Below are 72,089 nucleotides of genomic sequence, written 5' to 3'. Positions count from 1 at the left end.
ACCATTCAAGTCCCATTCAAGAGAATGTCAAGAGTGTGCAAAGCAGTCATCAAAGCAAAAGCTGGCTACTTTGAAGAACCTAGAATATAAGACATATTTTCAGTTGTTTCACACTTTTTTGTTAATTCATAGTTTTGATGCCTTCAGTGTGAATGTACAATTTTCATAGTCATGAAAATACAGAAAAATCTTTAAATGAGAAGGTGTGTCCAAACTTTTGGTCTGTACTGTATGTATAGTGAAAAAGCAAAGAATAAGCATGGGAGCTGTGCACACGGGCGTGTGACATCACCTACTGACTTCCAGGGATGCGCTACATGTGGACCGCGTGCGTTCCACTGCGCACCACCCGGAAGTCCCTTTTGCAAACAGGTGTAGTATACACGCAAGCGATGCGCCATCAAAGCACCTTACAGCTGGCACATGATTGATGGGATAACTTCCTATGGACGCACCAGCCCCGGAAGCCTGGCCTATCATTAGATATCTTTCATCTTTTCTTACTTTCTTTTTCATACATCAGATGATGCAATTGGCTACATGGCTCTATATATACTCAAGCCCCTCAGTGGATAGACACACCTCCGGAAGAAGCTTAACAGCGAAACGGCGTAGGGGTTCTGAGAGGTAAATGCTGTCAATATGGTCAGTTTGTAGCAATTTTTAATAGGTATATTGACTACTCCATGGCACTTTGCATAGTTGTAAGCAGTTGTTTACTCTCCAACTAATGGAATGAGATTATGCAGACAATTTTTTCTAAATATAAGCACTTAGCACTTTATGATCATAGATGTAAATGTCTGACTCCCTACTTTAATATAATTAGGGTATTGCATAATTTGCACTTTGTCAAATCTGTTTACATCTGTCTATAATACTGGTTCAAATATGCATCAAATGAATAAGGTGGTTTAGTTTTCTGCTATACAATCATGATGAATGTGACATGACCAAGCTATATATTGCATCTCTCTTTTCTGGATGTCCCCTGTCATTTTTAAAAAATTGTTTTGTTTTTCTGTTTTTTTAATATGGATAATGAATAAAAAATATTGATTTTTAATTGAAATTAGAGTCTGTGTTATCCTGGTGGGTTTGAAACAAATAACCACATAGGATTAAGTGTATAGTAATATTTTCACAGTGTCTAGTGTTGCTTAGAATTTCTTGGACTATGTGAATAATTATGTTTGCTGTTTTCAAACAGATTGGTCCATTCAAAATACTTAAAATGGATTTAAAAGCCAGAATGAATGCCTGGCAAACTAAGGCTTCAGATCTATTCAAACAGGGAACATCCAGTGTATGGTGGAATAAAACATCCTTAGAGAATTATTATACCAAAAGAATCATCCCACGTGGCTTACGTATACAAGTGTACCCATCTTTTGATCTAAAAGACGAGACTTTGAGCAATAAATGGATTAAGGCCGCAACTTTATGCTCGCTGGATTTCATCCAGATCATCATTGAAACAAATACTAAAACCCTTGGTGACTTGGATGATGAGTTGGAGACATTGGAGAAAACTATTCACAAGGAGATTACAGGGGAAAATTTTGAAAAACTTATGACTGATATAAATAAATGGGAAGGAGATATCAGTCAGATAAAATCTAAGAAACACCAACGAGATCTAACTGAATTTGAGAACAATAAAATATTTCGCTGGCAGATTAAAAAACATAAAAACGTCACTAAAGTCTTCAATCAAGGTCAGTCTTATGAAAGTCCTTATCAGTCACAGACGGATGAATTTTTCATCCTCTAGTGATATTGATAGCACCAGTAGTAGGGGCTTTCATATGGACAAGGGCAAAAGACAGGAACGAAGATTTCAGGATATGTTTGCTAAGGCTGCTGGAACCAAAAAGGGAGAGAACTGTAGCACCCTGAGGACTCGGCTGCTACAGGGGTATTACACCTCAAGCCAGAGGTGTGGTATTCCACTCCCGGGTAAGGATGGAGTGTGGAACTGAGCTTAGTAGGCTGCATGCACTACATACATCCCATTTCCGGGGGACAGAACTACGGTACTCCCACTAGGTATATGTGCAGGTACGACAGCGTCTGTCCCTGGCTGGAGTGGGAAGGGGGGTGGAACATCCCAGTAGTGTAGGGGCAGATAGGGGGAGTAGTCTGGGTAAAGCTAGGAGCTCATTGGGTGCTGGTCACCTGAGCTCACACATAGAGGGAGTATATAAGGTGGGCACCATCTTAGGTCAGGGCCAGTCAGTCTTTGAGAGTCAGTCAGCTCAGAGGAGCTCAGCCAGGAGGGCTGACAGGGAGCTGTGGCTCCGGCTGGGCCCAGCTCCAAGGCCAAGTCTGCAGTGAGGAAGAGAGGAGTAAGAAAGACCCAGAGAGAGAGACAGAAGGAACCCCAAGATCCCAGAATTAAGCCAGAAGGGTGAAGGGTTGGCGGACACGGGTACCGGAACCCGAACTGGTGGAGGCCACTTATCCTCAGCCAGAAACCGGAGGTCTTGGTCAAGATTTGCCACGACCCTCACCAAATCCACCAGAAAGGCACACCGAGTATAGGGTCAGGGAACCCAGAGAAGGGTTGACCACCAAGAGACCCGAGGGAGCCGGCCATAAGTGGATCCCTGGTGGGAACGGCCAGGAGGAAGAGAGAGAGAGACAGGGAAGCTCAGGACCACGCTCCGGACTGCCTGGGGGTTAGCCGAGTCCAGGACCTGGTGGACGCGGCACGGCTCGGGTGGTCACTCAAGGCCAGAGTGACCAAGGAACACCCGTGAGTAAAAACACTGAACTTGCATCTCGTGTCTCTGACTCTTCTTACTACACCATAACTACCCCCATCATCCGCACCAGCTGCCCTGAGGCCATACCCCTCCCGTTGGGGGTTATACCATCATTGCTGCACCCATACCACCGGCCTCAGCGGACTGTTCTGCAGCGGCGGCTTCAAAGCCGCACTCAACGGGTGGCGTAGTCGATCAAGTTAACATCTACTGCCTTAGACTGCCACTTAGTTTGACACCCTGGGCACGGACCGGGTCACCGCCACAAGGACTACTACCCCTATCCAGATCCGGCTCCGGGTATCCCCTGAACATGGCCCAGGGGGCGCGTCAAATTTGGCGTAGTCGGCAGGATAACGTGCCCGCAACTACCGGGTACTGCGTGCCTGAAGAAAAGTTCACATTTACCTGAAAAAGAAGTCTCCCGCCGGTTCCGGAGGGTCCCCGCCATCGGACCCCATCACAGGTCGTTTCCCGCCGGTTGCCCGCCATCTGCAGCTTTTTCCCGCCATCCACGGAGTTTCCCGCCAATGGGAGACGTTTCCCGCCATCAGAGAAGATTTCCCGCCTTGGCAGAGCGGACGCCATTATGGGCGTGCCAGAGGGTGGCAAGAGGCCACCTCCCATCGTGGGCCAGGACCAAGAATGGCGCCAAAAGCGGAAACCGCCCCCACCAGCAGAGACTGTAGTGATAGAGATGTCCATCAGCGTGAGGGGACTGCCCCTGGAACTGACAATCACCAAGTTGCCCCGGGACCACCCTCGATGTGGGCGGATACAGAACAAAAGAGCGAAGATCGGTGCAGCCTGGAGGAGTCTGGAGAGAGCGCACCCGGGCGCCGCAGTTCCAACAGCGCCCTCTACCTCCACTGAGCCACCGGCCTGGTCGCAGGGCCGAGTACCCCTGGGCGCCGCAGTTCCAACAGCGCCCTCTACCTCCACTGAGCCACCGGCCTGGTCGCAGGGCCGAGTACCCCCGGGCGCCGCCGTCTTCACGGTGCCCTTTACCTTCAGGGTGCCCCAAGGCCTGGTGAACCCGGGCGCCGCTGCTACCACCGCGCCCTCAACATCCAAAGTGCCGCACCTGGGTGAAGACTTGTTTGCCCAGCACACTTGCCCGGATGGGCAGCCCTTTGTGTGGCCACCGGAGTACTACCAACTCCAACTCCAGAAGGAAAGGCCCCTGTGCGAGCCCCTGATCCCGGCTCCGGCGCCTGTCAAGATGACCCCACTCTCGTTAGAGGAGGTGCAGTTTGAGTGGGACCCCACTGGAGGAGACCTCATCGGGTTCACTCAGGAAACCCGGGCGGCTGCAGCTGAGCGTGCGGAGTGCTGCCGGCAGCAATTGGAGGTCTTCGAGCGAGAACGGAGAGAGAGGCGGGTCCGTGAGCAGCGGCTGCAAATACAGAGTGCAGAACAGAAGAGCCGGACCCGACGGAACCCCCGTGCAGCCCACGCTCCCCGTGCCACCGGGACTGTAATTAAATTCCAACTGCAGCACGGTTGGGGCTTCATCAGGGATCACCACACCCCCGGAGACGTCTTCGTGACCCGCAGAGATGTCGAGTCCCACCTACCGGAGGGACACAGAGGACGTGACCTATACCTGGGTGACGAGGTCACCTTTACCCAGCACCAATGCGCCAAAGGACCCTATGCCCTTCATGTACACCGGTTGACAGAGGAAGAGCTGCGGTGTGAGGAGGAGCAAGAGGACCCGGACGGGTCTGAAGCCTACCCGCGAGAAGGAGCAGGAGGACGCCGTTACTAAAGTACGGTAAAGAGAACTGTATATAGTTACCCGTAAGGGTACAGCGAACTGTTACCAGAAAAGTACAGTCCCCGTTGGGACAAGTGTGAACTGTTACCCGTGTGTCCCTATTCCCACTGACCGAGGACTGAGAGCGGTCATTCTTTCCTAATACCTGGCCGAGGACTGAGAGCGGCCACATACCCCCCTTGTACATAGTTGCGCTTCCTAAAGCGCTCCCTACCGGTTTTATAAAGAACTGTGTTTTTTCTAAAAGAAACTGTTGCACTTTACCCGGTCACAAGTTGCACCGTGGCCGGAGGAACAAGAATATTTACGATGAAAAGTTTATTATGAAAAAGTTTTATGCTGCTGATGATATATATACTGTTTTATATGTTTATGATGTTATAAAAAAAATTGTATGTTTTTGTATGTTTTTGCTCTTTTACAGCCCGAGGACGTGCTGTGATTTACCAGGGGGGAATGTAGCACCCTGAGGACTCGGCTGCTACAGGGGTATTACACCTCAAGCCAGAGGTGTGGTATTCCACTCCCGGGTAAGGATGGAGTGTGGAACTGAGCTTAGTAGGCTGCATGCACTACATACATCCCATTTCCGGGGGACAGAACTACGGTACTCCCACTAGGTATATGTGCAGGTACGACAGCGTCTGTCCCTGGCTGGAGTGGGAAGGGGGGTGGAACATCCCAGTAGTGTAGGGGCAGATAGGGGGAGTAGTCTGGGTAAAGCTAGGAGCTCATTGGGTGCTGGTCACCTGAGCTCACACATAGAGGGAGTATATAAGGTGGGCACCATCTTAGGTCAGGGCCAGTCAGTCTTTGAGAGTCAGTCAGCTCAGAGGAGCTCAGCCAGGAGGGCTGACAGGGAGCTGTGGCTCCGGCTGGGCCCAGCTCCAAGGCCAAGTCTGCAGTGAGGAAGAGAGGAGTAAGAAAGACCCAGAGAGAGAGACAGAAGGAACCCCAAGATCCCAGAATTAAGCCAGAAGGGTGAAGGGTTGGCGGACACGGGTACCGGAACCCGAACTGGCCACTTATCCTCAGCCAGAAACCGGAGGTCTTGGTCAAGATTTGCCACGACCCTCACCAAATCCACCAGAAAGGCACACCGAGTATAGGGTCAGGGAACCCAGAGAAGGGTTGACCACCAAGAGACCCGAGGGAGCCGGCCATAAGTGGATCCCTGGTGGGAACGACCAGGAGGAAGAGAGAGAGAGACAGGGAAGCTCAGGACCACGCTCCGGACTGCCTGGGGGTTAGCCGAGTCCAGGACCTGGTGGACGCGGCACGGCTCGGGTGGTCACTCAAGGCCAGAGTGACCAAGGAACACCCATGAGTAAAAACACTGAACTTGCATCTCGTGTCTCTGACTCTTCTTACTACACCATAACTACCCCCATCATCCGCACCAGCTGCCCTGAGGCCATACCCCTCCCGTTGGGGGTTATACCATCATTGCTGCACCCATACCACCGGCCTCAGCGGACTGTTCTGCAGCGGCGGCTTCAAAGCCGCACTCAACGGGTGGCGTAGTCGATCAAGTTAACATCTACTGCCTTAGACTGCCACTTAGTTTGACACCCTGGGCACGGACCGGGTCACCGCCACAAGGACTACTACCCCTATCCAGATCCGGCTCCGGGTATCCCCTGAACATGGCCCAGGGGGCGCGTCAGAACCGCTTAAGGGTAATTAAGGGTAATTAACTTGTCTTCACATGTTCTATCAGAAATTCAACTCAGAGTTCTTGAAAGAGGTTTGACGTTTTCTCCTCTTCGTATTTAGACACGTTCTCGGTGGTGAGAGATGTACATCTCCTTGCTATAAAGCTAGTTTTTAAAAAATTGCATAACAAGGCCGACCATCAGAGTATGTTTTCCATCGTGGAAGAAAGGGAAGCACTTCAGATTTTGGAATCATTGGATGATGAAAATCAACTTACAAACGTTGGTAACATTCCTTCGAACCTTTTTCACAAATCCAAAAAGTTCCCCCCTCTAAGTACATGCCCAGCGGTCGATGTCTTCACCAAACTAGTTACTAATGACATTCAATCTCTTCCAAGCTGTCCCCCTGGAAGTCAAACATTAATAAAACAGGAGAGAGCAGCTGTAAAAGAATTACAATCCCTCCCCGACGTGGTATATAAACCAGCAGATACGGGGGGGAATCTGGTGGTGCGGCCCACCTATTTATACGAAAAACAAGCCCACCATCTTGCTATAAAAAAAATGGTATATAATCCGACCCCTACCTTCCACAATGAATTAATTTTCATCATGGAGAAGGCTTTGGAGAAGGGTATTATTACCCAAAAAATGTTAGATACAATTAATAACTTTCATCCAAAACTTCCCACATTGTATCTCATTCCAAAGGTCCACAAAAAGCACACTGACCCCCCGGTAGACCCATTGTTTCAGGCAATGGGGGATTATGTGAGGTAATTTCCGACGTCATTGATTATTTTTTGAAACCTATCGTATCCACCCTACCATCATTCATCCAGGACACCAATGCGGCTCTCCAAAGATTAAACCACCTTTATATTCCAGACCAAGCCATCATGGTAACGGCAGATGTGGAAGCCTTGTATACTTGTATAAAACATGAAGATGGCTTGAGAGCGGCATCTTGGTATCAGACATCTACAAATTTGGATTCAGAGCTAGCTGACTTAATATTGATCCTCCTGGAATATGTCCTCAAGCATAATGTATTTATTTTTCATAATTTTTTTTATTTACAACTACAGGGCACAGCGATGGGGGCCACTTGTGCCCCCTCCTATGCCAATTTGTTTATATGAGCTTGGAGAGGGACATATTCCAGGGAAATCAATTCCTGGCATTGATTTGGTGCAAGGGTGGATGCGATATATCGATGACTTATGGTTTATGTGGGAGGGGTCAGTGGGGGATTTGGATATTCTGATGAAAGCTCTCAATAATAATAATAATCTTAACATTAAATTGACATATCATTTTCATAGAGAGCTAGACTTCTTGGATCTCAAAATCCACATTTCTAGTGAAGGACGTGTCATTACGGATATATATCGCAAGTCTATGGCCACTAACTCACTGCTACATGCAGAATCGTCTCATTTGCCCTCCACCATTAGGGGAATCCCTATTGGTCAGTTGAACAACAAGCCACTAATCTCGCTCAACGCTTTTTGGCTAGGGGTTACAGTCGAAGACAAATTAGACGCGGATATATGAGAGCCAAAAAAGTATCCAGAGAACAGCTCATTCATAATGCGCCCAGGAAGATTGATACAAATAATGATGGAGTGGTACGGTTTATATCAACGTATAATAACCAATGGGATGAATTGACATCAATTATCAACAAACATTGGAAAGTTTTGCTAAGGACCATGTTTTGTCCAAAATTCTCCCTTCAGCCCCATCAATGGTGGCAAAGAGATGTAGAAATCTGAAAGATATATTAGTACATAGTTACTATGATTCAACTGCCAAAAACAAGGAACCTTCTACTATTCCACAGGGTTTCTTTCCTTGTGGCCACTGTAAGGCTTGCTGGAATCTCGTGAAAGCCAAAACATTTGCCAACCATGATGGCACCAGAACTTTCCAGAAATGCAAACATCTGAATTACAGCTCCAAAGGAGTAATCTACTATGCCGAATGTCGCTACCGAAAACTTTAAGTTGGCTTTACCACGAGAGAATTCAAAATACGGGAAAGAGAGCATGTGAAGGACATCGAAAAAGCAGTTGGCATTGATGACCCCACATTAAAACTATTCCGCGTCATTTTAAACTGTACCACAATTGTTCCCCTAAAGGCCTTAAGGCATTTGCCATAGATCAGATAGTCCTAGGTCTAAGGGGTGGAGATCTTGGAAAAGCCTTAGGTTAGTTAGAAAGTCATTGGATTTTTCGATTGGGTACCTTGAATCCACAGGGTTTAAATGAAGCTACGGGTTTTAGTTCTTTCTTGTAATTTATTCATATTTCTTCCCCCATTTTTTTCGAGTTGGTAGGTTTCATGTTTATTTCTGGGTGGCTATTTTTTATGTTTTTATCTTATGGTATTTTAATACCTTTTTAACTTTTCCCTTTTTTTCATTCTGACCATTTTTCCTGGCGTCTGCGAGGCCGTTTATAGGGTAGCCGAGAATTATGCTGTAATCAGCTTTTAAATAGATCTTAGGTCCAATTTCCCTTCCCTTGTTCCCTTTTTTCCCTCCCGCCCCCATTCTCATTTTTCATTTTTGTGTATCATGGGTACTGTAAAGGATGAGTAGTCCTCTTTACAAACCATTATGTACTTCTAATTGATTGTGTTTTTATCCCAAATCAAAGACTTACTTATATCCACTACTTACCTGCTGCCTTGGCTACTTGGGGTGGAGTCTGGTGACCTGGTTGACTCCTCCTTCCGAAGGGGATGGTGTTCCTAGAGCCTTCTGTGGAGATCCATGATAACGGACAATTAGAATCAAGGAACATTAGTTTGGAACCATCTACCAATGATATGCATGGACTATAATTATAGATGGCGCTGTGTCCCTTTAACAAGTGAATCTGAAACATATTGAATATTTTTGAAATTCGTGGCATTGTGTAGGCTTCTCCCCTTATTCTCCGTGATTGCGTGGCATAAAATCCTAGCACAATTAAATGTTTCTAATTGTTACACTTCGCTTCTCTTTGACAATAGACATATTAACACTTACTTACATATATTTGTTTTATTACTTTTCACTTATTCTTTGCTTTTTCACTATACATACATTATTTTCGTTATTTATACACTTCACATTCAACAAATACATATTTTCATTCATACATGATTTTTCTTTTTTAATTTACACTTTTAGGGTATGTGCACACGATGCAGAAATGCTCAGGATTTTTTCCTGAGCGTTTCTGCATCTCTCTGGCAGGAAAAAACGCATGCGGATTGTACATGCGGTTTCCTGCCAGGGACATGCGGAAATGAAGCGGTCTTCACTTTCATTTCCGCATGCGGGTTGACAAGCGCTTCCCAAGCGATTTTAGCATCACTTGAAAAGTGCTTGTCAACTTCACACTATATAAATCCATGCAGCCGGCATGGATTTATATAGTGTGTGATGTCAAAAAATAAAAAATAAATCTATACTTTACCCTCTGATGGCCCCCGGTGTCCTGCTTCATCGGTCCCGGCTGCCGGCAGTGAAGACTGTAGGACCTTCCGACGTCAGCGTCACGTGACCCGTCACATGACTCTGACGTCAGCGAAGGTCCTTCATTCAACCCCGAAGTGCTCGGGAAGCCGGCAGGACGCAGCGCGGGCCGTCAGAAGGTGAGAATATATATATTTTTTATTTTATTCTTTTTTTTTTAATGGTACCTGGGTCTGGATGAGAGTCCTCTCATCCACACCCGGGTACCATCCGCACATTAGACCGCATGAAAAGCGCATCAACATATACAGTGATGCGGATTCCATGCGGTCTAATGCAAGGCAATGGCGGCAAAAGAGCAGCGTTTCCGCAAAATTAATTGACATGCTGCGGATTTTTGACCGCAGCGTTTACGCTGCGGAAAAATCCGCATCATGGGCACAGGACATGCGGATTTCCATTGGGGAACATTGCTGCCCTTCTACCATGCGTTTTTCATGCGTTTCCGCGGCGTTTACGCAACTGCAAAAACGCAGCGGAAACGCATGAAAAACGCATCGTGTGAACTCAGCCTTACTTTCATTTTCACCCCCCCACCCCCTTCACATTTCACTTTATGGTAATCGATGCTCCTACAGCATCTATTTTCTGTCTTTACATTTGGTTTATTCTTTTCTTCTTCCCTCCTTCCTTCCCCATTCCCCTCCCATTTTCCCTTGTCATTCCTTGATATGTATGCCATGTCCTACAGGTTCATGGTTTAGGAAGTGGGGATGGACCTTTTTGAGGTTGTGCTCCATGTGGTCCGCATGCGTTCCACACATGCGTTCCACTGCTCTGCACAGCTAGGCTTTACTCCACGGGTCCGGTTCCTGTATAGTGGCGTGCGGCACCTTACAACTGGCACATGATTGATGGGATAACTTCCTATGGACGGCTCCCCCGGACGCCTGGCCTATCATTAGATATCTTTGATCTTTTCTTACTTTCTTACCAATTTTTAATAGGTATATTGACTACTCCATGGCACTTTGCATAGTTGTAAGCAGTTGTTTACGGTCCAACTAATGCAATGAAATAATGCAGACAATTTTTTCTAAATACAAGCACTTAGCACTTTTTGATCATAGATGTAAATGTCTGACTCCCTACCATTTAATTTAATTTATTATATTTGACTGACTATTGCATAATTTGCACTTTGTCAAATCTGTTTACATCTGTCTATAATACCGGTTCAAATATGCATCAAGTGAATAAGGTGGTTTAGTTTTCGGCTATACAATCATGATGAATGTGATATGACCAAGCTATATATTGCATCTCTCTTTTCTGGATGTCCCCTGTCATTTTTTTAAAAAAAAAATTGTTTTTCTGTTTTTTATATGGATAATGAATAAAAAATATTGATTTTTAATTGAATTTAGAGTCTCTGTTATCCTGATGGGTTTGAAACAAATAACCACATAGGATTAAGTGTATAGTAATATTTTCACAGTGTCTAGTGTTGCTTAGAATTTCTTGGACTAGGTGAATAAATATCAGCTAATATCTACGGATTTTAACCAAGATTATAACATTATAAACACTTGAATTACAATTCATACTAAATTCGATTACAATATGGGTCAATTTGGGTCTATGCCTTGGATTTCATCTGGATTGTAATACAATTTTCCATCTTGGACTATTACCATAGAATTACAATCTATCTTCAAGAACCAGATTATAAAAAGATCATAATCCTTTTTTTTCCATCTTCCAATTGAAACAATCTTCAATATTTGCATTAGGTCAGCGAACTTCTATTCATACTTCACTCTGACTGAATGGAAACTTAAATCAAACTCCTTCCCCCCAGGTCGATGGAGAACATCTTGATCCCCGGCAAGTGTCCACATATATCATTAAGCTACTTTTAATGTACTATATGTGTCTTACTAATATTTCTGTCTTTCTTTTTTCAGCAATTAATTCATAAGGAATAAGCTATAATTTTAACAAGTGCAAGTTACATGTAAAATTCAAAGACAGCTTTTTGTACACTTGCCTCTCTTTTCCATATTTTCAAAAGGAATTACCTTTTACTTCCCCTTCCTTCCCCCTAGCTTTCCTACCTCCCCTACTCTCCGCCAACCTTTAGGCTTATATTGTGTGTGCATTTCTCCCTTTAAAATGTTTTAAAATACCAATAAACATAATTGAACAAGAAAAAAAGCCTTTACTTACAAAAATTGTAAGGTATTTTGAGTTTCCCAAAATACATGTGGGAGTCTCCTCAAAGGTGTGGAGGAAGGCGATGTGGTCAGATGAGACCAAAATTGAACTTTCTTGCCACCAAAGTAAACGCTATGTCTGGTGCCAAACCAACACAACTCATCACCCCAAGAACACTATCCCCACAGTGAAACATGGTGGTGTTAGCATCATACTATGGGGATGTTTTTCGGCAGCAGGGATAGGGGAAATTGTTCAAGTCCAGGAAAAGATGGATCCTGCGAAAAACATGGATCTTTCTGAGCAAAACCTGTTTCAGTCTGTCAGTGATTTGAGACTGGGACAGTGGTTCACCTTCCAACAAGACAATGATCCAAAGCATACTGCTAAAGCAACACTCGAGTGGTTTAAGGGAAAAAGTGTAAGGCTGTGTGCCCACGATGCGGTTTTTTTAAGCGTTTCCGCAGCGGCAAAAATGCTGCAGAAACGAATGGTAGAAGGCCAGCCATGGTCCCCAATGATAATCCGCATGTGCTGTGCACATGCTGCGGAAATTTCCGCTGCGGGTTATCATTGCGGAAAAAAACGCAGCACTACCAATTATTTTTTTCGCCGCCGTTGACTTGCATGGATTACGCATCACTGCATCTGTATATGCGGAATCCAAGTGTTTCAATGTGCGGATGGTACCCGGGTGTGGAGGACAGGAGACTCTCCTCCGGACCAGGGTACCATAGAACCTGTAAAAAAAAGAATAAAATAAAAAATAAATATTATATTTACCTTCTGACGGCCCCCGCTGCGCTCATCCTCCCATGCCGGCAGTTTGCGATGGACTGAAGGACCTGCGCTGACATCATAGTCATGTGATGGCAGGTCCTTCAGTGCAGTGTACCGCGAGCTGCCGGCAAGGGAGAATGGAGCGAAGCAAGACTTCGGGGGCCATCGGAAGGTAAGTATAGATTAATTTTTTTATTTTTAAACATTCTTTAAGGTCACACTATATAACACACATGGATTTATATAGTGTGACCAAGTTGTCAAGCACTTTCCAAGTGATGCTAAAATCGCTTGGAAAGCGCTTGTCAATCCGCATGCAGAAATGCATGTGAAGAACGCTTCACATCCGCATGTCCCTGGCAGTAAAAACGCATGTACAATCCGCATGCGTTTTTTCTGCAAGGGAGATGCAGAAACGCTCAGGAAAAATCCGGAGTATTTCTGCATCGTGGGCACATAGCCTAAATGTTTTGTAGTGATAAAGCCCAGATTGTAATCCAACTGAGAATCTGTAGTCAGACTTGAAGATTGCTGTTCACCAGAGGAAATCATCTAACTTGAAGGAGATGGAGCAGTTTGGCCTTGAAGAATGGCCAAAAATCCCAGTGGCAAGAGGTAGAAAGCTCATAGAGACTAACCCAAAACGACCTTCAGCTGTAATTGCTACAAAAGGAGCTTCTACTAAGTACTGACTTTAGACGGGTGAATAGTTATGCGCATTGAAGTTTTCAGGTATTTTGTCCTATTTGTTGTTTGCTTCACAACAAAAATAAAACCAAATGTTCAGAACTGTAGGCATGTTCTTTACATGATCTCATGCAAAGCCTTTAAAAAACAATTAAATTCCAGGTTGTAAGGTAGAAAAACACAAAAACTGCGAAGGGGGTGAATACTTTTGCAAGCCACTGTATATCGGATTTTTATGTTTGGCTGCTGTCACACACTAAAAAAGTGTTCCCCAACTCCAATTTTTGCAAATTTATTAAAAAAGAAAAACTGAAATATCACATGGTCATAAGTATTCAGACCCTTTTCTCAGACACTCTTATTTAAGTCACATGCTGTCCATTTCCTTGTGATCCTCCTTGAGATGGTTCTACTCCTTCATTGGATTCCAGCTGTGTTTAATTAAACTGATAGGACTTGATTTGGAAAGGTACACACAAGATCTTACAGCTCAAAGTACATGTCAGACCAAATGAGAATCATGAGCTCAAAGAAACTGCCCAAGGAGCTCAGAGACAGAATTGAGGCAAGGCATAGATCTGGCCAAGATTACAAAAGAATGTCTGCATTACTCAAGGTTCCTAAGAGCACAGTGGCCTCCATAATCCTTAAATGGAAGAAGTTTGGGACCACCAGAAGTCTTCCTAGACCTGGCCGTCCAGCCAAACTGAGCAATCGTGGGAGAAGAGCCTTGGTGAGAGAGATAAAGAGGAACCCCAAGATCACTGTGGCTGAGCTCCAGAGATGCAGTAGGGAGATGGGAGAAAGTTCCAAAGTCAACTATCACTGCAGCTCTCCACCAGTCAGGCCTTTATGGCAGAGTGGCCCGAAGGAAACCTCTGCTCAGTGCAAGACATATTAAAGCCAGCATAAAGTTTGCTCAAAAACACATGAAGGACTCCTAGACTATGAGAAATAAGATTCTCTGGTCTGATGAGACAAAGATAGAACTTTTTGGTGGTAATTCTAAGCGGTGTGTGTGCAGAAAACCAGGCACTACTCATCACCTGCCCAATACAATCCCAACTGTGAAACATGGTGGTGGCATCATCATGCTATGGACCTAAGACTTGGCTGAAGGTTCACCTTCCAACAACACAATGGCCCTAAGCACACAGCTAAAATAACAAAGGAGAGGCTTCAGAACAAATCTGTGACCATTCTTGACTGGCCTAGCCAGATGCCTGACCTAAACCCAATTGAGCATCTCTGGAGTGACCTGAAAATGGCTGTCCACCAACGTTCACCATCCAACCTGACGGAACTGGAGAGGATCTGCAAGGAAGATTGGCAGAGGATCCCCAAATCCAGGTGTGAAAAACTTGTTGCATTATTCCCAAGAAGACTCATGGCAGTACCAGCTCAAAAGGGTCTTTCTACTCAATACTGAGCAAAGGGTCTGAATACTTATGACCATGTAATATTTCAGTTTTTCTTTTTTAATAAATTTGCAAAAATTTCTGCATTTCTGTTTATGTTCAGTCAAGATGGGGTGTAGAGTGTACTTTAATGAGAAAAAAAATTAACTTTTTAGAATTTACCAAATGGCTACAATGAAACAAAGAGTGAAAAATTTAAAGGGGTCTGAATACTTTCCGTACCTTTAATAAAACCTATAAAAATTTTGGAATAAAATATAAAGTCACATATTTCATTATACCATCTGAATTTTCATAAAATGTCTTACCGCTATAATAGGTGCGGTCTGAAGGTCCGCTTGCACTGCAGATTTAAAAAACAAAACAAAACAAAAAAAGACATTACTACATGCTTGTAAGAAATAATAACTACAATAAAAAAAGCTTCTTTACTTGAAGGGAATTTGTCATGTGAAAAAACGAAATTAGCCTGCACATATGGGGATAATCTCTAGGTTAATACTATTCTGAACCCGCCCGGCGCCGACACTTAATCCCCTGCTGTTGGGAGGAAATGAACTTTATTTCTCCCGGCATCCATTGGGTTTCCATCTCGGGAGTGGCACAGGTGTAGGTTCAGTCACCACTCTGTGTATAGTGAGCCGTGGCGGTAACCACATCACTGGCACTGACTGAAAGCAGCTCAGCATTACTCAGAGCCGGGGATGCGGTTACAGCTGCCCTCTCTATACACAGAGCGGTGACTGAACCACACCGGCACCATCCCGGTGACTGAACCCAGAACACTACCAGGAGGAATAAAGTTCATTTCCTCCTGAGAGCGGGGGTCTAAGTGCAGTGCAGGTTCAGGATGCTATTACTCTGCAGATTAACCCCATATCTGCAGATAAATAGCTTTTTTTCACGTCACAGGTTCCCTTTAAGGAACAAAAAAAATATATTACATCAGTGGAGAACCTAGAAACACCAAGGTGCATTCTGATCATAGGGAAAACAACCACAAACCAATGTTCAAGAAGAAGCAAATAGAGGACAATATATCCGCATGCATTTAGCCGTGTGAGATGCCACCAGTAGCAGTGCAGGAAGGATTGTGAAATTTGGCGACAGATCCACTTTAACCATTCACATGCACAGACATGAACTAAGGAAATTTTACATCTAGAACTTTACGATATATGAAAAAAAGAGGATAGTCCCTTGCGTAATAAGTTACAAAGTGAAGAAAAAGTAACAGCACCGAAGGGGTTCCCTATAAAGGGATGCTCATGTACAGTACCAATAAAAAGTTTAACAACAACAGTTCACGCAATAATTTTCATTCATTTTATTGGAATGTGCTAATAGGTCCCTTCATAGGTCCCTCACGAACGATGACGTTACTAAGTTACTGATGTCATCGCTCGTGAGACATGACCAGGAGTGATCTGTGAATTGTCGTTCTCAGAATGACGCACCAAAGGTTGCTGTACAGAATCGCGAGACGTCGTGGGAACCCCAATGGGTCACATCACAGCTGCGGGAATTATTATTAATAATAAATTGGTGAATGAGGGAATGTTTCTTGTTTTCATTTAGTTAACTCTCTTTTTATGTCTTTCAGGTTCCCATTTTTGGACTATTTCTAAGTGGCTGGATTACGTCGGATCTTCATGTTGATTTGTTTGCTTTTTAATAAATTGGCGAGCAAGGTGTGTGGGAGTGTTTTTTTAAAATAAACGATTTTTTCCTGTGGTTTTTTTTATGACTACTGGATTAGTAATGGGGGTGTCTGATAGACAACTCTCCATTAATAACCATTAGGCTTGTTGCTCACTGACATTACAAAGCTGACATCCACCCCATAAACTATTACCCCAATTGCCACCGCACCAGGGCAATCGGGAAGAGTCGGCAAAGTGCCCAAATTGGCGCATCTCATGGATGCGTCAATTCTGGGGCGGCTGAGAGCTTTCATTTTTGGGCTGGGAAAGGGCCAATATCCATGGATCTTCCCAGCTTGATAATATAAGCCCGCACCTGTCTCCTTTACCTAGGCTGGTTATCAAAAGTAGGGGGGACCCCGCGTCATTTTTTAAAATTATTTATGATATAGATGTGTTTTTGGGTGCGTTTGCGAGGAGTAAATGCACTTTAACCCCTTTCTGACATTGTCAGTAATAGTACGTCCCTGCGCCCTGGTACTTATGGACCAGGTACCTACGATTACGCACAATGTGATCGCGCCCGCACAGAGGCTGTGCATTTCCGGGGCAAGCAGAGTTAAGAGCGCCCCTCTAACCTTGAATACCATGACAACATCTGGGTCACCAGGCATCAGGAAGATAGGTAGAGCGTGTGCAATGCACGATTTATCTAACTTGTGCCAGTGCAGGGCTGACAGCCTGCATAGCACAAGGATGCTACTGCATCCCTATGCTTTAAAAGTGATCGGTCTGCAAAAAAATGAAAGTCCCATAGTGGGACAAAGTGTAAAAGAGTTATCAGAAAGTGAAAAAAAAAATAGTAAAAATATTTAAAAAAAAAGAAAAAATCCAAAAAAATAAAAATATTCTGTACCCATAAATAAATATTATTATGAAAATATATATATATATATTAGAAGTACACATATTTGGTATTGCGGCGCCCGGAAAGACCTGTCCTATAAAACTATCCCTCTATTTAACCCCTTTAGTGAACACAGTAAAAAAAAGAAATAAAAAACTAATCAAAAAACTATGCTTTATCATCATACAGCCAAACAAAAAAAAGTGATCAAAAAGACGAATGTAAATAAAAATAGTACCACTGAAAATGTCATCTTGTCCTGCAAAAAAATAAGCTGCCATACAGCTCCATCAGCGAAAAAATCTAAAAGTTACTGCTCTCAGAATAAAGCGATGCAAAAAAAATTTTTTTTCTATAAAATATTTTTTATTGTGTAAAAGTGACAAAACATGAAAAAAACTATATAAATGTCGTACCCGAAGAATATCGCTGCCTTATCATTTTTACCACACGCGGAACTGCATAAAAAACAAAGCGATCAAAAATGTAATTTGCCCGATAATGGTACCAATAAAAACGTCAACTTGTCCCGCAAAAAACAAGCCCTTACATGACTGTCGGTCAAAATATGGAAAAATGATTGCAAAAACTAGCCTTTGCAAAAAAAAGTGTATTTTAGTGTGTGACATCTGCCAAACATAAAAACCCGATATGAATCTGGTATTGCTGTAATTGCACTGACCGAAAGAATAAAGTCGTCTAATCACAAGGAAAGGTGTTAAAAAAACCTCTAGGCTTAGGGTTGTACTAGGATTAGGGTTGTGCTAAGGTTAGGGTTGTGTTACTTTTAGGGTTGTGCTAGTAGTTAGGGTTGGAGATAGGGTTGGGGTTAGGATTTTATCAAAAGTTAAAAAAAAAAAAAAAAAATGATGACCATATGGCGACTAGTGTTGAGAGCAACTGCTTGCTACTTGAGTTCGCATCGGGTGCTCGGGTATACACCGAGAATTGCAGATGCTCGAGTGACATGCTCGAGTCTCCACCCCATATGTTTTGCGGCTGTTATACAGCCAAAAAAACTTGAAGGGATTGCCTGCCATGCACGAGCGATCCCCGCATGTTTTTTTTTTGGGTGTCTAACAACCATGAAACATGAGGGGCGGGGACTCGAGCATGTCACTCGTGCACCCGCAATACATGGTGCTTACCCGATGCAAACTCAAGTAGCAAGCACATGCGCTCAATACTAATGACAACTTATTCAATATGATGACCTAATGGGTATCAAATTCTGTGTCGTACCTCTGGGTTCAAAATGTTCACTATAACCCTTGATAAAATCCTTGAGGGGTCTAGTTTCTAAAATAGGGTCATTTGTGGGGGGTTTCCGCTGTTTAGGCACATCAGGGGCTCTCCAAACGTGACATGGCATACGCTCTCGATTCCAGCCAATTTTGCGTTCAAAAAGTCACACCATGCTCCTTCCCTTCTGAACCCTACCGTGCGCTTAAACAGTGTATTTTCCCCATATATGGGGTATCGCTGTACTCAGGAGAAATTGCACAACAGTTTTTACGGTCCATTTTCTCCTCTTACCCTTGTGAAAATAAAAACATTTGGGGCTAAAACATCATTTTTGTGGAAAAAGTGATTTTTTCATTTTCCTAAAAAGTGATTTCTTTATTTTTAAGAGTGCTCATCACACATCTAGAGAAGTTCCTTGAGGGGTCTAGTTTCCAAAATGGGGTCACTTGTGGGGGGCTTCCACTGTTTAGGCACATCAGTGACTCTCCAAACCCGACATGGCATCCGCAAATTATTCAAGCAAATTTTACATTCAAGAAGTCAAATGGCGCTCCTTCCCTTCTGAGCCCTGCCGTGTGCCCAAACAGTGGTTTTCCCCCACATATGGGGTATCGGCTTCTTCAGGAGAAAATGCACAACAAATATTGTGGTTCATTTTTTCCTGTTGAAAACCCTTGTGAGTGGACATAAGAAAATTTGAGTCTAATGTAACATTTTTGTGAAAAAAGAAAGGTAAATGTTCATTGTTTTCTTCCACATTCCAAAAAATCATGTGAAGCACCTGGAAGGTTAATAAACTTCTTGAATGTGGTTTTGAGCACCTTGAGGGTTGCAGTTTTTAGAATGGTGTCACTTTTGGGTATTTTCTGTCATAAAGGCCCCTCAAAGTCGCTGGTCAATTTTAAACCCATTTTTAAAAAATGTTGGTTCCAAAATTGTGCTGATGTAAAGTAGACATGTGGGAAATGTTATTTAGTGGGTGTGTCCAGATGAGGAGCTGAGCGGCCGCACATAGACCCAGCTCCGAGCTTCCACCGTCGAATAGCGGCTCACAGCGCAAAAAAAAGTAGAGGACTACCTTAATATCGTGCAGCACAAGCTCCGCTACACTTTGGGCGGCGATGGGGCGCACCACAAAGAGCAGAGATGTGGCACAGGGCAGGAACCCTGTAAAATCCAAGATGGCTGCCGTAGAACTCATCATGCAGCCAGAGGCGGTGCAGAACGCTCCATGAGGTCTGATCCTCTGCTATCGGGTCAGACCTCACCTAATAAGAGCGGTTATAGTCCGAGACCTGCACAGGAACATCACCCCCTGACAGAGGACCCATGTGGATCGCAATCCTGCAGCCCAGAGACCTCCAGACACCAAACAGCAAGTATCAAATGCACCTGACACATGGCACAGCTCTGCCCCCATTACAGAGACCACACTGAAGTCCCTTTTAGGGGATCTTAAACAGGGCATACACAGTGATATTACCTCCACCTTCACTGCATTACAGAAAGACATTGTGCACATTGGAGATAGAAAAGCACATATTAAGGAGAAGTTGGAGGAGTTCACTACTGCTCACAATGATCTGGTCGACGCTCATAATGAGGCAGATGAGGAGATTAATGCACGGAGATTAAAGTTGGCGGATATGGAGAACTGCTTCAGACGCAACAATCTACATTTTAGAGGGATAACGGAGAGTATTGCTGCAGACGCACTGAAGGAGTTCCTAACGGACTTTTTTACTGAATTAATCCTTGAGAAGGATCAGCGGGACCTTCTAATAGACAGGGCGCACAGGATCCCCAAACCCAAAAGTGCCCCCACCTCTGCACCCAGAGATGTAATTGCCCGGCTTCACTTTTTCCACTTTAAAGAAGCCATAACCAAAGACGCGGCGGGAAATCCAGAGCTTCCGGACAGGTTCAGGAGCATCATGATGTTCACTGATCTGTCTGCTGCCACCCTGAACAGGAGGTGCGAGTTTTCTACAGCGACCAAAATCCTGCAAGACAACGAGATCGTGTACAAGTGGGGCTACCCTGGAAGCTGATCATGACTAAGAAAGGAGTCACACATGTCCTGACATCTCCTCGGCAGGGAATGACTCTGATGCAGAAGTGGTCGCTGGCGACTGTGGCAGAAGGGACAAGTTCTCTAATAAAGAAGAAGAAACCGCCGATGTTGAGGAAGGAGTGGATCTGAACAAGCAGCAAGCTTACTTTCCTAACCGTTGTACCCTCAATTTAGTTGCTCTGCCTAGATCTTTTATTATTTTTTTTTGAGCAGATCATACAACTATTTTTTCCAATACTCTGCGGTAGCACGAGAAAAATATTTTTTCATTCTCACTTCCCCTTGTTGTATACTGGATAGCACGGCATGTCCAGTAGGTTCACTTAGAACCGGACTCTATTCTTGGAACTGTTATAGTTATTTATATCTTTTGAGATTTGTATTTTGTTATTTCCCCATTCTTCCCTAACTGTCTAGTGGTGTCATATAGATTTTCTCTGCATTTTGTATATGGTACTTCACATTTTGAATATCAACGTGAAAGGGTTAAATAGTCTGCTTAACCCTTTAATGAACTTGCGATTTTCCGTTTTAATTTTTTGCTCCCCTTCTTCCCAGAGCCATAACTTTTATATTTTTCGCTCAATATGGTCATGTGAGGGCTTAATTTTTGCGGGACAAGTTGTACTTTTGAACGACATCATTGGTTCTTACCATATCATTTACTAGAAAACGGGGAAAAAATTCCAAGTGCGGTGAAATTGCAAAAAAAAATGTTTTTTTTTTTTTTTTTCCACATTCACTGAATACTAAAACTGACCTGCTATTATTATTCTCTGTGTTATTACGAGTTCGTAGATACCACACTTGTATAGGTTCTTTTTATTTAAGTGGTGAAAAAAAAATCCAAAATTTCCTTATAGAAAAAAGCCACGCCATTTCCGAGACCCTGAGCGTCTCCATTTTTCGGAATTTAGGGCCAGGTGATGGCTTATTTTTTGCGCGTCGAGCTGACGTTTTTATTGATACTATTTTGGGTTAGATCGGCTTTGCTGCATACAGGAGATGAGCAGATCGCCTATATGCAGCAGAATTGTTCACTTGCTATGAGCATCAACCATTGGCCGGCGGCGCTCATAGCAATCAGGACATGACAACCACTGGGGTCTGCTGCAGACCGCGGGTTGTCATGCCAACCCATCGGTGACCCGCGATCATGTGATGGGAACACCGATGGGCGGGGCTAATGCCAAGATTGACAGCGGCATTTAACTGGTTAACAGCTGGGGGTGGATAGCGATTCCACCCGCGGCTGTTGCGAGCACATGTCAGTTGTATAAATCACTGGTTCAGCGCAGGCTGAGCGCCGGAGCCCGTGCTGAACCGCGGGTATGATGACCTGGGGCGAACTAGTATGCCCCAGGTCATAAAGGGGTTAAAAGATCTCTCCTATGGAGAGAGGCCCGACTGTGTGTTCAAGAAACTCACTTAAACAGTGTTGACGCACACAGGTTGCAGAACAGAAACTTCCCAATGTGTTTCACTCTCACGCAATTGGTAAAAAAGGGGAGTAGTAATAGTGATAAAAAACACCATCGCCTTCCAATTGATCAACAGCATTGTAGACAATGAAGGCAGATACATCATCTTAGTATGCAGAAGAAATAACAAAATTTACACGATCGCCTCCAAATATGCCCCTAATTCCAAGCAGATTTCCTTTGTTAAGGAAACTTTAGCGGTAATAACAGATGCAAAAAAAAAGCCCTCCTGGTGCGCAGGGATTTTAATATCACCCCATGCCAGGCATAGACAAATCTGTACATCCTCAAAAAAAAAGCTCGTTCTCTTTCTCAGACTCTCTTGGCAGAAGAACTCTACGATGTTTGGCGAGTTTTGCACACCTCCGTACGTGATTACACGTTCTATTCACATTCACACAAAGGCTACTCAAGAATCGACCTAATTCTTACAGATAAATGGTTATTACATGACATGCAAAAGCCACGATAGGTAACATCACATGGTCAGACCATGCCCATCTCGTAACACATTAAAGAGGGATACAACTACACGACATACTCCCCATGGAGAGTAAATAATTACCTAATCGCAACACATAAAATTAGGCCCCAACTGCAGGAGACCTTGAAAGAATATTTTATAATTAATAATACACTCAACGTGTCCGCATCAACAGTATGGTATGCTCATGAGGCTTATATTAGAGGAAAACTAATTCAAATAGCATCCCAAAACAAAAAAGAAAGAATATGCCAAATAGAGGAAATCAACCAAAACAAAGCCTCACTAGAAGAAATGTATAAAAACAGCCCCGTAAACACAACTCTCCAAAAATTACAAAAATTAAGATACGATTTATATCAATTGCTCCAACATAAATACGGGCATAACCTATGGAAAAGCAAAGCTAAATACTATTGGCAGGGAAACAGAGCAGGTAAAATACAAGCGAATAAAGTCAAAGCTAAAATGACCAAACAAAGAGATTGCCAATATCTTCGCAAATTATTACTCAACCCTCTACAATTTACAAAAAAAAACAATACAATACCACAACCTAATGCCCAACTGATCAATCAATTTTTAGAAAGTATAAAGCTACCCAAAATATCAGAAGATAAAATTATATTAAACCAACCAATATCCCAATTAGAAATAAAGTGTTATGATCTGCAACATGTACTAAGGAAAGATAGGGGAAAGCTGTCCCTACATTAAGACTAAGCTGAATCCCTATGATGTAGCAGGCTGCCTGTTCCTAGCGAACAGACCCACCTTAGTCCTCGGCTAGTCTGAACGAAGACCTATAGCATTAAGGGAGGGGTTCCTAAAAGAACTAAGGACTGGGACAAAAAATGGGACACCTCCTAAACAGAGAAGTTGTTGCAGAACACAAAAAGACAAACTGACAAAAGGTACAAGAGGTCCCAGAAGGACCAAGCGAACTGACAGAGAAGGGCACCAAAGCACCAGGCTAGAGAAACAGTCAAACACTGAAGTCCAGCACAGCCAGAAGGGCGGAGCTGGAATATAAAGGCAAATGGTCACGTGACCGCAAAACACAAGATGGAAAAAACAAACAGGAGGGTTCTAACAGTACCCCCTCTTTTATGAGGATCCTCCGGATTCTCCAGGCCCAGGCCTATCCGGAAACCTCCTGTGGAAAAGCTTTAACAAGCCTAGGAGCAGATACATCATCCGTCCTTACCCAGGAGTTATCTTCGGGACCAAAACCCTTCCAGGAGACAAGATACTGTAATCTCCCTCTATGCCATCTAGAATTCAAGATACGAGAAATTTCATATTCGCCGTCTTCCACCAAAGGAGGAACTGTGACAGTGACGGCCCTATCAGATACATCAGCCTTTTTCAAACATCATTTTTATTTGTTTTTTTCAACAGAACAATTCATAGAAAGACATATAAAACAAATAAATCAAAGCCAGGATGCACATAATAAGGAACCTGTACACAGATCATCCACAATGAATAATCAATAAGTTCCGGTTAGCTGGCTTAACAAATAGACATCTAAACTAAGTATTAGCAAGTTACAGTCATCTACAGTCAATGGAATTAATTAAATAACGATAAATTGTGATGATTATCTCCCCTGCTTTAGTTAACACGTAAGAGTCCTAGGTTATTATTTAGATCCTCCAGAATATACCATTCTGTAGAAGTAAATGGTTTGACAATTTTATTCTTTTCAGACAGAGAACAGCATGTTATAATAAACTGCTTCCATTTTGATAGAAATTTGCCAGCTTGCTGTTCTTTGTTACAAAGGGTATCTAATTGCTCTACTCGCATAAAATGTTTCATTTGGATTATTAGCTCTGCTATAGGGGGAATGATAGGATCCAGCCAATGTTTAAGTAACTTTTTTTGCCAGCAAGAATAGAGTATGAAGTAGTTTTGGGGGGCCTTTTGATTTTTGGTCAGGATTTTCTGGGTTATTCCAATGATGTAGTATGGCTACATATGGAGAGAGAGTGTATCCTGGGCCCCATATAGTCTTTATCACATCTGAGACTTGATTCCAGTATACTGTTGAATCAGGGCAGGACCATAGGCCGTGCATAAGATCAGAGTATGGGTGATGACATTTAGGGCATGCAATCATCCTATTTGACAAGGGATCTTTTTTCGGTATATTAAAAGCGTAAATGGCCCCGTGTATTATTTTATTCTGAGTCTCTCTCCATGATTCGTTTATAATGTATTTTCTAAATATATTCCAGCCTAATCTGATCTTAGTAGGGATTTCAACGTCATCAAGTTGCTGCTTCCAATATTTAAAGAAAATGTCAGGGTGTAGAAGTGTATTAGTGCAGTTAAATTAAAGGGGTAAGCATAGTCAGGAACCGCCGGAGCGGTGAGCAAGGCAGAGCAGAGAGAAACCGCCGGAGCGGTGAGCAAGGCAGAGCGGGCAGAAACCGCCTGAGCGGTGAGCAAGGCAGAGTGGGCAGAAACCGCCGGAGCGGTGAGTAAGACAGAGCAGAGATAAACCGCCGGAGCGGTGAGCAAGGCAGAGCGGGCAGAAACCGCCGGAGCGGTGAGTAAAGCAGAGCAGAGATAAACCGCCGGAGCAGTGAGCAAGGCAGAGCGGGTAGAATCCGTCGGAGCGGTGAGCAAGGCAGAGCAGAGGGGACAGGGCTCTGTTCACACCGAACAGACTGGAAGGGAAAGGCAGAACCAGATACACACAAGATACTTGCAATGAAGTAGCAAGGCAGAGCAGGCAGGAACCGCCGAAGCGGCGAGCAAGGCAGAGCAGAGAGAAACCGCCGGAGAGGTGAGCAAGGCAGAGCAGAGAGAAACCGCCAGAGCGGTGAGAAAGGCAGAGCAGGCAGGAACCGCCGGAGCAGTGAGCAAGGCAGAGCAGGCAGGAACCGCCGGAGCGGTGAGCAAGGCAGAGCAGGCAGGAACCGCCGGAGCGGTGAGCAAGGCAGAGCAGGCAGGAATCGCTGGAGCGGTGAGCAAGGCAAAGCAGGCAGAAACCGCCGGAGCGGTGAGCAAGGCAGAGCAGGCAGGAACCGCCGGAGCGGTGAGCAAGGCAAAGCAGAGAGAAACCACCGGAGCGGTGAGCAAGGCAGAGCGGGCAGAAACCGCCAGAGCAGTGAGCAAGGCAGAGCGGGCAGAAACTGCCTGAGAGGTGAGTAAGGCAAAGCAGAGATAAACCGCCGGAGCGGTGAGCAAGGCAGAGCGGGCAGAAACCGCCGAAGCGGTGAGCAAGGCAGAGCGGGCAGAAACCGCCGGAGCGGTGAGTAAGGCAGAGCAGAGATAAACCGCCGGAGCGGTGAGCAAGGCAGAGCGGGCAGAATCCGCCGGAGCGGTGAGCAAGTCAGAGCAGAGGGGACAGGGCTCTGTTCACACCGAACAGATTGGAAGGGAAAGGCAGAACCAGATACACACAAGATACTTGCAATGAAGTAGCGAGTGGACTCTAAACTCACAAACGGAAGTACAGCGACAACAAGTAGGAGTTAGGTGCAGGTTCAGACTCTGCAGAAAAAGGGACATAGAGGGAAAAACGGACATAGAGAAAAACAGGAAACAGGCTAGGAGAGTGTTCAGACAGGAACTGAGTGTTCAGACAGGAACTGACACTGCAGCGAGATACAGGAGCAGGAGCAGGTCTGGGTATGTGGCCCCCAGAAGGCGGGACGAACAGGCTAGGAGCGTGTTCAGACTGGCCTGGAAATACAGCCTCCAGGAAGGCGGACAGACAGGCAAGAAAACACAGGTAACAGATCTAGGTATGCGGCCCCTAGAAAGCGGGACGAACAGGCTAGGAGCATGTTCAGACTGGCCTGGAAATACAGCCTCCAGGAAGGCAGAAAGACAGGCAAGAAAACACAGAACAGGACCTAGCACATTCAGAGTCAAGGAGCACACTAAATGATAGAGCTGCTCAGGCATCAGCTTTCAGGTGGAGCTGGTTTAAATATCCAGTGACAGACTGCAATAGGCTGAGAATGCATTAGGGGTGTGCCCACAGCAGCTACAAGAAACAGGAAGTAACCGGGCCGCCGCCCTAAGCAGTCAGAACAGAGACAAACAGACAGCATGAATAGAAGCCAGGCTAGCAGACTGGACTGAAGATCAAGTTTGCATAGTGAGAGATGGTGCACCATGCAAGCCCGCCACCAGGTATGTTACACTTATACACATGTTCACAATTGCACAAATGACTGGCACGGCAGAGAATAAGCGCTCATCCTCCACTTCCACGATGTGCAGTGGCATAATGAAGTGAACTTATTTTACGGCTGACATCACAACTGTGCTTTAGAGGTGCATTAAAGAAGTTGTCCACTACATTTATATTGATGCTCTATCAATGTCTGATTGGCAGGGCTGGCGGACCCTGGCCTATTGTAGTGTCGGCGTCCCTGCCTCCTGCCAGACAGGGACGCCGTTCCCCTCACCTCTCCGCTCCGTGCCCGGCGGCTTCCTCCCGCTCTGCTGGCAGCGCGCGCTGCTTCCCGGCCTCTGCGCTTAGGGCGCGCGAGCATGCTCCCCCTCTCTTAAAGGGGCCGCGCGCGTCGTCCTAAGGAGTCCCCGGCCAATGGCCGGAGGACCTCACCATATATAAGGCACCTCCTCCAAAATGGAGGTGCCCGAGCAATGTTGTTGCAAAGCCTTTCAACTCTGCTTCAGCCCTCAGGTCCCGTTACCAGTTACCTGCCAGTCACCTGCCAGATTCCTGCTTGATACCTGCCTGATATCTGCTTACCTGCTTGTTATCCTGTGGTCCGACAGTCTGCCTACCAGCACCTGCCAGTCTGTCTATGGATCAGTCCGCCTGCGGACCAGGAAGTACCTGCCAAATACCTGCCTGATACCTGCCTGCCTGTCCAGAGACTCTTACTCGCTCACCTGGGAGCGCTCACCTGCTACCTGCCTGCTAGCCTACCTGAGGCTTAGCCGTCACTTGCTGTGACCACCTGCCTGTCCAGAAACTCTTAATCGCTCACCTGGGAGCGCTTACCTGCTACCTACCTGCTAGCCTACCTGGAGGCTTAGCCGTCACTCGCTGTGACCACCTGCCTGTCCAGAGACTCTTGCCCGCTCACCTGGGAGTGCTCACCTGCTACCTGCCTACTAGCCTACCTGGAGGCTTAGCCGTCACTCGCTGTGACCACCTGCCTGTCCAGAGACTCTTGCCAGCTCACCTGGGAGCGCTCACCTGCTACCTGCCTGCTAGCCTACCTGGAGGCTCTGCCGTCACTTGCCGTGACCACCTGCCTGTCCAGAGACTCTTGCCCGCTCACCTGGGAGCGCTCACCTGCTACCTGCCTGCTAGCCTATCTAGAGACTCTTCCCTGCTGTCACTTGCCGTGACCACCTGCCCGTCTAGACTCTTTCGCTGCTGTCACTTGCCGTGACCACCTGCCCATCTAGAGACTCTTACCCTGCTGTCACTTGCCGTGACCATCCGCCTGTCTAGAGACTGTCCCCGTCACTAGCCGTGACCTCCTGCCCCTTCTACCCAGAGACTGTCCCTGTCAATTGCCGTGACTACCTGCCCGCCTTCCCTGGGAGCCACCCGCTTCCTTACAAGGACTGCCCCTTTGTATAGTTGCTCAGAGGTTCCACCTCCCAGACTCGTTACGCCTATCAGCTGCTATCGGTGTCGGCAGCAGCTGTCGTTGGCCAAAAGTGCTTACTTGCGGTGCTTGGCCATCTAGTTGTTGAGGTCGCTGTGGGTACTGTATATCTGCCTCCCAATGAATTGAATAGGAGGCGGATATGCAGTACCCCGTGGTGGCCACTACAATTAGATGGCCAAGCTCTACAAGTAAGCATTTCCAGCAGCCGCCGCCACCACCGATAACAGCTGATCGGCGAGGGTGCTGGACCCCAGCCAATCAGACGATGATGCCCTATTCTACGTATAGGGCATCATTGTAAAAGTTGTTGACAACTTCTTTAAGGTAAGTTCTCGGTATTAGCTGAAGACACTGAAAACTATAATTTTGTATTAGTATGAGCAGGGCTGTGGAGACGGTAAGCTAAACCTCCGAATCTGACTCCTCAATTTCCATGACACCGACTCCGACTCCATGACTCCGAATCCCTCATACATGGCTCATCTTTAAGTGATAAATTTACGATAGCACAGATTCATCTCAGCTAAAAGTCTACACCCTTAGACTATAAAAGGGCAGACATTTGTAGGGCATTTCATAACTTTCCAAAATTCTTATGAAAACATATTCCCTACAAACTGCATTGAACTACTGTACTCAATTTATTATATATTTTAGGAGTCGGTCCATTTTATACCGAGTTCACCAAAATGAACACTGACTCCGAATCCACAGCCTTGAGTATGAGAGGGCAGTATGGGAGAACATGGTTCAAGAGGGGGGAGAAATGTGCTAGAAAGCAGCATGGGAGGAACATTATGTTGTCAGTAAGGAGGATAGCTTGTGGGATGCACAGTATTGAAAAGGGGCAGCTTGTGGTGAACTGTTTGTAGAGAAGGCATCGTGTGTGGGATAGAATGGAGAGGGGTCAGCATGAGGGGGAAGTATGAATGGAGAGGGGACAGCTTGTGGGAGACTTGATAAAGAAGGGACAGTGTGGAGATGGCTACAGCATCAACATAATTAGTAGATAGGGGACAGCATAAACTGGGGATGGTGTGGATGTCATAGTTCATAAGGGAACTGTGTGGAGGTTAAAGTTCATAAGGGTGGTTAGTGTGGCAGTTATAGTTCACAAAATCAGAGAATGTAGACATTATAGTTCAAAAGGGAAAACAGTCTGGCGGTTATAGCTAATATGAGCAAACAGTCTGGTGGTTATAATTCATAAGGACAATTGTGGTGGTCATCGCTCCTAAGACAGAATTGTATGGAGGCTGTGGTTGACAAGGAGAGCAGTGTAGCGGTTATAAATCATAAGGGGGGATATTGTGGAGGAAATATTTTCTAGTACAGGGAAGTTTAGGACATATATCTTGAGAAGGACAAAGTGGGTGTCAAATTTTGTACAAGAAGCACAGTGAGGGGCAATTATTCAGGGGCACAGTATAGCAGGAATGTGGAGTCGGTAAGCCAAACCTCCGACTCCGACTCTGTCTCCTCAATTTCCATGACACCGACTTCAACTCCGACTCAGACATACATAGTTCATGTTTAAGTGATAAATTTACTGTAGCAGCACAGATTCATCTCAGCTAAAAGTCTAGACCCTTTTTCCCTTATCAGTGAAGTAGAAAATAGGATAGTAAATGGAGTCATATGACAAACAATTTTATAGAAAAAATTTTATTGAATAGGAAAAAACAATATATAGTGGTGTTTTTTTTTATTTTTTTTTCATTTTTTCCCCTCTCCCCTTTCTAAATTCATAGAGTTCACTTTTTATTAACTGCTTAATACCTTTTAGAAATTGCACATGTGTTTTAAATTGCTGAAAATTGATTGAGGGGTTGGATTAGTTCCTCCTCCTCTTTTTATTCTATATAAATGTATCCTTTAAAGACAATTATGATTTTACCTGATGAAGGCTAATGTTATGTATAGCCGAAACGCGTTGTTTGTATAAAAATAAACTGGATTATTCCTGAAAGATTTGGAGTAAGTAATGAATCACCTGGAAGCGCTCCCTGACAAACTGGAAACTCTTTCTTGCACGTCCTAGACCCTTAGATGAGGAATAGGACAGACATTTATAGGACATTTCATAAATTTCCCAAATTATTATGAAAAAAATATTCCCCACAAACTTCATTGAACTACTGTACCCAATTTATTATATATTTTAGGAGTTGGAGTCGGTCCATTTTATACCAACTCCGATTCCAACTCCATCAAAATGGACACCGACTCCACGACTCCGACTCCGACTTCACAGCCCTGCAGCATAGGGCAGATATTTTCAATCAGGAACATTATAATGATACTCTTATTTTGAAAGGTACTGTGTTGGGATGTGCTGCAGAAGACTAGAGAAGATGGAAGTCTGTAGACACAAGCTGTGGATGTGAAAAGTCATCATGGCGTCTGGACAACATGGAGAAGAATAGAAAGAAAACAACACCAATCAGAGAAGATGTCGCTTATAAAGTACCGGGATATAAATGTTTATTTGTGATGTTGCCTGTCTCATCAGTACTGTGGCTTCTGTATAGTCCGCAGTCTGATGTTGACTGATAGCAACGCTTAATATCTCCTTACCATTGTTATGGACATACTGGGAGTTATAGATTTGGGAGATAAAAATGTATATGTTGGGGCAAGATTTGACATTGCAATTGATTGCTGTATTAAAGGGACTCAGCAAAGGATGACTCTTCAAGCTAAGTACATGTGCTTGGTTCTTCACGGCTGTGCCAATCATTTAAATTCACCTTTACATCTGCTTCATACTCCTTTCTTCTCTGATTATCAGCTCTAAATTCATAAGGCCTGAGAAAGGCAGAGATAGATGGAAGCAAAGCAGATGAGAAAGTGAAATTTAAATTATTGGCCCAGCGGTGATGCACCGAGAGCTTGTACTTTGTTTGAGCAGTAATTTTGTGCTGACAGAGCACCTTTAAAGGAGGTGTCACAATTCAGAATTTTTTTTTACCCAAGTGCAGTTTGTTATACTGTATAAACATAAAATACGTGCATTACAAACTGTCTCCAGGTGCAGTGCTAAGTCTTCTGCATCGGTGTCTGGAATTGGCTGCATTACTGATGTCACATCGACAGTGTGTCAGACAACAACCTAGCTCAGCGGCTCTGAGCAAGTCATTCTATCTATTCTGGCAGAGCTTACTTATTAGCTGCCGCATTGTCAAAGTGACATCAGGACTGCAGTCAATTCCAGGCACTAGTGCAGCAGCTGAAATGTATCAGTGGACCTGGGGACAATGAGTACAGCTGGTTTATTTTTTAATAACAAACTGCGCAGAGGTACAACATTTTCAGAGTTTAACAGGGCAAATCCTTTAAGCTTAGTGCTGTATCTATGTACTGATGATGATTCTGGAAAAGTACTCATGCACAAATTCTGTTTTTTTTTTATTATGTATTAATGTATTGATGGTGGTTCTGGTGATATTGTTATCTCTGTATGGTAGTTCTAGTCAAGTATTCATGTACTGTTGGTGGTTCTGCTGATGTATTCAAGTAATGATGAGGGTTCTGATACTGTACTTGTGCATTGATGATGGTTCCAGTGCTATATTCAATTACTGATTATGGTTCTAGTGATGAATTTATGTATCAGCTGTGTTTAAGTACTGATGGTGGTGCTGGTGCTGTATTTATACACTGATGAAATGTTCTTGTGATATATTCATGTAAAGATAATGGCTCTGGTGCTGCCTTCCCTCATTAAAATAAAATACACAATTAAAAATATTTTGTTATGTCCATATGCATAAAAACACATAAGCTCTGTTCACACATGTCTGGTTTTTCAGCGTCACAAATCTGCAGCAAAACCTAGTCTCTGGCAGGAAATCAGCTGTGTCAAAAATGCAGGTTTTACTGTATTTTTTGTGCGTTTTTTTTAACAGTCCTACTGTCTCTTGTAAGGTGGCTAAGGGACACATAGTTGATGGGAGGTATGTATCACAGAGATGTCTGTCTTCTGATGTAACCCGGAATGTTGCTCCAGTGCACGCAAGCAGTAAGAGGACTGTTTGGTGCACCTGGGACCGGGTTACGGGTAGTTGGAAGAGATGGGCGAGTCTAGCTAGCCACATACCTCACCTCTGGGAGTGGTTAAAATATAAAAAGGAGGCCGGTGTTTGGCACATGGTCTGTGTGTTTGGAGGGAGAACGCTTCCTGTGTGTTGTGGTCTCATGACTGAGCCAGTGAAAGGGATGCTATCCACAGCCTGTGTGCCCACACGACTGGCTAACCAGAGACTTTGCCTTAAGGACTTTTTACTTAGTTTTTGCATGAATTAAAGGCTGTTTGTATTCCTTTTGCCTGGTTGATGAAGTAATAAACCGACATGGACATTTAAAGGAAAATGCTTCTCGATGAACACAAGTGAGTAGAAACCCCACAATTGGTGTTAGTAGTTTGGACAGCATTCCCAGCAGAAACGTGTGACCGCTAAAAGGAAGACTGCATGTTCAGGGTGAAGTCTGCCACAAGCCAGCAAGTGACAGCAGACAAAATGGAGGACCTGCTGAAACATTTGGTGCAGGCGCAGCAGGCACAACATCAGCAACACCAGCAATTAATGCAGTAGCAACAAATGGTGCAACAAGAGACCACTAAGTTGCTGATGCAGCAGATCCAGCTCCAGAAGCAGCAGCAACAGGATGAGTATCATCAACAGCAGCAGCAGTTCAAGTTACTTGCAGAGACGATCGGTGGCACGGCGACCGCAAAGACCAGGTCAGTGGACGATTTTTCTATCTGGAAGGCAGTAAGGAGAGCCCTACAGAAAATGACCCAGGGGATGACAGAGGCCTTCCTGACTGTATTTGAAAGGGTCACCGAGAGGGAGAAACTTCAGACAGAGCAGTGGGCAGAAGTGCTGGTGCCATACTTGATGGGGGAGTCCCAGAAGGCTTACTATGACTTAGCTCTGCAGGACGCCAAGGAATATGGAAAACTTAAAACCGAAATTCACCTGGGGGTGACGTTGACTGTCAGGGCACAGTGGGTCCACCGCTGAGAGTATTACCGGTACAAACCCCCTCGCTCCCAAATGTTTGACCTTTTGCACCTGGTCAAAAATGGCTGCAGCCGGAGTCCTCTACCCCTGCGCTGATGGTAAAGCGAGTGATGATGGATTGGTTTGTGCATTCCATGCCGAAGCCAGTAAAGACCTGTTTTGCCCAAGGTGATCCCCGGAATGTAGATGGACTGGTCGAGAGACAACAAGGGGTTGAGGGCTCCCTGGGAAGGCAGCCCACTCAATACAGGGGGCGGAGACCCAAAAGGGGGTGGGACGTCCCAGGTCCAAAGGGGCGGGGAAGGTAATGCTCAAAGTCCCTACGAGTGAAATTATTTACTGGAAGTGCAGCGGCCCAGGCCATATAGCTGCCCGTTGTCCCCTGACCCTCGAGCAGATGGACTGCAGTGTCTGGCCTGCAGTGTGAACTGTCACCCAACGAGGGGCCACAAGCATGTCCTATGAAGGTAAATGGTTGGCAGGTAACGGGACTGCTGGACTCCGGGAGTCTGGTGACACTTGTGAAGGCCACATTTCCTCTCCAACTGATCCCAGGAAAGAAGCATTCATAGTGATGCTAAAGACTTCCCCACGGCCAGAGTGGACAATGAAACGGGCCACGGTATTGAGTCCCACGAGGTCGCTGTTGTCCAAGACTTGTTGCACCCCATCATTATAGGCCGGGACTTTTGTTTGTTTTGGGATCTGTTGGGGAAGGGTTCTGGGCTCGCTTGCTTTGATAAGAAACCAGTTTGTTCACACACGTTGTGTTTTGCTGCGTATTTTGCAGCAGATTCTTATGAAAATTTTCAGCTGGGTCTAGCAGTACCAGCAAAGTCGATGAGAAACCAGAATTCTCTGTTCACACATGTTGCTTTTTGTTTGCTGCGTGTTTTCTGCCTTGCTTGCGTAATTGGAAAATAGAACATGCCACTTCTTTCAGCGTTTCTGCGCAGAAAACGCACCTGAGTTTTTGCTGCGTATTTTAACCCATAGGAAGTAATGGCTGGTCAAAAATACGCAGCAAACACGCAACAAAATCCGCAGCAAATACGCATGTTTTTTACGCAACTGTTTTCCTGCCAGAGAAAAGTTAGCAGCAGATTTTCAGCAGAAAAAAACAACGTGTGTGAACATAGCATAAGTGGTATCACCACACCCAGAGTCAGACGGATTTCTCTTTTGTGTTCTTGTGGATGATGAGGCGATAGTGTCTCCTGAGTCAGACATTCCGGAGTTAGGGGTGACCAGTGAGAATTTTGGATATGCCCAACATAGGGACCTAACTATGAGGGAAGCCTTTAATAATGTCACGGTCATGAATGGGATTGCACAGGAGCCGGGGGCTGACACAAGACTTCTCTATTTAATGTTGAGTGGGGAGTTGTACCGTGTTACGAAAGTGAGGGAGGAGCTTGTGGAACAGTTATTGGTACAGGGCCCTACAGACTAAGGGTGTTGGACATGGCCATTGACATGTCTTGGGAGGACATCTGGGAGTGGAAAAATGCAGGAACGAATCATGCAGAAGCCTTATTGGCCTGGATTTCACCAGGAAATAGTAAAGTATTGCAGGTCCTGCCCTACATGCCAGATTATCCGCCCCCACCTCTCACTTTCGAAGTCGCCTCGTGCCTTTGCCCATCATTGAAGTGCCGTTCGAGAGAATTGCTATGGATTTGGTCTGTCCCCTCGATAAATCTACTTGTGGGCATCAATATATATTGGTCATCTTGGACTATGCCACCCGCTATCCTGAAGCGATCCCTCTGAGAAACTCCTCAGCTAAGAGTATAACTCGCGAGTTGGTCAATGTTTTCTCCCGGACAGGGTTACCAACAGAGATCCTGACCGACCAGGGAACACCCTTTTTGAGTAAGGTGATGAAGGAATTGCGTAAGGTCTTGCAAATCTCCCAACTGAAAACATCAGTATACCATCCTCAGACAGATGGCCTCGTGGAGAGGTTCAACAAAACTGTGCTGAGGAAGGTCATAGAAAAGGATGGCAGAGACTGGGATTGTCTCCTGTCGTATCCGTTGTTCTCTATCTGAGAGGTTCCACAGGCCTCTACTGGGTTCTCGCCATTTGAACTCCTGTATAGCAGACATCTGCGGGGTCTCCTGGATGTAGCAAAGGAAACCTGGAAAGCCAAGGTCACACCCCAGAGGAGCATCATCGAGCACGTAGCCCTGATAAAGGAGAGGATTGCGAAGGTGATGTCCATCATAAAATAACATCACCTCCGGGCACAAGAGGCTCAGGTCAGGGTCTACAACCGATCAGCCAGAGTGCGGCAGTTCATTCCTGGTGACAGAGTCCTTGTGTTAATTCCTACTGTTGAAAGTAAGTTCTTGGCCAAGTGGCAATAGCACTATGAGGTGGTGAAAAAGGTTTGTGAAGAGAATTATAAGATTCATCAACCAGGATGACGTAAGCCATACCAGATCTATCACGTGAATCTCATCAAACCGTGGCAAGACAGAGAGGCTGTTGAAGCTCCGAGCTTGTTGGCCAAACCAGAAGGCGAGGTTGGAGGAGTCGCAATAGCGGAGACACTAATGAAAGACCAAAAACAGCAGTGTCGGGAATTGCTACAGAAGAACAGGGATCTGTTCTCGAAATTTCCGGGATGCACAAAGGTTATAAAGCACGAGGTTCTGACGGAACCTCATGTGCGCGTGAACTTGAAGCCCTATCAGATTCCTGAGGCCTGACGAGAGTTGCTCTCCATAGAAGTGAGTCGTAAGCTGAAACTCAGGGTCATTGAGGAATCCAAGAGCAGTTGGTCGAGCCCAACGGTACTGGTCTCAAAACGAGATGGCGAATGGAGAATCTGCAATGACTATCGGTAGTTGAATGAGGTCTCTAAATTCGACCAATATACGATACAGCGTGTCTATGAGCTGATTTAGAGACTTGGGCCAGCAAGGTACATAACCGCCTTGGAGTTGATGAAGGAATATTGGCAGATCCCTATTTCACAGGGAGCCTAAAGAGAAGACTGAGTTATCTATGCCGGACAGATGCTTCCAATATGTTCGGATGCAGTTTGGACTGCAGGGAACACCTGACACCTTCCAGAGAGTCATGGATTGAATCCTTGCACCCCATAAGAAATACTTAATGATATACAGTTAGGTCCATATATATTTGGACAGAGACAACATTTTTCTAATTTTGGTTCTAGACATTACCACAATGAATTTTAAACAAAACAATTCAGATGCAGCTGAAGTTCACAGACTTTCAGCTTTCATTTGAGGGTATCCACATTAAAATTGGATGAAGGGTTTAGGAGTTTCAGCTCCTTAACATGTGCCACCCTGTTTTTAAAGGGACCAAAAGTAATTGGACAGATGAAATAATTGTAAATAAAATGTTCATTTCTAGTACTTGGTTGAAAACCTTTTGTTGGCAATGACTGCCTGAAGTCTTGAACTCATGGACATCACCAGATGCTGTGTTTCCTCCTTTTTGATGCTCTGCCAGGCCTTCACTGCGGTGGTTTTCAGTTGCTGTTTGTTTGTGGGCCTTTCTGTCTGAAGTTTAGTCTTTAACAAGTGAAATGCATGCTCAATTGGGTTGAGATCAGGTGACTGACTTGGCCATTCAAGAATATTCCACTTCTTTGCTTTAATAAACTCCTGGGTTGCTTTGGCTTTATGTTTTGGGTCATTGTCCATCTGTAGTCTGAAACGACGACCAATCAGTTTGGCTGCATTTGGTTGGATCTGAGCACACAGTATGGCTCTGAATACTTCAGAATTCATTCGGCTGCTTCTGTCCTGTGTCACATCATCAATAAACACTAGTGACCCAGTGCCACTGGCAGCCATGCATGCTCAAGCGATCACACTGCCTCCGCAGTGTTTTACAGATTATGTGGTATGCTTTGGATCATGAGCTATACCATGCCTTCGCCATACTTTTCTCTTTCCATCATTCTGGTAGAGATTGATCTTGGTTTAATTTGTCCAAAGAATGTTCTTCCACAACTGTGCTGGCTTTTCTAGATGTTTTTTAGAAAAGTCCAGTCTAGCCTTTTTATTCTTGATGCTTATGAGTGGCTTGCACCGTGCAGTGAACCCTCTGTATTTACTTTCATGCAGTCTTCTCTTTATGGTAGATTTGGATATTGATACGCCTACCTCCTAGAGAGTGTTGTTCACTTGGTTGGCTGTTGTGAAGGGGTTTCTCTTCACCATGGAGATTATTCTGCGATCATCCACCACTGTTGTCTTCCGTGGGCGCCCAGGTCTTTTTGCATTGATGAGTTCACCAGTGCTTTCTTTCTTTCTCAGGATGTACCAAACTGTAGATTTTGCCACTCCTAATATTGTAGCAATTTCTCGGATGGTTTTTTTTTCTGTTTTTGCAGCTTAAGGCTGTGTGCCCACGATGCGTTTTTCAAGCATTTACACTGCGCAATTTCCGCAGCGTAAACGCTTGGGAAACCTTCCCTCATGGTCACCAATGCAATTCCGCACTTTCAATGCCCATGCTGTGGATTTTTCCGCAGCGTTTATGCTGCGCTCAAAAATCCGCAGCATGTCCATTAATTTTGCGGAAGCGCTGCGTTTTCGCTGCCATTGACTTGCATTAGAAAGCATGAAAAACGCATCACTGCATCTGTACATGCGCATTCCATGCGTTCTAATGTGCGGATGGTACCCGGGTGTGGAGAAGAGGAGACTCTCCTCCGGACCCAGGTACCATAAAACTTGTAAAAAAAAAGAATAAAATAAAAAATAAAGATTATATTCACCTTCCGACGGCCCCCGGACTCCTTCCCTGTGCTAGCGAGCAGATCGCGAAGGGCAGTCATGTCACGGCAGATCCTTCAGTACAGTGTCCCGCGATGTGCCGGCAGCCAGCACATGAGCGCAGCAAGACACCAGGGGCCATCGGAAGGTAAGTAAAGATTTATTTTTTATTTTTAACATTCTTTACGGTCACACTATATAAATCCATGCCGGTTGCATGGATTTATATAGTGTGACCTAGTTGTCAAGCACTTTCCAAGTGATGCTAAAATCACTTGGAAAGCGCTTGACACCCGCATGCGGAAATGCAAATGAACAACGCTTCATTTCCGCATGTCCCTGGCAGGAAAAACGCATGCACAATCTGCATGCGTTTTTTCTGCCAGGGAGATGCAGAAATGCTGCAGAAATTTTCTGCTTCATTTCTGCATCGTGGGCACATAGCCTAAGGATGGCTTGTTTCACCTGCATGGAGAGCTCCTTTGACCGCATGTTTACTTCACAGCAAAACCTTCCAAATGCAAGCTCCACACCTCAAATCAACTCCAGGCCTTTTATCTGCTTAATTGAAAATGACATAAGAAAGGGATTGCCCACACCTGTCCATGAAATAGCCTTGGAGTCAATTGTCCAATTACTTTTGGTCCTATTAAAAACAGGGTGGCACATGTTAAGGAGATGAAACTCCTAAACCCTTAATCCAATTTTAATGTGGATACCCTCAAATGAAAGCTGAAAGTCTGAACTTCAACTGCATCTGAATTGTTTTGTTTAAAATTCATTGTGGTAATGTCTAGAACCAAAATTAGAAAAATGTTGTCTCTGTCCAAATATATATGCACCTAACTGTACCTGGATGATATTGCAAACTGGACTGGAAAAGTCATCTGGAAAAGGTCCAGGTGGTGTTTGATGCTCGAAAGAAGGCGGGGTTTTCAATAAATCTGAAAAAATTGTGCCATGGGGAAAGTAGTAGTCAAATACCTGGGATATGTAGTGAGTAGAGGCGAGATCAAACCCCAAATCACTAAATTGGAACCAATCCAAGCTTGGCCGAAACCACTGTCGAGGAAGCAAGTTAGAACCTTTCTGGGAATCGTGCGATACTACAGGAGGTTCATCCCAAACTTCGTCATGATGGCCGCACCCCTGACTGATCTCATTAAGGGAACAAAATGAGCCATGGCCAAATGGACTGTAGAGGCGGAGACGGCCTTTCAAGAAATGAAAGTGGCTCTGTGTAGGCAACCGGTTCTGGTTGCCCCCAACTTCAAGAAAAAATTTATACTCCAAACAGAAGCATCAGATGTCACATTAGGAGCAGTCCTTTCCCAGGAGATACACAGGGAGGTGCACCCTGTTCTCTACCTGAGTGGGAAGCTGTACTCATGCGAGAAAAATTATTCTATCATAGAGAAAGAGTGCTTGGCCATAAAGTGGGTGGTGGACACGTTACGGTACTATCGCACGAAAGTTTAGATTTGTATTCGACCATGCCCCACTCAGATGAATGAAGGGGAAAAAAAGGAAAAAACGCTAGGGTCACCCGCTGGTTTTTAGCCCTACAGGATTTCAACTTCCAGGTAGAACATAGAGCAGCGAAGCTATAGTTGTGCTCAAAAGTTTACATACCCCGGCAAAATTTTTGCTTACTTGGCCTTGTTTCAGAGAATATGAATGATAACAAAAAAACTTTTTCTCCACTCATGGTTATTGGTTGGGTGAAGCCACTTATTGTCAAACTACTGTGCTCTCTTTTTAAATCTTAATGACAACCAAAAACATCCAAATGACCCTGATCAAAAGTTCACATAACCCAGTTCTTAATACCGTGTATTGCCCCCCCCTACCATCAATGACAGCTTGAAGTCTTTTGTGGTAGTTGTGGATGAGATTCTTTATGTTCTCACATGGTAAAGCTGCCCATTCTTCTTGGCAAAAAGCCTCCAGTTCCTGTAAATTCCTGGGTTATCTAGCATGAACTGTGCGTTTCAGATCTCCCCAGAGAGGCTTAATGATATTGAGGTCAGGAGACTGAGATGGCCACTCCAGAATCTTCACTTTGTTCTGCAGTAGCCAATGACAGGTCGACTTGGCCTTGTGTTTTGGATCATTGTCATGTTGGAACGTCAAAGTACCTCCCATGCGCAGCTTCCGGGCTGATGAGTGCAAATTTGCCTCTAGTATTTTATGATAAGGTGCTGCATTCAACTTTCCTTCAACTTTTACCAAGTTTCCTGTGCCTTTGTAGCTCTCACATCCCCAAAACATCAGCTAGCTACCTCCATGCGTTACAGTAGGAATGGTGTTCCTTTCATCATAGGCCTTGTTGACCTATCTCCAAATGTAACGTTTATGGTTGTGGTCAAAGAGTTCAATTTTGGTCTCATCACTTCAAATTACCTTGGTCCAGAAGTTTTGAGGTTTGTCTCTTTGCTGTTTGGCGTATTGTAGGCGAGATACTTTATGGCATTTGCGCAGTAATGGATTTCTTCTGGTGACTCAACCCGGCAGTCCACTTTTCTTCAAGTGCCTCCTTATTGTACATCTTGAAACAGCCAAACCGCTAGTTTTCAGAGAGTGCTGAATTTCAGCTATTATTTGTGGGTTTTTCTTTGCATCCCGAACAATTTTCCTAGCAGTTGTGGCCGAAATTTTTGTTGGTCTACCTGACCGTGGCTTGGTTTTTACAAAGCCCCTGATTATCCATTTGTTAATCACAGTTTGAATGCTGCTGACTGGCATTATCAATTCCCTGGATATCTCTTTGTGTTCCTTTCCTGTGTTATACAGTTAACTACCGTTTCCCATAGATGCATTGACAATTCTTTTGCTTTCCCCATAACTCACAATCCACAAACGTCAGTGGCTGAATGAAAGATGCAAGAGTCTGTCTGGATCCCAGAAACTCACTCAGCTTTTATGCACACATACTGATTACAAGCAAACAGGTCACAGGTGAGGATGTTACCTTTAGTAGCCATTCAAACCCATTTGTGACAAATTCTGTGCATGTTAAAAGGCCAAAATCACCAGGGTATGTGAACTTTTGATCAGGGTCATTTGGATGTTTTTGGTTGTTATTAAGATTTAAAAAGAGAAAACACAGTAGTTTGACAATAAATGGCTTCACCCAAACAATAACCATGAGTGGAGAAAAAGTTTTTTTGTTATCATTCATATTGTCTGAAACAAGGCCAAGAAAGCAAAAATTCTGCCGAGGTATGTAAACTTTTGAGCACAACTGTACATGGTAATGCCGATGCCCTCTCGAGAATCCCTTGTCAAGTAGTAGAAGGTGCCAAGCCCCACTGAAATAGGCAGAGGGGGAGGTATGTAAGGTAGCTAATGAACACATAGTTGATGGGAGGTATGTATCAAAGAGATGTCTGTCCTCTGTGACATAACCCAGAATGTTGCTCTAGTGCACATAAGCACTAATAAGACTGTTTGGCCCGGGTTACGGGTAGTTGGAGAGATGGGCGGGTCTAGCTAGCCACATACCTCACCTCTGGGTGTGGTTAAGCTATAAAATGGAGACCGTTGTTTGGCACATGGTCTGTGTGTTTGCAGGGAGTAGGCCTCTTGTGTATTGTGGTCTCCTGACTGAGCCAGAGAACGGGATGCTATCCAGCCTGTGTGCCCACACGACTGGCTAAGCAGAAACTTTGCCTTAAGGACTCTTTACTTTGTTTTTGCCTGAACTAAAGGATGTTTGTATTCCTTTGCTTTTGCCTGGTTTATGAAGTAATAAACTGACACGAACATTTAAAGGAAAATGCTTCCTGTTTGCCTCCTGACACACCCAAGTGAGTAAAAACCCCACACTCTATTTATGCATGTACATAAAGTTCTGTGAAAAAAGAACCCCATTCTATTTTGCCATCAAAACCGCTGAAAAAACGTTACCTGCGTTTTTTCAGCATTTTTTTCCCCACCCATTACTTCCTATGGGTGGAAAAACGCTAAAAGAAGTGACATGCTCTATTTTCCAAAACCCAACCAAGGCCCAAATTACGCAAAAAAAAGATGTGTGAATAGAGAATTCTGGTTTCTTATAGACTTTGCTGGTACTGCAAAATGCAGCTGAAAATTTGCATAAAAATCTGCAGCAAAAAACACTGAAAAACCCAACATGTGTCAACCTAGCCATACAGTACAGAGAAAAAAAGTAATAGAACTGCTTTTTCACACCTAAAAATGCAGCAAAAAGCCATCAAAATGTTCTCTGCACTCTGAATTGATTTCAATAAATATTTCAACTTACAAAGCAAGAAACAGCCCTCACATTGCTCTATGGACAGAAGAATAAAAATATAACAGGTCTTCAAAAATGGCATCACAAACCAAATCTTCATTTTTTTTTTACAAAAAGTAAAAATCTATGATAGTTTGGTACTGCTGTAATTGCAATGACCTGGAGAATCATGTTCACATGTCACTTTTACCACACAATCAATATCTTAAAAGCAAAACTCCAAAAAAAACAATGATGGAATTGTGTCTATTCATTACAGGTTTATATTGAACTGCTGGGAGCAGTGACACTTGAATATTCACGTCTGGCAACAAAAAAGCTACAATCAGCCCTGCCCCCACAGACATTAGATAGTCAACCGATTCAAGACCAAATTATAGGTTTAGCCAACTTCTATATGAGAATTAGAATTAAGTGACAACATACTGATTGCTGGGGATCCAACTGCTGAGCCCCCAAGCAATCAAGTCACAATATGATGTTGCTTTTCAGTTACAGTATGGTGGTGCTAAAGTCATGTTAGAAAAGTATTATTTTATAATTTACTAGCTATATGGCAGTATTCGTTACAGTTACATATTTAGTAATGTTATGGTGGCATATAATGGTACTGTTCAGTCAATACAGTTAAAGGGGTTGTCCACTACTTTGGCATTGATATACTGTCTTGGGTTTGCTGTGGGGTATTTTTGCATTCTGCGATATTTTAATTATAATATGAATTGAGGATTGACCATGAGAGTATAATGTTGTGGTCTTGTACAGTGCATTTCTTGTGTTTTTAATTGTTGATGCCCTACGGATGGGGCATCAATGTGAAAGTAGAGGACGACTTCTTTAAGGATTTCTGTCCTTGAATAAAAATTAAAATGTTGATTTTTTGGAGCAAAACAATAACTAAGCAGTGACTTGACGGGACTCTGTGTAACAAATCATATACTACATAGTTACAAGTCATATTTATGTATGAGCTAGCCAAGATGACAGTCTATAAAATGATGGTAATAATAGAGGATAAGGCTGTGTTCAACCGATAATATTCTGGTGCTCAGGAAAAAGATGTCCAATATATAATATACTATCCTGGAAGACAAGGAGATAATATGCAAAAAGAAGATCCTTTTATTCATTTGATCCAAAAGAAAAAATCCGACGATGGTTTCAATCATAACATGATTTTCATCAGGGATGAGGATCTATACAGAAACAATGTCATATTTTATAACATATAAACACATCATTTCATGATACAACGAGTAAACAGTAGCTTTCCTGAACACAATATATCTGAGGTATACGTTGTATATTTTTTCACTTAAACTCTTCTTATATACTATTTTCTTTTGCTTTATAAAACATATACATGTATGACAGCACTACAGTGTCTTTTCCTAACTGATTACTCGTTGTATCATCTTTGATATAATGTCCTTAAAACAAGTGAAAATGAGGCTCAGTATTGTGTGTGGCCTCCACGTGCCTGTATGACCTCCCTACAACGCCTGGGCATGGTCCGGATGAGGTTGCGGATGGTCTCCTGTGGGATCTCCTCCCAGACCTGGACTACAGCATCTGCCAACTCCTGGACAGTCTGTGGTGCAACGTGACATTGGTGGATGGAGCGAGACATGATGTTCCAGATGTGCTCAATCAGATTCAGGTCTGGGGAATGGGCGGGCCAGTCCATAGCTTCAATGCCTTCATCTTGCAGGAACTGCTGACACACTCAAGCCACATGAGGTCTGGCATTGTCCTGCATTAGATGGAACCCAGGGCCAACTGAACTAGCATATGGTCTCACAAGGGGTCTGAGGATCTCATCTTGGTACCTAATGGCAGTCAGGCTACTTCTGGCGAGCACATGGAGGGCTGTGCGGCCCTCAAAAGAAATGCCACCCCACATCATTACTGACCCACAGCCAAACCAGTCATGCTGAAGGATGTTGCAGGCAACAGATCTCTCTCCATGGCGTCTCCAGAATCTGTCACGTCTGTCACATGTGCTCAGTGTGAACCTGCTTTCATCTGTGAAGAGCACAGAGCGCCAGTGGCGACTTTGCCAATCCTGGTGTTCTCTGGCAAATGCAAAGCGTCCTGCACGGTGTTGGGCTGTGAGCACAACCCCCATCTGTGGACGTCGGGCCCTCATACCACCCTCATGGAGTCGGTTTCTAACCGTTTGTGCAGACACATGGACATCTGTGAACTGCTGGAGGTCATTTTGCAGAGCTCCTCCTGTTCCTCCTTGCACAAAGGAGGAGGTAACGGTCCTGCTGCTGGGTTGTTGCAATCCTATGGCTCCCTCCACATCTCCTGGTATCTGCTCCATGCTCTGGACACTGTGCTGACACACACAGCTACCCTTCTTGCCACAGCTCGCATTGATGTGCCATCCTGGATGAACTGCACTACCTGAGCAACTTCTGTGGGTTGTACTGTAGATACCGCCTCATGCTACGGTACCTCTAGGGATGAGAGCAATGGCAAAATGAAAAAGTGACCAAAACAACAGCCAAAAAGGATGAGAACAGAGAAATGGTCTGTGGTCACCACCTGCAGAACCACTCTTTTATAGGGAGTATCTTGCTAATTGCCTATTTCTACCAGTTGTCTGTTCCATTTGCACAACAGCAGGAGAAATTGATTCACAATCAGATCAGTGTTGCTTCATTACTGGACAGGTAGATTTCACAGAAGATTTATTGATTTGGAGTTACATTGTGTTGTTTAAGTGTTCCCTTTATTTTTTTGAGCAGTGTATATATACACATACATGTGCATCTCACTAAATTAGAATATCAAAAAGTTAATTTATTTCAGTTCTTCAATCCAAAAAGTGAAACTCATATTATGTAGAGTCATTACAAACAGAGTGACTTATTTGTGTTTATTTCTGTTAATGTTGATTATTATGGGTTAAAGCCAATGAAAACACGTAAGTAATTATCTCAGTAAATTAAAAGAATTAACAAAAAACACCTGCAAAGGCTTCCTAAGCGTTTAGGTCCCTTAAGGCCCCGTCACACTAAGCGATATCGCTAGCGAGATCGCTGCTGTGTCACGGTTTTGGTGACTCACCAGCGACCTCACCAGCGATGTCGCTATGTGTGACACTTTGTAACGATCAGGCCCCTGCTGTGAGGTCGCTGATCGTTGCAAAGTGTCCTGGACCATTTTTTGGTCGTTGGCCTCCCGCTGGCCAGCACACATCGCTGTGTGTGACCAGCGGGACCAACGATCTGGCTGGTAACCATGGTAAATATCGGGTTACTAGGGGCACGCGCGCACTCAGTAACCCGCTGTTTACCATAGATACCACTCTGCTACGTTGAGCGGAGGCTCCAGCGCACCGTAGCACAGTGGTATCCATGGTAAACAGCGGGTTACTAGGGGCACACGCGCACTTAGCAACCCGATATTTACCATAGTTACCAGCCTGCTCCTGCTTAAGCAGCAGGCTGGTAACGGGAGCAGGACATCGTGGAACGATTCTTTCCACGATATCGCTGCTCCCCTCATCGCTGATGAGCCTGCCTGTTTGACAGCTCACCAGCGATGTATTAGCGATGCAGCAACGATCCCTGACAGGTCGTATCGTTGTCGGGATCGCTGCTGCATCGCTTAGTGTGACGGGGCCTTTAGTCTGTTTAAGTAGGCTCCACAATCATAGGGAAGACTGCTGACTTGAACGCAGAAGGCAGTCATTGACACACAGCAGAGGGTCCCAGCGTTCCAATTTTCATTTGGAAATCAAGGTCCCAGAGTCTGGAGGAAGAGTGGAGAGGCCACAATCCAAGCTGCTTGAGGTCTAGTGTGAAGTTTCCACAATCAGTGATGGTTTGGGGAGCCATGTCATCTGCTGGTGTAGGTCCACTGTGTTTTATCCAGACTGAAGTCAGCACAGCCATCTACCAGGAAATTTAAGAGCACTTCATGCTTCACTTTTCTAACAAAATTTGGTAGAAGGAAATTTCATTCTCCAGCAGGACTTGGCACCTGTCCACACTGCCAAAAGTACCAATACCTGGTTTAAAAACAACAGTATCACTGTGCTTGATTGGCCAGTAAACTCGTCAGACCTTGTCAAGAGGAAGATGAGAGACACCAGAACCAACAATGCAGACGAGCTGAAGGCTGCTATCAAAGCAAAGTGGGCTTCCATAACACCTCAGCAGTGCCACAGGCTGATCGCCTCCATGCCACGCCACAGTGATGCAGTAATTGATGCAAAAGGAGCCCCGACCAAGTATTGAGTGCATTTAGTGAACACACATTTCAGTAGGGAAACATTTCAGATTTTAAAAACATTTATCAAGCTGTTGTTATAAAGTATTCTAATTTACTGAGATAATGACTTTTGTGCTTTCATTGGCTGTAAGCCATAATCATCAGCATTAACAGAAATAAACACTTGAAATAGATCACTCTGTTCGTAATGACTCCATATAATATAGGAGTTTCACTTTTTGTATTGAAAGACTGAAATAAATTAATATTTTGATAATATTCTTATTTAGTGAGATGCACCTGTATATGCAGTATGGACCAAAAATTTGGACACACCTTCTCATTTAAAGATTTTTCTGTATTTTCTTGACTATGGAAATTGTACATTCACACTGAAGGCATCAAAACTATGAATTAACACATGTGGAATTATATACTTAACAAAAAAGTGTGAAACTACTGAAAATATGTCTTATATTCTAGGTTCTTCAAAGTAGCCACCTTTTGCTTTGATGACTGCTTTGCACAATCTTGGCATTCTCTTGATGAGCTTCAAGAGGTAGTCACCGGAAATGGTCTTCCAACAATCTTGAAGGAGTTCCCAGAGATGCTTAGCACTTGTTGGCCCTTTTGCCTTCACTCTGCGGTCCAGCTCACCCCAAACAATCTCGATTGGGTTCAGGTCTGGAGACTGTGGAGGCCAGGTCATCTGGCGTAGCACCCCATCACTCTCCTTCTTGGTCAAATAGCCCTTACACAGCCTGGAGGTGTGTTTGGGGTCATTGTCCTGTTGAAAAATAAATGATGGTCCAACTAAACGCAAACCGGATGGAATGGCATGCCGCTGCAAGATGCTGTGGTAGCCATGCTGGTTCAGTATGCCTTCAATTTTGAATAAATCCCCAACATTGTCACCAGCAAAGCACCCCTACACCATCACACCTCCTCCTCCATGCTTCACGGTGGGAACCAGGCATGTAGAGTCCATCTGTTCATCTTTTCTGCGTCACACAAAGACATGGTGGTTGGAACCAAAAATCTCAAATTTGGACTCATCAGACCAAAGCACAGATTTCCACTGGTCTAATGTCCATTCCTTGTGTTCTTTAGCCCAAACAAGTCTCTTCTGCTTGTGGCCTGTCCTTAGCAGTGGTTCCCTAGCAGCTATTTTACCATGAAGGCTTGCTGCACAAAGTCTCCTCTTAACAGTTGTTGAAGAGATGTGTCTGCTGGTAGAACTCTGTGTGGCATTGACCTGGTCTCTAATCTGAGCTGCTGTTAACCTGTGATTTCTGAGGCTGGTGACTCGGATAAACTTATGCTCAGAAGCAGAGGTGACTCTTGGTCTTCCTTTCCTGGGGCGGTCCTCATGTGAGCCAGTTTCTTTGTACCGCTTGATGGTTTTTGCAATTGCACTTGGGGACACTTTCAAAGTTTTCCCAATTTTTCGGACTGACTGACTTTCAATTCTTAAAGTAATGATGGCCACTCGTTTTTCTTTACTTAGAATTTGTATTATGGCAAGAAAAAAGCAGCTAACAGTCTACTCAGTAGGACTATCAGCTGTGTATCCACCAGACTTCTGCACAACACAACTCATGGTGCCAACCCCATTTATAAAGCAAGAAATCTCACATATTTTCAGTTGTTTCACACTTTTTTGTTAAGTATATAATTCCACATGTGTTAACTCATAGTTTTGATGCCTTCAGTGTAAATGTACAATTTTCATAGTCAAGAAAATACAGAAAAATCTTTAAATGAGAAGGTGTGTCCAAACTTTTGGTCTGTACTGTATATATACATATATATTATACATCCTCTTCTCCTTTTCTTCCCAGGCGTATTCAGGCACGAATGTCTGGGAAAACATGTAGCACAAAACATTTACAGCTTGCTACAAATTAATTTTTACTACAAGTGTCTCTGAACACCTCCAGTGTTCTGGGCATTCACAGTTCTAAAAAACAATTAGTTAACAGGTGGCACGGCAGATGACATCCATTAAGATCCATGTACCACTGACTTTTATCATGCTAAAAAAATGGACTGCAGTAAAAAAAGAAGACAATTTAAGACATTATTGTCCCCATTTAAATGACATAATTTTGCATTCCAAGTAAATGGCCAAAATACAGTTCTCTCAGTCCTTAAGTTCTCAACCTGGGATCAGTTGATAACTGAGCTCCAACACTCCACAAGCCATCCATCCATCATCTCTTCTGCCACAGCCATAGGTCCTATCTCTCCAGCGTCCTTCCATCAACTCTCCCACTAAAACATGTCTTTTTCTCTACATCTCTGGGGTCAGCCACCTCCCAGCACAGAAGTGATCACCCTCCCACTCAAGCATTCACTGTAAGCCAAAAGCAATGAAGAATGTTCTAGAAGCCTTCATTTGAGAAAAGATGTAAGACCCCCTGTGATGACGGCTCCACTGTGTCTCAATCCACTAATGAGACCATTGGCTGTTTGAAACAATGGACTCCTGTGATAAAGATGTCCTGAGATACAGATTAGTGGAATGCTGGACATTTTACAAGTGAATCTAGTGTACACACTGACAAGTTAGCAGAACTATATAAAACATGACAAGTAAATCACTAATAAAACACAATAATAATATTAACAAAAATGGTGGTCCGTTGCTGGAAAAGTATCATAGTCTTTAGAAAATGGGCAGCTCCTCACATTTATCATACTAAAAAAATGGACTGCAGTAAAAAAAGAAGACAATTTAAGACATTCTCGTCCCTATTTAAATGACATAATTTTGCATTGAATATTTCCATTTTTATCATATCAAATGGATCCAAAAATGGAAATAACTACTGGACATGTGAACAGAGCCTTATACTACAATGTAACAATACCGGAATGATAGCCATATTTCTTGCTTACCTTGGCTGCACCTCCTCATCTTCATTATCTGTTACCGGCGTCTTCCAATGGACTGTTTTTTTTGCTTTTTCTTTTTGTTTATAGTTTCCTACAATTTATACAAAAACTGATTATAATTCTCATTCACCTTAAGATTTACACATGCAGAACCTATTACACACTATTGGGATAAAACAATTGGGACACATACACATTAATCCCAAAGGAGCTTTTATGATATTCCATTCTAAATGCATGGTCATTAATATGGAGTTGATCTCGTTTTGCAAATATTACAGCTCCCACGCATTTGGAAGGCATTTTAAAAAAACCTTTTTTTTTTTGTGTGCAATTTTTTATCTATTCATCCAGAAGAGAATTTATCAGGTTAGCGACTGATGTTGGACAAGAGGACCTGGCTTGTAATCTCTAGTTCAGCCAAAATGTATCTGATAGAGTTGAGGTCAGTCAAGTTCTTCCACTCCAAACTCACCCAACCATGTCTGTTTTGGACTTTCATGAACTGACTTGTGACAACATGTTATTAGGGCTCACTTGCGAGAAAAACGGAAGAGTGCAATCCGATAAAAAATCGGATTGCACTCTGACCAATGTTAATCAATGGGTTACATCTAATTTGCGATTTTTTTTCTCAGCTGAAATCGAACTGAGAAAAAAAATCGCAGCATGCTGCATATTGCCGCGTATCTCGGACGAGACTCGCCAATGCAAGTCAATAGGTGCGAGAAAAAAAAACGGACGGCATGAGGACCATCTGTATGCCATCTGATTTTTAAGGATACATTACCATTCTGTAGCACAGAACACTGTAAATGATCCTGTAAGTGATTGCAGAATAATAGCTGCAGAGAAAAAAAACGCATTGTATATAGATGCCATACGGATGCTAGGTGTGAAAAATCGCATAGCAGTCGCATGACACTCGCATGGCACTCGTCCGTTTCTTCGGTCTAGAATACGGACCTTTTTTTTCTCACATATGGGTATGAGGCCTTACAGAAACATGCTGAATTCAGGATGCTCTTTAAAATGAGTCAATCTTTCACAAATGTTTGAAGGGGCAGGCTGCATATTTAGGTGCTGGATTTTATATACCTGTGGCAATGGGACAAAAAGAAAAAACCCGAATTCAATGATTAAATTGTGAGTTTCAATCCTTGGCCTTAGGCCATAGCCCCACTATCCGTATTTGGCCACGGCCCCACTATCAGTATTTGGTCAGTATTCGGTCAGTATATTTTTTCAGGAGTGGGTGTCAAAACCAGGTGAAGAACAATCAAAGAAAAGGTATAATAGAAACAAAAGCACAAATTCTTCATTTATCACCCACTCCTGGTTTTGGCTCCAACTCCTGAGAAAAAATACTTATGATACCAAACACTACACTTCTGGGTATACTTCGGTGCACAAGTAGGACCTGGCACTGGCTTCTTCACATAGACTGAAATATTTTATTGTTCATAGAAATTCCAGATTCAAGACTTGTCGGTCATAAAGACCCTACCCTTCAGACAGGCAGAGTAGGGAGAGGTGCTGCTGAGCTAGGGAGAGAAATGATGGTTTATTTAGTTAGGAATTCCAAAGCAATATACGATGGAATCGTGGAGTCGGAGTTGGAGTGGGTGTCATGGAAATTGAGGAGTCGGAGTTGGAGTCGAAGGTTTGGTTTACCGACTCCACAGCCCTGCATTTTATACCGACTACAATTCCGACTCCACCAAAATGATCACCGACCTCGACTTTACAGCTCTGGACTTCCCCCTCTCTGATTCTAACCAGATTGGAGGCTCCCCTTGAATCCGACTTGGAGACTACCTTAGCTCCCACAACCTGGATGAACAAATCAGGAATCAGAGGAAGAGGGTATGGACCACGGATAGTAATTTGATTTAATGCCCGTAAATCTAAACAGGGATGTAGACAGTCATCTTTTATCTTCACAAAGAAGAACCCTGCCGCCACGGACGAAGATGGGGGTCTGATATGTCCCTTCTCCAGACTTGCCGCAATGAAATCCTTCATGTTTGCCAAGTGAACAGACACAAGGTTTAACTAGCCTGGCAAAGTCAGCAACCACACTATGTGCTCTTGGTTATCCAACTCCAGACTACCAAGAGTTAATCGAGTCTCCTTTTGCTTAGGAATTGAAGGACAGGTCCCAACAAAATGTCCCTTTTTCCCACAAAAAAAATACGCCTTTTTTCTTGCAAATCTTCAGGGAGATGTATGATGCAGAGATACGCCCTAACTGCATGGGTTCCTCCACCTAGCCCAGTACTGGTACACCCCTAGACTGCTCCCCCTGCAGAGGTACACAACCCCGACCAGAAGGCCTCGGAGAAGGTGGTATCACTCGTCTATCCCAAAGGCATCTCTGAAGACGTATGGCCAACGGCATGGCAGCCTCCAAGGACTGAGGGGTTTCAGGTATCTTTCAACCTTTCAGAAAGCCCCTCACAAAATTGACTTCTAAGGGCTGAGTCATTCCATTTGGAATCCGTTGCCCATATACAGAATTCCGAATTGTACATTTACACTAACCGACTCAGCCAAGGCGACTCGGTCAGGGTCATCATAGATGAGGGACAGAGCCTCAAAAAAAACCTCCAAAGACTGGAGACAAACCAAGTCCTGGGGTAAAGAAAACGCCCACGACTGAGGATCTCCCTGCAGTAGAGAGATCACAATTCCAATCCGTTGCTCCTCATTTCAGGAGGAAAAAGGACGAAGTTCAAAATACAATTTGCATGCCTCCTTGAATACAAAAAACTTGTCCCTACCTCCAGAATACCTGTCCGGGAGGGCAACCTTGGGTTCAGGCTGGGCAGGCCTACATGCAGAGACCCAACATTGGCAACCTGAAGCCACCTATGCTGCTGTTTAACATTACAGCGGAGGTCATTCACCTCCAGAAACAGAGAGCGTAACTGCTCTGCGAGCTCTGCAACTGAACCCAAACCAGGGGAGAAAGGAAAAAAAAAGGCCCACGCCCAAAAACACACAGAGAAAAAAAGTGTCTTTTTTTTTTGTTTTTTTTTTCCTTTTCAAAATGTGCTTGGCCAGCGATAATGTCATGCAAAGTGTGGAAAGACTTAGTGCAACACAAAGGGAAGAGAAAAAGAGAGCCCAGACTCTAGGGAAAGGGGGGAGTGGAAACCTCCTAGTCTGGTCTAATGTCATCCCATCTCCCCTATCGACCCTATATTGGCTCTTCACCAATCGCCGCACGCGTACCTCGCTCTGTCCTTCCCTGGCGTTAGACTCAGGCTAGGGAAGGGAGGAGATGAGCAGTAGTCGATCCCCACAGAACACTAAAGGCAACAAGGGATGACAAACAGGGGAAATTGTTTAGCTTTAGACAACTCCAGACAAATGCGCACACGTACTCAGGCACCAGAGAGGAAGCAGTACTGCTCTTGCAAAAGCCTTCACAAGAAGTAAATGAATATTGCCAGTACCTCCCTATGATACACAGCAGGTATTTATACACCCAGAGCAGGGAGTTATTTAACAAGAGGAAGTTAGCCGCTAGGTCCTAGAGAGGCTGGGTGCCCACGTAGCGTTTTTCAAGCGTTTATGCTGCGGAATTTCCGCAGCATAAACGCTTGTTAAACGCTAGGTAATCCGCACCCCATGGTCCCCAATGGGATTCCGCATGTTCTATGCACATGATGCGGATTTTTCCGCAGCGTTTATGCTGCGTACAAAAATCCGCAGCATGTCATTTAATTTTGCGGAAGCGCAGCGGAACTCCCGCCATTGACTTGCATTGAGATGCATAGAAACCGCGACTGTACATTTGTACAAGCGGCTTCTATGCGTCTCTATGTGCGGATGGTACCCAGTTCTGGAGGAGAGAAGACTCTCCTCCAGACCTGGGTACCATTTTACCTGTAAAAAAAAGAATAAAATAACAAAGTTATATTCACCTGTCCGGCGTCTTCTCTCTGAATGCCGGCATCGCTTGAGGACCTGCGGTGACGTCACAGTCATGTGACCGCAGGCCCTTCACCGCTCTGTCTCGCGATATGCCGGCAGCCGGGAACCAGACATGAACGAGCGCTGCAGCCACGCCGGGGCCTCGGGGGTGAGTATAGCTTTATTTGTTTTAATTTTTACGGTTCACACTGTATAAATCCATGCTGGTTGCAAGGATTTATACAGTGTGACCTAGTTGTCAAGCACTTTCCAAGTGATGCTATCGCCTGGAAAGCGCTTGTCAATCTGCATGCGGAAACGCATGTGAATCCGCATGTGGATCCGCATGTATTCTGCAGGAAAAACGCATGCACGATCTGCATGCGTTTTTTCTGCCAGGGAGATGCAGAAATGCTGCAGAAATTTTCTGCTTCATTTCTGCATCGTGGGCACATAGCCAGACAGTCTGTAAGATGTCTGTAATGCCAAAAGTAGAGATCTCCTGCAGCCAACTGCAGGGCGACTGTCTGCCACTTCTGACACACCCGTGACAATAAGAGACCCACTCCTTAATAATGGGAACAACAAAGCATAGCCGGCTGACGGCTGTCTAACAATAGTAAGGGCAAAGTGAAGGCCTTGTAAAAATAGGCTTTGCGACTTTCAGAGTACCTCCTTCATAAATGAAACAGGATTTGTCTTATCATGTCTTAAACACCATATGGCCAGATAAGGTAGTAAAATGTTAAAATCACATTTACTGATGTATGTATTTTTCATTGTTGAAAGCAATGCAAAAGTGCAAAAATGCATTAAAAACGCTATGTGTGAACATAGGCCAACGTTTGGTGGAGCATTTGTGTTTTTGCTTTACATACAAGTCATTACCCTGGAAAGAATGTTCCTTACCATTTTTTCAAGGAAAGTCCATTTTGGCTTAGTTTTTGTATGTTTTATTCTCAGTCAGTAAAAGTGGAGTAAAAATGTTAACAGCAGTGACCAGGGAGTCAATGCTTCCAGAGGTCTTCCCCATGCTGTTTCCATAACAATTCAGCACTGTTTCCACCGATTTGGCCAATTTTTCGGCCCCCTTCAGAACTCCGGGGGAACCGCCGGAAAAATGCTCGAGTTTCCCACTGAATAACATTGGGCTGCTTGTGTTGACCATCCGAGCATTACGATTTGCCTGACCTTAGCAACGAGCACCTGAGCATTTTAGTGTTCTCTCATCACTGATTAACGCCGTTCACTTAATGGTAATCTGTTGGTGATATGTTGACTCTGCTCTACAGGCCAGTTTACTTATGAGATTCCAAATTTACATAGATTTTTCATTTACTACTTAAAAATAAAACAAAAAACTTTACAATAACCCTTCAGAAACCTGTGGTTGTACTACATGGAGGGCCGATGGTCAACAGAACTGAGGACCACTATGTAGTAGTCAGTTAAATGTCACTGTCACACTTGACATTGGCACTAAAGAAGTTCAAACTAATGTGATCAACTGTGAAGCTAGGTATACACAGCATTTGTGTTCACTGGTAGGTGCATGCCCTCAAGAGGTATATGTCTGACATTGGCCACGGTCAGGATGAGTGTCAAGGCATCTATCCGCTATAGAAGCTGACTAAGGAAAACCTATATTACATAGTATACCCTCCTTTGCTGTGGCATTCTGTGTAGGAAGGCACATCCCACTGCGCTTCCTTTACAATAAACAAATGGTATGCAGAAACTTTCTCCTCCATAATGAGCCTGAAAGAAGCCTTTTTTAGTCTCTTTCTTTTGAATAGGGGACTCTGGGAATGTTACAGCATGTCACGGAATGCAACAAGCCAAGTGAACAGACACAAGGTTTAACTAGCCTGGCAAAGTCAGCAACCACACTATGTGCTCTGCTAATGGTTCAAAGTAGGCCATCGCTGTCGAGATGTCCATCTGTTCTCAAAGCTAAAGGTTCCTCAGCATGAGGAAAAACTGAGAGTCAGAAAAATTGTTTTCCGTTCCATAAGGTTGATCCAGAGTCGGTATTCTGACCGAGACCAGAAACCATAAATGGTGTAAAAGCTGAACACCACATCCAGTTGTCAAAACCTGCCAGGACGGTTTGAAAGGATCACTGGCAATGTAAGTAGGGGGGAGATATGCATCACGCAGATTGCTATCTCCCGTAATGTGAAAACCATTTGACTCCAGCATGTTATTTGCTCAGAGGGGTTAATCGGCCATGACAGGGATGGATCTTTTTTGTGAGTGGCTGTTAGGCTATGTGCCCATGATGCAGAAATGCTCCGGATTTTTCCTGAGCGTTTCTGCATCTACCTGGCAGAAAAAAAAACATGCAGGTTTACATGCGTTTTTTCAGTCATGGACAAGCGTTTGTGAAGGGTTTTGATCATGCGATTTCGCATGCGGGTTGTCAAGAGCTTTCCAAGCGATTTTAGCATCACTTGGAAAGTGCTTGACAACTTTGTCACACTATATAAATCCAAGCAAACGGCATGGATTTTATAAAGAGTGACCAAGTTTGTTAAAATAAAGAATAAAAATGGTAAAAAAAAACAACAAAAAAACATATACTCACCTTCCGATGGTCCGGTCTCTACGGTGTCTCGTGGTGGTGTAAAAGGACCTTCCATGACGTAATTTAGTTATGCGACGGGTCACGCGACCACCGACGTCAGCGGTTATGTGACCCGTCACATGAATAAATGACGTCATGGAAGGTCCTTTTAGACCAACGTGAGCTGCCGGGGAGCCAGGACGCTATGGAGACCGGGGACAAATCAAAAGGTAAGTATAATGTATTTTTTTATTTTAAATTCTTTTTTTTTTTTTACAGGTACTATTGTACCCGAGTCTGGAGGAGAGTCTCCTCTTCGCCAGACCTGGGTGCCATCCGCACATTGAATCGTTTAATATCCACATGTGCACATGTAGTCATGCGGATATTAAGCGATTCAACGCAAGTCAATGGTGGTGAAATCGCCGCGATTCCGCAAAATAATTGGTAGTGCTGCGGACTTTTCCGCAATGATAACCGCAGCGGAAATTTCCGCAGCATGTGCACAGCACATGCGGATTATCATTTGGGAACATAGCAGATCTCCTACCAGGACCGGCTCCAGGTTTTTGTGGGCCCCGGGCGAAACAGTCTCAGTAGACGCCTTTAGCACATACCACGATTCATGAAGCACAGATACGGCGGAGTAATATAGGTACACAACACAGGTCCCAGGCTGCCCCCTCATCCTTAACAAATGGAAACATGCATGCACACACACAGTACGCAGACATGCACGCACACACACACAGTACGCAGACACGCACACACACAGTATGCAGACACGCACACATAGTACGCAGACACTCACGCACACACATAGTACGCAGACATGCAGGCACACACACAGTATGTAGACACGCACACAGACACACAGTACGCAGACATGCACGCACACACAGTACGCAGACATGCACGCACACACAGTACGCAGACACGCACACACAGTACGCAGACACGCACACACACACAGTACGCAGACACGCAGGCCCACACACAGTACGCAGACACGCACACACACAGTATGCAGACACGCACACATAGTACGCAGACACGCACACATAGTACGCAGACACGCACACACACACAGTACGCAGACACGCACACACACACAGTACGCAGACATGCACACACACAATACGCAGACACGCACACACACACAGTACGCAAACACACACAGTACGCAGTCACGCACACACACACAGTATGCAGACACGCACACACACAGTACACAGACACGCACTCACACACACAGTATGCAGACACGCACACACACAGTATGCAGACACGCACACATAGTACGCAGACACTTACGCACACACATAGTACGTAGACACGCACACAGACACACAGTACGCAGACATGCACGCACACACAGTACGCAGACATGCACGCACACACAGTACGCAGACATGCACGCACACACAGTACGCAGACACGCACACACACACAGTACGCAGACACGCAGGCCCACACACAGTACGCAGACACGCAGGCCCACACACAGTACGCAGACACGCACACACACAGTATGCAGACACGCACACATAGTACGCAGACACGCACACATAGTACGCAGACACGCACACACACACAGTACGCAGACACGCACACACAGTACGCAGACATGCACACACACAGTACGCAGACACGCACACACACACAGTACGCAGACACGCACACACACACAGTACGCAAACACACACAGTACGCAGACACGCACACACACACAGTATGCAGACACGCACACACACAGTACACAGACACGCACACACACAGTACGCAGACATGCACACACACACACAATACGCAGACACGCACACACACAATACGCAGACACGCACACACACAATACGCAGACACGCACACACACACAATACGCAGAGACGCACACACACACAATACGCAGACACGCACACACACAATACGCAGACACGCACACACACAATACGCAGACACGCACACACACAATACGCAGACATGCACACACACAAAAAGCAGACACGCACACACACACAATACGCAGACATGCACACAATACGCAGACATGCACACACAGTACACAGACATGCGCATGCACACGGTACACAGGCATGCACACACATACACACATGAACATGGTACACAGATATACACACACAATATACAGACACGCACAGATACACACACATACATATTTGAACACATTCTTAAAGACACATATAAAACAGACATAAATATATATACACAGTCATACACACTGACATACACAGACATTCACATCATACATGCGCACACACATTAAAAATATTTTTTATATGGGGATTGGGGAAGCTCGCTTACCTGCCCCCTGGCCTGTGTCCCGTCCAGCTCCTCAGTCATGTGGCAGTGCAGGGCCTCAGGCATGTCACATGGCCCTGGGCCATCAGGGGGGCCCACTCGTTATCGGGGCCCGGGCTGCTTCCCCGGCATCTGTGCAGGGCCGCTTCCCCGGCATCTGTGCTGTTCAAGCCCTGCTCTGTTACATGCAGCAGCGTCTACTCACCACATCTCCACCCCAAGGGTTTGGTTCAGGAAATTTAATGCCCAGCCACTGATGTTTTTTTTCTCTCTCTGTGTGTGTAGAGGCCAGAGACCTCCAGGGAAGAGGTTATGTGCAACTGTGCAGGACTGTTGATTGTACCCTGAGGGGACAGTTCCCAACAGGTATATGGACAGTGCTATAAGTTATGTTTTGTTTTCTCATATTGCCAGAAAGGCCACGTTTATGTTGATCTCTGCACTGGTTTATGTCGTGTTTGAATAAACCTGCAGAAGAAATGCTCCTTGGAGGGATGAAATTACAATAAATTGCAGGAAGGCCGAAGACCATTGCAATAATCTATCTGTAGCAGGACATAAAACTTGGTTTTTGTTTAAGTAATAGTAAAATGAAAGTGATAGTAAAATGTGGTGAGAATATAATTATGATAAAGAGAGGGTCCGTAGTGAACACATCACACCATAGATATTTTTCTTTGACTCTGTACTACAATATGTTTACCCACATGCTCACCTTCAAGTTACAAGTATGTCTTCAAGTTACAAGTACAAGTGCATCTCACTAAATTAGAATATCATCAAAAAGTTAATTCATTTCAGTTCTTCAATACAAAAAGTGAAACTGATATATTATATAGAGTCATTAAAAACAGAGTGATCTACTTCAAGTGTTTATTTCTATTAATGTTGATGATTATGGCTTACAGCCAATGAAAACACAAAACTAATTTTCTCAGTAAAGTAAAATAATTAACAAAAAACACCTGCAAAGGCTTCCTAAGCGTTTAAAAAGATCCATTAATCTTTTTCAGTAGGCTCCACAATCATGGGAAAGACTGCTGACTTGACAGATGTCCAGAAGGCAGTCATTGACACAGTTCAGAAGGTTTTCATTTGGAAATCAAGGTTCCATAGTATGCTTCAATAGCCTGCAAATCAGGCCGCACTCCAAATATTTCTGGATCTACTGTATTTTTCAGACTATAAGACGCAATTTTTTCCTCCAAAATATTGGAGCAAAGTGGGGGTATGTCTTATAGTCCGATATACATAAATACTGTGGCTGTGGGTGGTGGGGGAAGCGACAGTGGCGGAATAGCGGTGCATAGGAGGCAGCAGCCACCTGCTGCAGCCTACACTGTGCCCACTACTAAAGAAAATGAATATTTACTGCTCCCCACGTCCATGGGCGTGGGGAGTAGTGAATATTAATTTTCCTTAATAACTGGCACACTGTGCCTGCAGCCCGGCTCCTGGTAAGTATGGCACCCTGTATGTATTGCCCCCCTCATCCCTGTATCTATGGCCCCTTTCATCCCTGTATTTATGTCCCCCTCATTCAGGTATGCTTGGCACCCCCTAATACCCGTCACGCTGCACAGAAAAAAAAAATAAACACTCATACTCACTTCCTCTCTCCTCCAGCGCTGTGTCACACTCTGTAATGGAATAGTCACTGCTCACCATGCCGGGACTGCGTGTATGGGGAGCAGTGACCATTCATTCTCCCTAATAGCGCACACACTTTAGCTGCTGCGCGGCTACCAGGATGAGGGGGCCATGCATACAAGGATGAGGGGGGCCATACATAGCGGGATGAGGGGAGCCATACATACAGGGATGAGGCATGAGAGGGGCCATACATACAGGGATGAGGCATGAGGGGGGCCATACATACAAGGATGAAGGGAGCCATACATACAGGGATGAAAGGGCCATACATACATGGATGTAGGGAGCCATACAAACCAGGATGAGGGGGGCTATACATACCAGGATGAGGGGGGACATACATATAGGGATGAAGAGTGCCATACAGATCAGGAAGAGGATGAAGGTGCCATACAATCCAGGATGGGTGTGAGGGGGGCCATACATAACAGGATGAAGAGTGCCATACTGTACATACCAGGAAGAGGGATGTGGGAGCCTTGCATACCAGGATGGGGGATTGGGGTGCCATACATATCAGGATGGGGATGAGGGCCACGTATAATAGGAGAGAGAAGGCCATATATACCAGGATGGGGGATATTAACAGAATTAGGGGACATTACACCTATAACAGTGTCAGAAGCAGACCCCCTCCCCCTTAACAGGGCATCATGACCACATTTTTTGCTTATATTTTTTTTCTCTTTTCCTCCTCTAAAAGCTAGGTGCATTTTATGATCCGGTGCGTCTTATAGTCCGAAAAATACGGTAATTTTAGTCTATGGTTCCATAGGTGTAGCTCAGCTACAGCTAAGGGAGTTAGCATTGCAATACCCCAAATTTTGCCCTTCACGTCAAAAGATCACTTAATTGATGCAGAAGGCAGATAAGTTTTTGTTAAGGGATATGTTACTAATACCACTGTCACACTCTGTAACCTTGAAGTACCAAACAAGGGCCAATCAGCATGGCTCATCAGAACATTAGAGACCCTGAATTCCTTCAAAGAGGGCATTCTCATACTAGGTATAGATCTTAACACCACTTTAAATCCACTCTTTGACTTTTCCACTGGTCTCTCCACTTCGTCATAAAGAGTCCTCAAAAGAATCCATTTATCTTTAAATTCCTTACAACTTATTGACATCTGGAGCCTCCTCAACCTCTATGAAAGATTATACTTTTTTCTCTAATCCACACTCCACATATCATAGACTCGACTACATCTTTCTTCAAAGCTTGTGTTTGTCCCTGATTAAATCTACCTCAATTGGTTTTATAACGCTATCTCATCATGAACCTGTATTCTTGGAATTGGCCATATCTTCACTTTACATGGAGGTTAAACAAATCTATGCTGGGCAATGAGGAAATTTTTACCAAAATATCCAAGGTTTTAGATTTCTACTTCCTTGAAAACTCAGGATCTGGCACCCCTCCCCCAGTGGTTTGGGAAGCAAATAAAGCTGTTATTCGAGGTTAATTGCTCGCGCTAAGTTCCCACCTAAAAAAGGTTAGAGAAAAAGAAGTTTCCTCCTTGCTCTATCAAAAAAAAACGCACCAAAGGAGCAGGTTTGGTTGATAATACAAAAGACATAAATTATTTTAACCCCTTTCTGACATTATACGTAATAATACGTCCGTGTGCTCTGGGCTTTATGGACCAGAGACGCATTATTACATCTTGGCAATCGCGTGGGCACAGAGGCTATGCGGGCGTGATCGCTGCCGGGTGTCAGCTGATTCTGACAAATGACAGCCAGCACTCAGTGCCAGTGTTGTCATGTCGACATTCGGGTCACCAGGCACTATCAAGATAGCTTGATCATGCACAGTACAGTCTGCAGCACTGACAGGTCATAAGGAATAGCAGTGATCCTGTACTGCTATACCTTATAACCAGGCCCAGCATCAGCACCCAGGCAAGCACCGGGGCCCTGAGCAGACGGGGGGCCCACTCACCGTCGGGTATCCCGGCGTGCAGTCACAGCGCAGAGAGCAGGAAGAAGGCGACGCTGAGGAGTCCGGAGCAGAGCAGAGTAGCCGCAGCGAGGAGAGGTATTTGATTATTTTATTTTTTTATGTATGGAGGCATGGAGCATTATATGGGGCCCATACAAGGTGGGGCATTATATGGAACCCATACAGGATGGGGCATTATATGGGGGCCATACAACATGGGACATTATATGGAGCCCATACAGGATGAAGCATTATATGGGGCCCAGCCTGCGAGGAGCATTATATGGGGCCCTGACTGCGTGGGGCATTATGTGGGGCATTGTATGGCACCCAGCCTGCAAGGAGCATCCTATGGGACCCAGGGTGCATGGAGCATTATATGGGGCCCAGCCTGCATGGAGCATTATTTGGGGCCCAGCCTGCATGGAGCATTATATGGGGCTCAGCCTGCATGGTGCATTATTTGGGGCCCAGCCTGCATGGAGCACTATATGGGCGCCAGTATTCTGTATGGAGCGTTATATGGGGCCAGAATCCTGTATGGAGCATCATATGGGGCCAGTATTCTGAACGGAGCATTATATGGGGCCAGCATTCTGGATGGAGCATTATATTGGGGCCAGTATTCTGCATGGAGCATTATATTGGGGGCAGTATTCTGGATGGAGCATTATATTGGGGCCAGTATTCTGGATGGAGCATTATATTGGGGCCAGTATTCTGGATGGAGCATTGTATGGGGACAAGCCTGCATGGAGCATTAGCACTGTTGCTTTGCAGCACTGGGGTCCTGTGTTCAAATCCCACCAAGGACAACATCTGCAAGGAGTTTGTATGTTTTCCCCGTGTTTGCATTGATTTCTTCCCACACTCCAAAAACATACTGATAGGGAATATAGATTGTGAGCCCCAATGGGGACAGTGCCGATAATGTATGTAAAGCGCTGTGGAATTAATGGCACTATATAAGTGAGTAAAATAAATAAATAAAAATATGGGGCCCATCCTGCATGGAGCATTATATGGAGGCCAGAATCCTGTATGGAGCATTACATGGGGTCCATTATTCAGTATGGAGCAATATATTGAAAGTGCATTGAGCTGAAGGTTGGATTGCTACAAAAGAGGAAAAAAAAAAAAAACTTTTTAAATCTTCTTACTTAGCGACTGTGAACAGGCTGAGTGTGACCGGAGCGTAAGTGCAAACGGAAGAAAGTGTGTGACTTGTGATTCAGTGAAAAGGTATTTGGGAATCCTGCAGAAAATATCACTGTGAATTGCTGTGAGTTGCTGAATTGTGAACTGCTGAGTGATTTTCTACCGTTTAATTTTATTGGGCTTTTTAAAACCTATTTGCTCTCTACAGTTCTACAGTTTCTTATTTTACTACATGTGTGTTTAAGGGTTAACTACATTGCACTTAAATCCTGAGGTGTAGCTATACTCACAAGGGGTTCATTAAGGGTGAGGGGGTCATAATTATTGGTTTATAAAGGGCAGCTGGTTGGGGCATCCAGTCCTTTGGAAGTGCATTGAGCTGTAGGTTGGATTGCTGCTAAAGGGGGAAAAAAACTCTTTAAATCTTCTTCCTTAGCAAGTGTGAACGAGCTGAGTGTGACTGGAGCGCAAGTTCGAAAGGAAGTAAGTGTGTGACTTCTGATTCAGTGACTTTGGATTCACGGAGTTTGGAAGGGAGGAATTTAGACTGAATTGCTGTCTGTATTTTATTAATTCTTTACATTTCTTTTTACTTAACATTTCTGTCTAGTGCAATCCCCATTAGGAAATGAGCTCCATTATTGACAATGGTATCCAGTGTACATCTTGCCACATGTATGCAATCCTTGAACAGCCGGTCATGGGTGCATACTGCTGTGCGAGATGTGTGCATGCTGTGCGTTTGGAAGCCCAGGTACTGGATCTAAATGAGCAGCTGGCAACACTCCATTGACAATATGGAAAGGAGTCTGCTGCTCACTGAGCAGCTGCTCACTGGGGTAGATGTGGGGGAGGGTGGTAGTAGGTAGCTGCAGGACAGTGAGGCAGCTAGCTGGGTGGCAGTTAGAAGGGGGGGTAGAGGGAAGAATGCAAGGGAGGCTAGTCCTGATCTGGCACACTCCAATAAGTTTGCAAAGTTGGGAGATGAGGGGAGTGTCAGTACAGGGGTAGCACTGCAGCAGCAAGGCATGTCCTCAGAAAGTCGGAGGAGTGTCAGCTCCTGTAAGGGGGGAAATAGGAGAGCATGGCAGGCCAGGCAGGTGCTGGTAGTGGGGGACTCAATTATTAGGGGAAAAGATATGGCAATCTGTCACAAAGACAAGGATCGTCGAACAGTGCGCTGACTACCTAGCGCTCGAGTCCGGCACATCGCTGATCGGGTTGACAGATTGCTGGGAGGGGCTGGTGAGGACCCAGCGGTTATGGTGCACATTGGCACAAATGACAAAGTTAGAGGTAGGTGGAAGGGCCTTAAAGATGATTTCAGGGATTTAGGCTGCAAGCTTCAAGTAAGGACCTCCAAGGTGGTATTCTCTGAAATACTGCCTGTACCATGTGCCACGCCAGAGAGGCTATGGGAAATTAGGGACATAAATAAGTGGCTCAGGAATTGGTGTAGGAAGGAGGGGTTTGGGTTCCTAGAGAACTGGGCCAACTTCTCAGTTGGTTACAGGTTCCACGCTAGGGATGGGCTGCACCTTAATGGGGAGGGTGTAGCTGTGCTGGGGGAGAAAATGGCTAGAAGGTTGGAGGAGTGTTTAAACTAGGGATTGGGGGTGGTGGGGGGTATTCATTTTATAGGTGGGGAAGATAGTGCAGATAGTGACCTGGGCAGAAATAAAGAAACTGGAGGTGGGGTTAGAAAAGTCAATATAGTAAGAAGGAATAGAGGTATAGAGAGATACATAAAATGCATGTACACTAATGCAAGAAGCCTCACCAACAAAATGGAGGAATTAGAATACATTTTGTTGGAAAATAATTATGACATGGTGGGGATATCTGAGACATGGCTGGATGAGAGCCATGACTGGGCAGTTAATTTACAGGGTTATAGTCTGTTCAGAAATGACCGTACAAACAAGCGAGGGGGGGGGGGGTTTATATGTAAAATCATCCTTAAAACCCATCTTGCGTGACAATATATATGAATCTAATGAAAATGTAGAGTCCCTGTGGGTGGAGATAAGGGGAGGGGGAAAAATAGTAAATTACTGATAGGGGTTTGTTATAAGTCTCCAAAAATAATGGAAGCAACAGAGAATATCCTCATAAAGCAAATAGATGAAGCAGCGACTCAAGGAGAAGTCATTATTATGGGGGACTTTAACTACCCGGAAATACATTGGGAAACACAAACCTGTAGTTCAAGCAAAGGTAATAGGTTTCTGACAACTATGAGAGACAATTACCTTTCATAACTGGTTCAGGACTCAACAAGAAGGGGGGCACTGCTAGACCTAATATTAACCAACAGGCCAGACCGCATATTAAATATACGAGCTGGGGGTCACTTGGGTAATAGTGTTAACAAAATAATAAGTTTTCATGTATCCTTTAATAAAATGTGTAGTAGAAGGGTTACAAGGACAGTAAACTTCAGGAAGGCAAATTTCCAAAGGTTGAGAGAGATTCTTAGTGCAATAAACTGGGACGATATCCTGAGACATAAAACTACACAAAGCAAATAGGAGACATTTATTAGCATCCTGAATAGGACCTGTGCACAATATATACCCTATGGGAATAAACATGCAAGAAATAGGAGGAAACCACTATGGCTAAATAGAGCTGTAAGGGGCACAATAAGTGACAAAAGAAAGCATTTAGAGAACTAAAGCAAGTAGGTAGTGATGAGGCATTAAATAAATACAGAAAATAAAATAAATTCTGTAAAAACCAAATCAAGGCACTAAAGTTTGAGACAAAGAGACTCATTGCCAGAGAAAGTAAAAATAATCCCAAAATATTCTTTAACTACATAAATAGTAAGAAACTAAAACATGATAGTGTTGGCCCCCTTAAAAATACTATGGGTGAAATGTTGGATGAGGAAAAAGCCAATATGCTAAACGATTTTTTTTCAACAGTATTTACACAAGAAAATCACATGACAGAAAACATGATTAGTGATAACAAAAATTCTTCATTAAATGTCACTTGTTTAACCCAGCAGGAAGTATGGCGGCATCTAAAAATCACTAAAGTTGACAAATCCCCGGGCCCGGATGGGATACACCCGCGAGTACTGCAGGAATTAAGTAAAGTCATAGATGAACATTATTTTTAATATTTAAAGATTCCATAATAACAGGGTCTGTAGCACAGGACTGGCGTATAGCAAATGTGGTGCCAATATTCAAAAAGGGGACAAAAACCGAACTTGGAAATTATAGCTCAGTAAGCTTAACCTCTACTGTGGGTAAAATCCTGGAGAGTTTTCTAAGAGATGCTATACTAGAGTATCTGAAGAAGAATAACCTCATGACCCAATATCAACATGGGTTTACGAGGGACCGTTCCTGTCAAGCTAATTTGATCAGCTTTTATGAGGAGGCAAGTTCTGGACTGGACCAAGGAAATGCAGTGGATGTTGTGTATATGGACTTTTCAAAAGCTTTTGATACAGTTCCACACAAAAGGTTGATACATAAAATGAGAACAATGGAGATAGCGGAAAATATATGTAAGTGGGTTCAGAACTGGCTCAGTGATAGGAAACAAAGGGTGGTTATTGATGGAACACACTCAGACTGGGTCACAGTTAACACTGGGGTACAACAGGGGTCAGTATTGGGCCCGCTTCTTTTTAACATATTTATTAATGACCTTGTAGGGGTATACAGAGTAGTATTTCAATATTTGCAGATGACACCAAACTCTGCAGGGTAATCAATACAGAGGAGGACAATTTTATATTACAGGAGGATCTATGTAAACTAGAAGCTTGGGCTGATAAATGGCAAATGAGCTTTAATGGGGATAAATGTAAGAATATGCACTTGGGCAGAGGAAATAAAATGTATAATTATATGCTTAATTAATAATTATAAAACACTGGGCAAAACGGTCACTGAAAAAGACCTGGGTGTATTGGTGGACGACAAGCTCACGTTTGGTGGCCAGTGTCAGGCAGCTGCTGCAAAGGCAAATAAAATAATGGGATGCATCAAAAGAGGCATAGATGCTCATGAGGCGAACATAATTTTACCTCTATGCAAGTCACTAGTGCGACCACACTTAGAATACTGTGTACAGTTCTGGTCTCCGGTGTATAAGAAAGACATAGCTGAACTAGAGCGGGTGCAGAGAAAAGCGACCAAGGTTATTAGAGGACTGGGGGGTCTGCAATACCAAGACAGGTTATTTTTTAAACTCTTTTTATCGAAAAATTACACAGGATAATGGTTACAAACAGATACTGTCATAATATAAGGTCAGGATAATCTAAACATTAACCCTTCTCAGTTTAATACAATTTCCATCACGTTCTCAATAATCAGAGTAAACAGTTAGAAGAAAGAAAAAGAAAAAAAACAACAAACAGTTTGAAACATAAGCTTCATTGTGGAGCACTGCACGCTTTACTAAACCGGCCCATTCCTTATCAGAATTCAGTACATATAGCAATTACAGTTTCAATAGAGGTCCACTCTTACAGCCCATATATATCATATATCATTTCCCATGCACTCAAAAGGGCATATATCAGGACTCATAACGTGAGATTCACGAAGTCATAGCACCTTAAGTGTGTTACGGGAAAGTTACACCATCTTTCCCATATCCTTTAGAATTTCTGGGGACATCCCCTATTCCTATATACTATATTTCATACGGTATTGTATCAATTGGTTTCCCAATTATCTGTTCTAGTGTAGTTATCACTTCACCCCAATATTTGCGTATTATTCCACAATTCCAAATAAGATGCCAGAAATCTGCTCCTGATTCTCCACATCTGTGGCACTCATCAGACGCCATTCTACCAACTCTATGAATTCTCACTGGGGTCAGGTAAGATTGATGTAGTATATATAACTGAATAAATTTATTATTGGCGGCTGGTGACACCACCGTATGTGCTTCCATTGCATCATTCCACTGATCATCAGTTATAGAAGGGATTAATTGCCGCCATTTACTCTCAACAGAAAGTTGGGTAGAAGTGATTTTAGAATTCAGTAGAAAAGTATATATAGAGAAGATACCACGCCTGTAGGTTCTTGAGTTTTAAGTACTCCTATTAATGGATATTTAGATATTCGCTTTCTAGGATATGGGAATTGATGTGTTATGGCATGCCTCATTTGTAGATATCTGCAGAAATCCCTATGAGGGATTCCAAACCTTATACGAATTTGATCAAATGTTAATAAAATTTTGTTTTCTAAAATCTGATTAAGTGTTGTTATTCCATGTTGCTTCCAGAAGATTACGTCCTGTAGGTTTTTAAGCTGTGGAAATTCAGGATTATCCCGTATTCGGGTTTCTCCCATTTGATCAGTAAACCCCACGATAAGCTTACTCTCGCGCCACACCTGCATCGCTAGGCTATGTGCAAATAATAAGCCCTGTGGTGGTCTGTAAGAGCCTTCTAATATAGCCCATGGTGTATTCTGATTTAATAAATGTATAAGATGCGCTTCTGCATTAGTTAGTTTATCACTGCTTATCCAACACTTCAAATATCGTATCTGACCAGCTAAGTAATAGAGAAATAGGTCAGGCACCGCGTTACCCTCTTGATCCTTGGGTCTCTGCAGAGATCCAATACTTAGTTTGGGCTTTGCTGAGCCCCATATAAATGTCGCCATCATGCCGTGCAGGTTCTGAAAAAAATCTTTGGGGATTATAATGGAAGAATGTTTTAATACATACAGACATTTTGGAAGGATAATCATTTTGATTAAGTTAATTATTCCCGCCACAGACAATAGAAGTTGGGACCAACTTTCAAATTTTTTCCTCATCATATCTTTTATGGGGTACACATTATCCTTCAGATCCATAATCGGATTTTGATTAATTATAATGCCTAGATATTTGAATTTTTGTAGTACCTCTAATCCAAAAAAAATCGGTTCAGTTATGTTATCTATAAGTGGCATAACCACAGATTTGCTCCAATTGATTTTAAGGCCCAATAATTCCCCAAAGTTACTAATAAGGTCAATTGCTCTTGGAAGGGATTGTTCTATTTTGTTTAGAAAGAGGATCAGGTGGTCTGCGTATAACCCCGCTTTATCTATTCTAGAGTTTACACTAATACCTTCCACCAGGTGGTCCTACTTAATTTTTTAAGGGCAATAGGCTCTATCGCTAGAGTGAAGAGCATCGGAGATAAGGGGCAGCCCTGTCTAGTTCCGCTACCCAGGTTAAAGTATTCTGATAGTATTCCATTTACAAGAATGCTAGCCCTTGGCATATAGTAGATCAATTTAATCCAGCTACAAAATGTATCAGAAAACCCAAATTTCAGGAGCACACGCTGTAGAAAGGTCCACTCCAAGGAGTCAAAGGCTTTCGCCGTATCTAAAGAAGCTATAGCCCAGGGATTCTGATATTCATGGCCAATCTGTGTCAACACTTGAGCTCTTCTAATATTAGATGAAGTAGACCTTCCCGGCATAAAGCCAGATTGATCCTCATGTATAATGTTTAATATTACTGTTTTTAATCTATTGGCTATGAGCTTCGTAAGTATTTTGTAATCTGTATTCAATAGGGATATAGGGCGATAGGAGCTGCATTCCTCAATTGGTTTATCTGGCTTGGGGATCAAGTAACATCATAGAAGGATTGGGGAAGAGAACGTCCCGAAAGTGCTTCAGAAAATGCTTGCAACAGAACTGGGGCTATCAGGTCTATGCATCTTATATATATAATAATACGAATCAATTTGTGAAGCACCTAGGGGTTCCAAGTGCTCACTATGCATCTAGATAGGTGCCTTGGGGGGTCTAGTTTCCAAAATGGGGTCACTTGTGGGGGAGCTCCAATGTTTGGGCACACAGGGACTCTCTAAATGCAACATGGTATCCGCTAACAAATTGAATGGAAAATCGGCTCAAATTGTTAGCGGACACCACATTGCGTTTGGAGAGCCCCTCTGTGCCCAAACTTTGGAGTTCCCCCACAAGTGACCCCATTTTGGAAACTAGACCCCCCAAGGCACCTATCTAGATTCATAGTGAGCACTTGGAACCCCAGGTGCTTCACAAATTGATTCATAAAAATGAAAAAGTGTTTTTTTTTTCACTTTTTCATTATTACGAATCAATTTGTGAAGCACCTGGGGGTTCCAAGTGCTCACTATGCATCTAGAAAGGTGCCTTGGGGTGTCTAGTTTCCAAAATGGGGTCACTTGTGGGGGAGCTCCAAAGTTTGGGCACAGAGGGGCTCTCCAAACGCAATGTGGTGTCCGCTAACAATTTGAGCCGATTTTCCATTCAATTTGTTAGCGGATACCATGTTACATTTAGAGAGTCCCTGCGTGCCCAAACATTGGAGCTCCCCCACAAGTGACCCCATTTTGGAAACTAGACCCCTCAAGGCACCTATCTAGATTCATAGTGAGCACTTGGAACCCCAGGTGCTTCACAAATTGATTCATAAAAATGAAAAAGTGTTTTTTTTTTCACTTTTTCATTTTTACGAATCAATTTGTGAAGCACCTGGGGGTTTCAAGTGCTCACTATGCATCTAGATAGGTGCCTTGGGGGGTCTAGTTTCCAAAATGGGGTCATTTGTGGGGGAGCTCCAATGTTTGGGCACACAGGGGCTCTCCAAACGCAACATGGCGTCCGCTAACAATTTGAGCCGATTTTCCATTCAATTTGTTAGCGGACACCATGTCGCGTTTGGAGAGCCCGTGATGTGCCTAAACAGTAGAGCTCCTCCACAAGTGTCCCCATTTTGGAAACTATACCCCTCAAGGATTTTATTAAGGTGTATAGTGAACATTTTGAACCCAGAGGTACGGCACAGAATTTGTTTACATTAGGTCATCATATTGAATAAGTTGTCATTATTCTTGAGCGCAAGTGCTCGCTACTTGAGTTTGCATCGGGTACTCAGGTATGCACCATGTACAGCGTGTGCTCGAGTGACATGCTCGAGTCCCTGCTCCGCATGTTTCACGGTTATTAGACACCCAAAAAAAAACATGCGGGGATCGCTCGTGCATGGCAGGCAATCCCCGTAAAGCTTTTTGGCCGCGAAGCATATGGGGCAGAGACTCGAGCATGTCACTCAAATACCCACGATACTCAATGCATACCAGAGCACCCGATGCAAACTCAAGTAGCGAGCACTTGCTCTCAACACTAGTCGCCATATCGTCATCTTTTTTTCTTACTTTTGAAAAAAATCCCAACCCCAGCCCTAACCCTAGCACAACCCTAGCCCCAGCACAACCCTAGCCCCAGCACAACCCTAGCCCCAGCACAACCCTAGCCCCAGCACAACCCTAGCCCCAAACCCAGCCCTAACCCTAGCCCAATCCTAACCCAAGAGTTTATTTTTGACGCCGTTCCTTGTGCGGTATAAGTGATTAGACGACTTTATTCTTCGGGTCGGTGTGATTACAGCAATGCCAGAATCATATGGGGTTTTTATGACTGACAGCTGTCACACACTAAAAGACGCATTTTTTGTAAAATCTAGTTTTTGCATCGCCATATTTTGAGAGCTATAATTTTTCCAGATTTTGGCAGACAGTCATGTGACGGCTCGTTTTTTGCGGGATGACTTGACGTTGTTATTGGTGCCATTTTCAGGTACGTGACATTTTTTGATCGCTTTCTATTCCGATTTTTGGGAGGCAGAATAAACAAAAACCAACAATTCAGGAATTGTTTTTTTTTTTTTTTTTATTCTGTTCCGCGTGTGGTAAAATTGATGAGGTAGCTTTATTCTTCGGGTCAGTACGTTTACAGCGGTACCACATTTGTATCATTTTTCTATGTTTTGGCGCTTATACACAATAAAAGCTATTTTATAGAAAAAAATATTTTTTAGTATCGCTTTATTCTGAGAGCTATAACTTTTTTATTTTTCGGCTGATGGAGATGTATGGCGGCTTGTTTTTTGCGGGACGAGATGACGTTTTCAGCGGTATCATTTTTATTTATATGCGTCTTTTTGATCGCGTGTTATTCCATTTTTTGTTTGGCGGTATGGTGATAAAGCATTGTTTTTTGCTTCGTTTTTTCTTTTTTTTTTTTACCGTGTTCACTGAAGGGGTTAACTAGTGGAACAGTTTTATAGGTCAGGTTG

This window comes from Phyllobates terribilis, unplaced genomic scaffold (genome assembly GCF_046119375.1).
Source record: "Phyllobates terribilis strain yellow unplaced genomic scaffold, ASM4611937v1 Scaffold_461__1_contigs__length_1441779, whole genome shotgun sequence".
NCBI classification, from domain to species: Eukaryota; Metazoa; Chordata; class Amphibia; order Anura; family Dendrobatidae; genus Phyllobates; species Phyllobates terribilis.
This window is presented reverse-complemented; position numbering follows the sequence as displayed.